General features: G+C 40.4%; 1 protein-coding gene across 2 annotated transcripts; it reads left to right on the forward strand.

Annotated features, from left to right (window-relative positions):
• The first annotated feature begins 28935 nt into the window (after positions 1-28935).
• Positions 28936-52436, forward strand: STEAP4 (STEAP4 metalloreductase). 2 transcript variants are annotated; one of them, XM_079786587.1, is made up of 5 exons: positions 28936-29040; positions 44678-45135; positions 45758-46285; positions 47540-47704; positions 49100-52436. In XM_079786587.1, exons 2-5 carry the CDS (start codon positions 44680-44682, stop codon positions 49361-49363), a joined length of 1413 nt encoding a protein of 470 aa, XP_079642713.1. In that variant the 5' UTR covers positions 28936-29040; positions 44678-44679; the 3' UTR covers positions 49364-52436. The 2 variants fall into 2 exon arrangements, with proteins under 2 accessions (XP_079642713.1, XP_079642714.1); XM_079786588.1 differs by lacking the exon at positions 28936-29040 and adding an exon at positions 35982-36001.
• Positions 52437-72089: the final 19653 nt, after the last annotated feature.

Consider the following 72089-nt stretch of genomic DNA (forward strand, 5'->3'; position numbering starts at 1 on the left):
CCCAGGTTAGACGTAGCCATTTATGGAGTAATACCTTTAATCAAATAATACATATTAGCTGCAACATTTTATTCTTTTCCAGAAAGAAGAATAAAACATGCAATTTTCTAGCAAAGTAAAAGTGGATTTTCACAATAGTATGGAAATACTTTATTTCAATTTAAGTTTAAATGTACTGTTGAATTAGCATTAGGTGCATGAATATCAGTTACTCACCAAGCAATTTAAAAAATATCTGTGGCCACGTGAGTGCTCCAAACAACCTTGTTTCCTTTGGGTTTACATGTCATATAAAGCACTTCACATGCCACTAGAAAAAGGAGCTTTACTCAGTGGATAGAGCGTCAGCCTGCGGACTGTAGGGTCCCAGGTTCAACTTTGGTCAAGGGTACATGTCCGGGGTTGTGGGCTCGATCCCCAGTGGAGGATGTGCAGGAGGCAGCCAATCAATGATTCTCTCTCATCATTGATGTTTCTATCTCTCTCTCCCTCACCCTTTCTCTCTGAAATCAATAAAAATATATATAAAAAACCCCACAAATTATTCCACTATCTTTAAAAAAAGAATTTTTGCAAGAAACATATGAAAAATGCTCAAAGTCACTGATCATTAGAGAGATGCAAATTAAAATGACACTGAGGTATCACCTCACACCTGTCAGAATGGCTACATCAACAACTGACAAGTGCTGGTGAGGATGTGGAGAAAAGGGAACCCTAGTATACTGCTGGTGGGAATGCAAATTGGTACAACCATTATGGAAAACAGTATGGAGTTTCCTCAAAAAAAATTAAATATGGAACTGCCATTTGACCCAGTGATCCCACTTCTGGGAATATATCCTAAGAAGCCTGAAGCACCAATCAGAAAGAATGTATGCACCCCTATGTTCATAACAGCACAATTTACAATAGCTAAGATCTGGAAACAGCCCAAGTGCCCATCAGTAGATGAGCGGATAAAAAGGCTGTGGTACATCTATACTATAGAATACTAGGCAGCCGTAAAAAAGAAGAATCTCTTACCCTTTGAGACAGCATGGAGGGACCTGGAGAGTATCATGCTAAGTGAAATAAGTCAGTCAGAGAAAGACAAGTATCACATGATCACACTCATATGTGGAATCTAAATAACAAAATAAACTGATGAATGGAGTGGATCCAGAAACATGGAAGCTTGGAACAGAAAGCGGAATCTCAGAGAGAAGGCAGGGGAGGGTGGGCAGGTGGGAGGTAATCAACCAAAGGCCTTGTATGCATATATGCATAACCCATGGACATAGACAATAAGGTGTTGAAGGCCTGGGGTGAGGGGCGGGGGGCAGCAGGGGGTGAGCTGGAGGGGGTCAATGGAGGAAAAAAAGGGATATATGTAATACTTTCAACAATAAAGAATTATCCTATACTAGAGGCCCAGTGCATGATTGAATCATGCACGTGTAGGGTCCCCTACACGCTTTCGCTTTTCACAGTGGAGCTGGGTGCCTGTCCGCTGATGCACCAGGCCTTTCAGAAGCCTCCGGCTCGGCGGAGGCTTCTGAAAGGCCTGGTGCCGGAGCAGACAGGCACCCAGCTCCCCCACTTTTGATGGTCTGCGGCCGCTGAGGGGGGCTACCCTGCTGTTGAGAGGCGCAGGGGGCGGAACTCCCGCCCCCTGCACCTCTCAATGGCCGCTGAGGGGGGCTGCCACGGACACCTGGCTACCCTGCTGTTGAGAGGTGCAGCTGGGTGTCCGTGGCAGGCCCCCTCAGCTGCCACGGATCTGGCCGTTGAGAGGCACACGCCTCTCAACAGCAGGGTAGCCCCCCTCAGTAGCAGCAGATCCGTGCCTCTCAATGGCCGGATAGGCCACCCCAAGTCCCGCCTCCCCAGCCTCCCGCCGCCCAATCGTGGGCGTAGCGGAGTGATGGTAATTTACATGTTACTCTATTATTAGATAGGATAATAAAAGGCTAATATGCAAATTGTCCCCTCGGGAGTTCAACCGACCCGGAGTTTGACCGCTTGCTATGACATGCACTGACCACCAGGTGGCAGCGCGGAATGAAGGAAGGCCCCGATTGGCCCTGATTGCCAGCCAGGCCTAGGGACTCTACCCATGCACAAATCTCATGCACCGGGCCTCTAGTAAAAATAATCCTATATCATAAAAGGCTAATATGCAAATAGACTGAATGGCAAAACAACCAGAACAACCAAATAACTGGTCGCTATGACATGCATTGACCACCAGGGGGCATGTGCAGAACATGGCAGGCGTCAGCCACGGCAGGATGGTGGAACAGGTGAGGGGGGGCACCAGACCAAGGCGGGGCACTGGTTGCTGTCATCAAGGCAAACCTCTGGTGGTTACTGAAAATTTTTTGCTCCCACGTACTGCAGTCCTGCCCAGCACTTACGCCTGCAGCTGGTGCCAGAACTGCTGCTCACACCCATTGCTGGTGCCCGGTGCCAGTCCCGATTGCTTGGTGCCATCAGCAGGTGGGAGCAGCAGCTGCCAGCCCTGATCACCCCTGAGGGCTTCTCCACCTCCCCTGCAATTGGGGCAGGAGCTGCCGCTCGCACCCACTGCTGGTGCCAGCCCCAATCACTCTGCACTGGCGGTGGATGTGAGCAGGGAGTGGTGAAGCGGGGCTGCCAGCAGACAGGGAACCAGGGGCCACGGCAGGAGGGGCTGGGCAGAAGAGCAGAGGATGGGCCAAGACCTGCCCCTGTGCCTACCGCAGCCTCGCAACCCACAGTTCCTTTCAAGGTGCACGAATTTGTGCACTGAGCCCCTAGTAATAATAATAATAATAATAATAATAATAATAATAAAAGAAAAAAAGAGCCTTACATAGAGGTGTATTTCTTTTCAGGTTGGTTCAGATACTGCAGGCTGGTTCTTTTCTATGACGTCCTCACCTTTTAAAAATGGGTCGAAGCATATAAAGTTCAAAACCTAAGTCAACATCTGTGCCGGGAGTCACCTTGACAACTTAAGCGTCTGAGGCAGGCTGCCAGAGCCTGGGAGCGCCGGAATGCCCCTTTCCCTCCAGCACAGGGATTCCCACCATGGTCACTGACTGGTCTTTCTTTTATCCCTGAAGGACATTTCTTTCATTTCCTTACCTTACAGCACAAACCTCATAGTGTAAGCTGCAGCTCAGAATATGTGAGCTGAATTTTTTAAGCTCTCAAGGGGTGAACCAGAAGAGTCCAAGTGTCAATTAAAGAAAATGAGAAGCAACATGATGCGCTGTGCCTTTTGGAGGTCAGCTGGGAGGGATTTTCTAGGATCCCATGTCAACCTTCCCTCTTCCTTTCAGGACTGATTAGACCAGTGGTTCTCAACCTTTCTAATGCCGCGACCCTTTAATACAGTTCCTCATGTTGTCGTGACCCCCCAACCATAAAATTCTTTTCGTTGCTACTTCATAACTGTAATTTTGCTACTGTTATGAATTGTAATGTAAATATCTGTGTTTTCCGATGGTCTTAGGCTCTACAGCAGCGGTTCTCAACCTGTGGGTCGCAACCCACAGGTTGAGAACCGCTAGCAGGGTTGCCTGCTAACACGCCAGAAGGCGTGGCAAGAAATATTCAAAGTGATGAATAGCAAGGACCTACAACCAAGATTACTCTGCCCAGCAAAGCTATCATTTAGAATGGAAGGTCAGATAAAGAGCTTCACAGACAAGGAAAAGCTAAAGAAGTTCATCACCACCAAGCCAGTATTATATGAAAGGTTGAAGTGTATTCTTTAAGAAGAGGAAGAAGAAGAAAAAGAAAAAGATCAAAAATATAAACAACAAAATGGCAACAAATACATACCTGTCAACAATTGAATCTAAAAAAAAAACCAACAGAATAAACTGGTGAATAAAATAGAAACAGAACAGACTGACTATTCTCAGAGGGAAGGGGTGGGGGAGGCGGGAAGATATTAAACAAAGATCTTAAATGCATGTATGCATTACCTATGGACACAGACAATAGGGTGGCTAGGGCCTGGGGCAGGGCAGGAACCAGGTGGAGAGGGGCACTGGGGGGAAAAAAGAGGGACATCTGTAATAATCTCAACAATAAAGATTAAAAAATAAAAAATAAAATAACATAAATGTCAACAATTGGGGCTAAGTAAAACAAGTTATGAACATCCATGCATTGAGCTATGATGAAGCCATTAGCATGATGTTAAAATATTTGGAGGTTTTAAAGGTAACTACAATATAGTTCTAAGTTTAAAAGTGTATTATTTTTTAAATATACTACAATGCAAATTTAGCTAAAAATAAATGTACGTTTTCACTCAAACAAAAAAAATCTGGAAGGACATACACTAAATGCTATTAGTGGCTGCTCCTAAGTATTTGAATTATATATAATTTTTATAGTTTTTATACTTTTACTCTAAAAATCAGCTATACTGAATGTATATTGCATTTCAATGAAAAATGCTTTATATTTTAACTACATGCTAAAGAAAATACACTTTATAGGCAGTAGAAGATGGGGGGGGTAGCTGTTCATTGAATGACAGAGAATAATTTGGATAATACGTCTTAGAAATATAGTCCAATCTTGCCACCTCAAAATGATGATAAATAACAACCACTCTTACACTGAAGCAGTGTCAGATGCTACAGTGGGAATCCAAAGTAATATTAATAGTCCCAAAGTCTTATGTCAAGCAAATGCAAAAGTTCCCCAGAGAAAGATGCTGGTAGAATAAATAATCAATTCTATAAGACTGCACATTTGGTAAATAGTTCTCTTTGTAGGTTTACATAAACAGGATAAGTTTTAACTGAATTTAAGATATTAATCATTATACTAACTTTTGATGTATGCTGATAAGTATTACCACAATTATGCTCCTAGATTCATATAGCCACCATATGAAGATTGGTTAAAGAAAACACATTTGGAAAATTTTGAGCCACATAAATAACCATATTGAAAAATGTTTTGTAATAAAGTATTTATAAATTTATTATATCTGCAAGTTTATGAACACAATACCCTTCAAATGTAACTTCCTTTTTTAATTTCTCCCTATCCCAAACTGGCATGCTCCCCTACACACACACACACACACACACACACACACACATCCTATTGCCATGATATCAAAAACAATTAGTTGGTCTTTTGGGGTTATTTTTGTTGTTGTTGTTTTGCAGTTTTATCTGATATGTTGTCTGTTTCTGGTTATCCATTTACAATAGAACTTAAGCTTTCTATTTATTTTTTGCTACCTAGAGAAAATCCAAAGGAAATCGAGTTTCCTTGATTCATAAAGCCAGTAAGTTTTTTAACTTCTCTTTTGCATTCAAATCACATTGACAGTAAATTGATGAAAGAAGAAAGGAGTCAGGGTAAAGTTCCGTAGAAATAGTCACCTCTCCTCATTTATTGCCAAGAGGAGTGGGACCAAACCTGCACTTTCATCCCCGCCCAGGGAGACAAGTTTCCCTCTGCCTCATGGTTTATGAAGGGCTTCTCACTGTCATGCTGGGGAAGAACTGAGGTCATGCATTCCACTCTGGTTTGGGGAAATCAGGAAGTGTGTCCTCCAGGCAGAGAATGTGAGCTTGTCCAGGCTGAGAACTCTGTGGGATAGTTCAAACGGGCACAGTCTGTTTGTGCTCTATTTCTTGTTCAGTGCCACTTAACTCACAATCCCTGCAGACAATTCCTAAGAAAAAAAGACTTCCTTGTGTGTAAAAATTAAATCAACAGTGTTTTAGTTCGGGTTCCCCAAGAAGTAGATAGATCCTGACATCAGGATTTAAGTGAATATTTATTTGGAAGGTTCAGGAAACTCCAATAGCAAGGGGAGTTATGGGTAAGGGAAGGCAGCCATAGAGAGTAAGTTGTTAAGCAAGTGTGTTGGCTCATTTGTGCCATACAAACCAGTCCACCACCTACTGACTTTAGAAATGAACATATACACTGAGTGGCCAGATTATTATGATCTCTGAATGCATAATAATCTGACCACTCAGTGTATAGCCTATATAATAAAAAGCTAATATGCAAATTGTCCCCTCGACCAGGAGTTCAACCAGCAGGCAGGCCGGCCAACCACCCATGTCCCCTCCCCCTGGCCAGGCTGGCCGGCCCCCACCCATGCACAAATTCATGCACCGGGCCTCTAATACACACACACACACACACACACACACACACACACACACACACACCCCGAGTGGCCAGATTATTATGCGTTCAGAGATCATAATAATCTGACCACTCAATGTATAGTTTCTCACACTTCCGTTAGTCATCCAGATGATTATTTTTTTCTGGGCCAGCTCAACTGATCTCTACATTCAGCTGGCAGCTCTTCTAGGACTCAAAGGTCTTCAATGGTCAGACACAAATGTCTAATGGTTGTTCTAGGGGACTTTAGCTGGAACAGCTCATCTCAAAGTCACCTCTCATCCTCCAACAGACTACTGAGGTTATAAAATGCCACAATAAAACAAGCTCCAACAAGCAAGCACTTTTCAATCTTCTGATTGGTTCATGGCCAAAACAAGGTTGGGATCTGCAATGTTATGTTATTTAATGACCACCACCAGCCATACTAGGCAATTGGAATTTAATCCAACAGGGAATCTGAATTAATCTATACTTCAGAATTAATTCATCCTACACTAGAGTATTTATACACCAGTCTCCATGAGGCAACCCCATGGTTGCTAACACCCCCGCAACTCCAGAGCAGGTAGAGTGGTTCAGAACAGACCTCAAGAACACGGATCCACATGCTGGCAGCCGGGAGTCTTCTGCTACCCACAAATAATAAGTCCTCAGGATAATAATGAGGCCTTGTCTGTAGATAATACCAACGATACATGTTTACTACTGTTCAAAGTGATTCAAACCACCCACGCCAGATAGTGTGAAGAAAAAAGAACCAAAAAAAAAAAAAGGCCACATGCTAACCTTACAAGCTCGGAAAGGCCTGCATCGCAGTCTCGCAAACTTAAAGAACTAAAGTAACCATAAAGGATGTTCTGAAATTAAATTTTAACAAAAAGCAGTTATGGTGGGTAGTCATGTCCTAGGCCGGTATTTTCCCTGACAAGGTCAATTTTTACCTTAACTGGGCCTATTGCCTTTTTGCATCTAGGATAACATCCTTGAATACCTGGGTAACTTGTAACTCCTCTTTTTCCGGATGCCCTTGGCACACAATCTAATGTGCCTGAACACCAGGACAGATACCAAAAATTCCTTCACTGTTTTCATGTTGATTGTTGACTGTTGGCTATCCTGCACCCCTTATGTGTCTATCATTTTACTTTTTATCCAATCCCAGAGGTTTCCACCCCCCTTTCTCCCACCTCTTTAATCTATCACCAATGGATTTCATGTAACCCACCTACATCCCCTCCTTTAATTGCAATGTATAAAAATAGATGAAAAAAAATTGCCATTCTCTGGAGCATTATCCCAATCCGTTGAGATACTGCTTCCCGGCAATTGTCCACAATTTGGCTCAAATACACTCACAAAAAAATTCTTTACAGGTTTGAATGTTTTTATGTTAACAATAGCTTCACTTTGGTTTCTAATTCCAACTCTATTCTTTTTATAAATTCATGAGATAGTAAAATGCCTGAAAAATGGAATTCAATAGCCCTGACCTGTTTTCAAGGTCAAGCAATGACATAGTCACTCTTTGGACCCCATTAAGCAGCCACCTAGTGATCAGAAATGTCTAACTAAGAATTTGAACTCAATGTCAACTTGCTCAATAAATACTACTTAGTGTTCACAGACATCATTCCTCTTCACACAAGAATATAAGTTCACCTAGTTGTAGACAGCGTAACACTGTATCTTTGCACCACACCAGTGAGTAAGGGTCAAGTCACTGGCAAATATTTCCTGAAATATCAGAGTTATCATAGAGTAGTGGTGATTACATTATTTCAATCACTTTGAACAGGTATTCCCAAAGACTTAAATCCACATTAGAAACATAACATTTTTGTTTACAAAATACTTCTGTTGAATATAGTGAGAGGTGGTACAGTATAGTGGTCAAGACCATGCACTCGGAAGTCAAATGCTTGAGTTGGAATCCTGGTTTGGCCACATACCAGCTATGTAGCTTGGAAAATTCACTAAAGCTGTCAGTGCCTTCATTCTTTACCCTATAAAATGTGGATGGTAAAGTTTCCTGTCACAAAGAATTATAGTAAGGAGCAATACATAGAATACTCTTAGAACAACACTGGGCAATATTATGAATGTTAGCCATTTTAGTTGTGAATTACCATTTCCACATAGTGCTTCATTATCATGAATTAAAAAGAATTATTTGAAAGTTTACAGATGTGGTTTAATTGCATCCAGATGTTAGTGAATACCTTGAAGAAGTTAGACTCTGTAAAATTAGAAGCAAGCAGTTCTGACTTCAGTATATTCAAGTTTTTTTCTCAGTGACTTACTGGTAGATAAATTTCCCATTGTACACAGACACCCATTTATAACACCCACCTGCACATACACACAAAAATATTCAAACATACACATTGAAAAGAATGTTTCATGGAGCAGCACTCATTATGATATTCTCTACTCTCTTTTATCTATTTATTTGTTTATTAAAATGTTGGTAGTAATCTATTGATTTCACCATCATTAATGGTTCATGACCTAATGTTTGAAAATACACTACATTACCAATCCTTTCAATGAGATAATTACAGTAAGTCCTCACTTAACGTTGTCCATAAGTTCTGCAACTTGAAGTGAAATGATATATAATGAAACCAATGTTACTACAGGTTAATCGATATAACAAGAGTTAAGTTCCTATGGCATCTCATTAATGTTATAACAAAATAACTTCGAACAAAATGGCGTTATTAGAGGACGTGCTGTATATGGGAAAAATATGTGCTTTTCCCATTTCTGGCCACCCTTCGGCGCATTTCTGCCCTGTAGTGTCAGTGTTAAGCTCTCCCTTAGTACAAAAGGAAACAGATACCTTCTCAAAGATTCCCAACTAGATCAGACTACCCTGATCTCTGGTCCTGGCATCAGCTACGCATCCTTCTCAGCAATTTTCTGGACATGGAGGATGTGTGGAATGAAAGCCTCTGCCTGGGAAAAGAAAGACCTCTCTATGACCTAAAGTTCTTCTGCCTATTGTGGATGTGGGAGGCATGCATGAGGTTTAGCAAGAAGGGGTCATCAAACCTCCGGAGAGCTGTGAAGAGCCTCTTTCCATCCCCAGAATAGAAACTATGACCCCTGCCCTTTCATCCAATTTGTAGCTAAAGCAGCATGCAGCACAGCATCTAATTTAATTTTTGCTAATTAAACATAGAACAAGGTTATAGGGATGGAAATTTTGTAGGGACAAGGCCAAATGGAGTATATTTTTAGATAAATGGTGCTTACCTCCTACCACAAATTCACTTGAAGTTACGGTCCACTTGCTTTTTCACCTTTTTCTACTCATGCCAACTGTACATCACTAAATTCTACTTTTAGCATGATTCACTTTTATTATAAAGCAGGTCTCCTTGATCTCCACACTTGCAGGTTGAATTAGAGGATTCACCACACACACACACACACACACACACACACACACAAAGAGTATTAAATGAGAGTTTTGGAGATAAAGCAATGTGACTGTGACTGCACAGCAATGTGAGTTGACTTAATGCCACAATATTTACACTAAAAATTATTAAGATGGGCCCTGACAGGTGTGGTTCCGTTGCTTGGACGTCGTCCTGTGCACCAAAAGGTTACCAGTTTGATTCTAGGTCAGAGCACATGTCTGGGTTGCAGGTTCGATCCCTGGTAGAGGGATCAATGCTGCACTCTCACATCGATGTTTCTCTCTCTCCCTTCCACTCTCTAAAAATCAATAAAAAAATATTCTTAAAAATTTTTTAAATAAAAAAGTGGTAAATGTTTATGTGTATTTTACCATAAGTAAAAAATATTTTTTAAAGTATTAAATAGAAGTTCTTTCAAATTCATATTATACATTTAGGCCACCCTCCTACCTTACCCCCTCATCACCAAAAAAATAAAATAAACAAGTAAATGTTGCATGTTATGATTTGTTAGTCAGGTAAAATTTACTAAATTCTTTGAGTCTAAATTTATTCATCACCGCTAACTAATTTATGGCTGTGGGGAACAACCAGAGGAAACGGAAATACCCTCTTAATCTCATATTTACTCAAAAGTTTCCGCACATCCAACCACCTCATTACTGAAAAAGTTCTCCATAATAAACCTGTGTCCATAGATCGGCTAATATTGTTACTGATGGCAGAACTGACCTATTAAACTTTGTGTCAGAAACCTATTGGCACTCAAACTGAGCTTCAAAGGTAATGAAAAAATATTCAAAAAGTCACATAAATATGCTAACCCAGAAAATATGAAAATGGATGACTTACTCAAAGTTTCTGCTTGGCTACACCTTGAAAACTAAAAGGGGAAAAAAAAAGGCCATTTTATTTGTGTGCCTTCATTAAATGAAGCCTTGAAGAAAACCAAGGGAGCAGTTCATTTAACATGTGTTTCTCACTGACCTTGTGAGGCATCTGAACAAAATCTTTAAAATAAAAGGATGCTGTGAATAAGTACCCTCTCTTACTGTTGAATTTTGATGGTTTTATAAGCCACTCAAACTTCACCTTTGTGGTTAATGTATCATCTGAATCTGCTTCTAGTCATCTATGAATAGCTCTGTTATCACTTCTCGGCCTTTTGGTTAAGATCAAGTGTTGTGAATAGCTTTGTTGTAGTTTCCAATTACCATAGTGTGTATGCTTCTTGTTCATGCTCATTACCCAAACCAAACATTCCACTAAGATCAAAGTTACCTCATGTAAGGTTCATTTTTTAAAATCTTTTAACTTTAGACTTTCCTCACAGTATTTGAATACTGCATTGAACATTTCAGTCTTAATTCTACACTTGAAATCCACCTCATTCAAACATGGTAGCTTCATACCACTCTTGTGCCCCATATCATGCCTCCTGATTCCCATAACAATTGATCACATAGGGAAAACAGTACAACCGAAGGGACAAGGAAAAGAAATTTAAGGCTGGCTATCCAAATACCTGTTTTATAATGAAATAAAGCATATTTTGTGTCACTGTCCTAATTTAGAACTAAAAGAAAGTTCTACATAGAAGCACTCCAAGTTGCCAATAAAAAATTTTGTATTTCTGTTCTGTTCTATAGTATACAACCACTGTACTTACTATAAGGAGTTGAAGGAAGATAGTCAAATATACCTAGAATTTCAAGGACAGACAGTACGAATAGCCCTGACTAGATCATATTTCATACAATTACCAATGACCAAATTATATCAATAGGAAGATATAAAAAAATAAACTTGTCAACAGAGATTTCAAAATTAACATAAGGATCAGAAGATGAATATTTATATGTATACACCTTGAATTATAAACCTTATAATTTAGAGCTTAGAAGTCCTCAATCTATAAATAAGGAACTGTAGCTTACCCAAAATGGTAGTAGCATTTTGTTTTGCATTAAACAAAGAGCTATTAAATAGCTATGAAAGGTGAAAGATACCAAATGCATTTCAGATATTGCCAATTCACATTACTTTCATCTTTGAAGACTCCTCCTGGAAACTTTTAGGCTCACATCCAGGAAACCTTTCCAAATGACTCTTATATATCAAACACTTTATCATCACAGTCTTCTGCTCATTCTACTGCCTCCCAAGAACTGTTGCTTTTTCTACTCCCCATCCTGATGCTGATTATTACTAACACCTACCATTCAACTCAAGGAAAAAAAAAAGGGGAGGGGGGGAATGGGATTAGAAAAGTAAAAAGAGGAAGGAAAAAGGTGGGAAAACATGTGAAGAATGAATGGGATATAAAACAAGTGAAATTATTATTACAATAGGGCAAAACATCTCATTCCAATCTTTCCCTTTTCCCTAACCATGAATTGAAAACTTTTCTAGTCATAATAGTTAATATTCACTAAGAACCTATTTTGAGCCAGGCATTGCTCTAAGCTCCTTACAAATATTATCTCATTTAATACTAACATTTCAATGAGGTAGGTACTATTAATATTCCATTTTACACACAAAGAAACTGAGGCACAGAGAATCTGAGTAACTTGACACAGGTCACACAGCTAATAAGTAACAGACCTGGGATTCAACCCAAGCAATCTAGTTCAGAAGGCCAGTGTGTTATGTTGTTTTTCTGCATGAGAGGACCTGCTAACTACATTCACCCATGGGTTCCATTATAGTACTGTGCACTCAGGGGAATGTTAGGGCTTAGGATCCATTCCTTCAATAAACATTTATTATGAACATACTGTAGCTTTAGCTATTTGAAAGGAACACAAAAAATAAATCAATCATAGCTCAAACCTTAGATAAACTCAGCCTAGTGGATGATATATTATTACAACACAGTAAAAAGAGTGCTTATAGAACTATGTCCAAGTTGCTATTGGGTACATGAGGGTGAAGTGACTAGCTTCTTGGAGAATGTCAGGAAAATGTCACCAAAAAAGTGATAAATAATCTAAGCTTTTTGAAAGGCAAGTAAAAGTTTCCAGAAAATAGGGAAGGTGGAAGAGGTAGGTATTCATGTTTTGGACAACAATGAAGATTCATTTGTTAATAAACAAAACTTGTGCACATATACACAAGGGTTTGTGCTAGGCCCATGAAAGACACACAAATAAATATAATACAATTAGAGGCCTGGTGCACGAAATTCATTCATGGGTAGGGTCCCTTGGCCTGGCTGGTGATCAGGGCTGGCCGGGGCCTTAGCCCCCCCACCCCCCGCTGTAGTCCCTCCCCCCCACCCCACCCCCACCCCTCTCGCTGCCAGCTTCTGGCTGAGGCCTTCTTTCGAGGCCTTCCTTTGTTCCATGCCACCCTCTGGTGGTCAGCACACGTCATAGAGAGTGGTCAAACTCCCAAGGGGACAATTTGCATATTAGCCTTTTATTGTATAGGATTCCTTCTTTCAACAAATGTATAATCTAGGGGGAAGATAGCACACAAATGAATATTACAAGGCTATATGCCTTTTAAATACTCTAAGTCTTCTAGAATATACCCTTTGGTGATCTCAGAGCTTCTTAGAAAGAATCCAAAGAACTCTGGGGAAATGATATGTAGTCTACTTTTATAACCCTGAGTCCAGGAACACAGCTGGATCAGGAATCTGAGGGTAATGGATGAAGACTGCATGTACCGCCGCAATCATATTTGCATTATATATAATGCTGAGCTTGATGAGGTCTACCTGGACCAAGTGAGGAGTATCAGCACATTATGCAGAACACGCGGCATGGAAAAGGGCTTGTTACACTTCTAGGAAGACTTGCAATCCGCACTCACAACTGTGGAATCCCTGGTTCGATGGGGCAGTAAGAAGCTTGCATCTTTGTACTGGAAGATGATGCTGATCTTACTTTCATTTATCTAATTACACTTCGTACTATACTCTTAACATAAGTAAAATGTGATTGGTTTACTCAAAGGGTATCTATGTCTTATCTGTCAATCCAAGCCTGCTAAGAAAACTTTCCAGTATGGACAAGGAGTTGTATATAGGAGTTCAGAAAAGGAGGCTACTGTTGATTAAATAATCAAAGTGGTCTTGGAGGAAGGGACATTGAAATGATAACTAATTAAATTTATCATCAATCAAGATTTCAGACTGATTCAGCCCCTTACTGATTGATACATTCACTCATTAGATAAGTTAATATATTCAAAAGATTAAAGTCTAGTCTTGCAGGTGTTGGAGACTTCCTGCCCTTTACAAGGACTAATTTTACAATTTATTTATATAAAAAAAAAACTCTTAGTTCCCTCATTCCCAAGTTCTTACAGGTATCTTATGATACTGACCAAGTATGTCAAGAGTAACAATAAACATCTATTACATAGTTCCTTACAATTTATAGAGCATTTTTTAAATGTTTCATTTGATTCCCTTGAAATATTGGTCAAGTTTAGTGACTTGCCCCAGGCCACATGGCTAGTAGGTGGACAAACCAGCCTTTCTCTGTTATCTCACCCTTGAGTCCCAGTTCTGACTGAACCCACTTTGGGAAGTCCTCTCAATCTATGAATTATAATCTCCTTTCCTTTCTCTGAAATGGCTTCCCCTTATCCTTGCAGGTATACCCCGCCACAGGCAGCCACATTGTACCACAGAAATCTCCACTCAGGCCCTAGTTAATATACATTGAATCAAGCCAGAAAACCAGATTACCTAAAGAAAGACTTTGACATTTGACACCAAGATAGGAGAATTTCTCTCTCCCGGTTCCAGGAAATAAAGTATGGCAATTTAAGATGTGTGAGGGGCCCCATTCCACTCTGAGAACAAATGTTACAGAAGCGTCTGCAGAGAAAGGGATGAAGTAGAAGCACAAAGGGAATCAGGGAACAGACATGAGTACCCAGTGGCTTTGCCATCCCCATTCCCGTCCTTTGAGACCTAGCTATATTCTTAGCCCTATACCCTATTTTCTTTCTAGTATTCCATTTCTTAAAGCCTGGGTCTTAAGTAGTAATAATGCAGAATATGTGTAAGACCAGTTAATATTATCTCATTCACTAAGATACAGTGACAAAATGCAAAGAAATGGAAGGGAGAGAAAGGAGGATGGAAGGGAAGAAGGGAGCGAGGGAGGCTAGTAGGGAGGACAGGAGAGAGGGGAGGTTATTTTCCATATATGTTATTTGTAGCCACAATCTCTCAAACCTCCCACTCTATTCTACTGTAGGAAAAGTAGATTCATGGCCTGGGTTTCAAAAATGATGCATGTGCTTGGTACAGGAACAATGGATTTTGGTAGGGGGAAAAAGTTACATTTCCATAAGACAAGGGAGAGGCAACAGTTACATTACCATAAGATAAGGAAACTGGGAGTAGCAAAAAGGTCTATATTTACAAAATAAAGAAGGAGAAAGAAAGCCCAGAGGGAATAGGAGAACCATGAGTGAGGAGAGCCCCACAGGTCCCATATGAAGTTTGACCTTTGAGCTCAGGAGTTACTATAGTAACCAATTCAAAGGGAATAGCGACCAATCAGAGGGGATATCAAGGCACCACGAACTGCAGCCTTTATAAAAGGTGGAAACAGGAACGGGGGGGGGGGGGGGTGGGACTCTTTCCCTCTCCCCACATGGGAGTCCCTACTTGTTCTTCAATAAAGTTCCACCTTTGCTATACCATCTTCCATCTGTGGATTCATTCTTCAACTCTGACGGACAAAGAATCTGGGGAACCATCCTGCCCAGGGGAACACCGCGTGTTCCAGTCCAAAAATCCCATATTACGTTGAGCAAATGAACCAGGTAAATGGGTTTGAGAATGGGGGATGGGGACTGCAGGGTGCGGAGGGGGGGGGGGGGGGGAATAGATAGATCCATTGGAAATTCAGAATGAGTCTTAAAGAAAAAACTGGTACAAATAGAAAGGAAAAATTTGTATGAAAAATGCTGAGAAAGAAGAATGGATGACACTTAGCAACCAATTGGCTGTGTGGGACAGTTCAGGCAAGATAACTGTCCCAAGTCTGGGGCCTGGGTGACTGTAAGAGTGATAAGATCAGTGATCAAATCTGAAACTGGGGAAAGCCCTGATTTAAGGGGTTAGAGCTCATCTGTATACGAAGTATCTGGCCGACAAGGGTAGAAATAGCTGCCAGTCATGGAGGGAAGACGTGGGATTGTTCAATGGGGCTGACAGTTGACACAACTCACTTGGGCAGACCTTCACAGACCGAGAAACAGTAGGGGAAAGATCAGTGAATCCAGACATTGAAAAATGCTTAAGAGCATAAAATTGGTATAAATGAGACGGACTGGGAAGTGCAGACAAGTGCAATGGGGAAACTGAGACAGTTAAACAGCAACTTGCAGTCACCTAGTAAATCCAGTCTTCCCTAAACCAAGGACACTTAAGAGTAAATGGTTTGCATTTCTCCCCAACCAGGGGGTAAATAGCTTAAATCACCCTACTCAGGGAGACAGATAATAGAAATGCAATTAGTGCCAATTGCCAACCACACCCAAGGACAGATGAAATTAAGAGAATAAATCTCATTTTGGTGCATTAGCATAAAGCTGATGGATATTCTATTGGAAACCTCCCCTAATATCCAAGCCTTTAAAACCCCTTAAAACAGTGGTCGGCAAACTCATTAGTCAACAGAGCCAAATATCAACAGTACAACAATTGAAATTTCTTTTGAGAGCCGAAAACCGACTTCTGCGCATGGGCCACGAAGTTTCAATCGCACTGTATGTGCGCGCCCGCATGTGCTATTTTGTGGAAGAGCCACACTCAAGGGGCCAAAGAGCCACATGTGGCTCGCAAGCCGCAGTTTGCCCACCATGGCCTTAAAAGAAAGGTCTAGTGTATGCTCTCCCTCCCAGGAGCAGGCCCTGTCTCCCCACCCCTACTCCCCACCTGCCTTCTCCCCCCACAGGTATACACCTCCTGAACTCTAAGGGACCCCAGGAGCTTGCAACCGGGGCAGCGGTGGGCAGTGGCACTTCATCCCAGGCAAACCCCCTGAGCCTCTCCCCAAAGTCCCCTTTTCTCTGACCTCTTAGTGAGCCAAAGCATATGGCAATATGCAAGTTATTTATTAATATACTATAACAACCTTGGTAATGGAGCTAATTACTATCATTCCAATATAGTAATTAGTGAGAATATCATTTTTAAAAACTGCAATGTGTAAGGAAACACACATCCATGATTTCTACTGCAATAGAATCACAGTCTATATTAATGCCATGTAGCACTCCTGGGCTCCATGGTTTGGAGCCAACACTCATAATTGAAGAAAAAAAAAGAATCCTAAGTTTAAGTTGAATAAAAATAATAAATTTTTGCTGTGAACTTGCAATCACAGACTCCGGGTTAAGCACCTCAGATCGTCCCTTTTGTAAATAGCACAAATACAATTGGTGCTCACCCACTGTGATTGTTAACTAAATAAGCACGAGCTTTTACCTTCTGGAACTATTCAGGCTTTATTGAGTGATCAGAGAGCACAACGTATAGCTATGACCTCAGCTGGCAAGGGAACAATGGGAGTCGGTGGATGTGGGCAACCTCTGATACACTCTGAGAAACAATGTCCAGGAAATCTGCTTCCCCACCAGACTGGCTCCCAGGCAGGCCCTGCAGAAGGATGAGCACAGGGGGGCGCCTTCAGCCACCCTGGCCCAACATGATTTGCTCTCTGTGTCCTGAAAACCCATCATGTGCAAGTGAGAATCTTAAGTGTCTGTGTCATGTTGCTAAGTATGTATCTCTCTGTAATATTTTGATTAAAATTCTACCGGAAGAAAGACTTGGTTCACCAAAATTTTAAATTAATGAAATTATGATCATTGGAATTGTATAATAAATCCACATGAAATACTTAAAAAGCCAAACCACAGACATACAGATTCCTTTTTGTTTAGTTGGTTGGGTGATTGTTGTTGGTTTGGAGTTGTATTTATTGTAAAGGTTGGGGGAAATAGTCCTTAACCCAGGTGTTACAGACAACGTGGTTATTTGATGATATATGAGACCGGAAACAACCATGAAGAAGGCAATAATGAGTACTAGGTGAGGACCTTCAGGGCATTACTCAAGCCTGAATATATTATTTGCCCACCTAAAACCAAGTGTATGAGTTCCCTAGGACTACTCTAACAGATTACCACAAAACAGGTGGCTTAGAACAACAGTCATTTATTCTCTCAAAGTTCTCCAGGCCAAAGTCCCAAGTGGAGAAGTTGGCAGGGTTGGTTCTCTCTGCAGGCTCTGAGGGAGAATCTGTTCCTTGCCTCTCTCCTAACGCATGGTGGCTGCCAGCAACCTTGGCATTACTTGGCTTGGGACTGCATAACCCAGTGTCTGTGTCTGTCTTCTCTTGGCCTTCTCTCTGTGTCTGTGTCTCACATCTCTTTTCTTTCTCTTATAAGAACATGAGTTATTGGACAGGATGATCTCATCTCAAGATTCATAACTAATTACATCTTTCAAAGACTCTGTTTACAAATAAGGTCACATTCACAGGTACTGGGGACAAATATTGGGATACATCTTTTGCGGGGAGGATACAATTCAACCTACTGCACCAGAGAATCCTGAAATTCCACACACTCTAGCTATGGAGGCTTTTGGTAAAAGATGGTCAGAGGTGATGCAAAACCTAAAGCATTTTTTTGGGACAGTATTAGTAGATACTTCTGTGTTTTTAAAAACTGCACATCATAAATTCCTAGCATTTGCAGATCTGTGCAATAAACACCAGGAATATATGTAGCTATAGAATTAAAATAGAGTTGGTAAAGCCTGTGTAGTTGACATAGAAAGTTATTTTAGAGACGTAACTTTGAGAAATTATAGACACAAACCAGGAATTCCTGGCAATCATCTCTGAAATAAGATGTGCCCAGGCCAGCTCCAGAGGGTGTGGGCCATTCTGTGATGTAAAAACAGAATGAAGACATATGTCCCCATAGTCACTGCTGCCTCAGGGTGTGCCCGTTTCTTCAGTGAAATAGGCTTGAGTATCCGCCAACCCATGCTGGAGCTATTACTGAATTAAGATACACTGTCTATATTTGTTCTTAATTTGTTTCTTTATAAGTTTTAAGTCATTTTATTTCAACTAGTGGTATGTAGCCAACTCTTCTAAACTAATGCTTTTATGTTTACTAGTACATGAAGTTCTGAAAGAGTGGATTAAAAAGGCTCTTCATGCAGTACAAAGACAAATGGCATCTGACCTGGGCAGGCCAACTGATGCTTGCGGTTCAGAAAGGGGAGACTGCCTGATGCCCAAATATGGGTATTCTTGTTTGGGTGCAACACCCTTTACATATCCTAAGATTTTGAGAGCTAGGTGCCAAGGTATGGTGATGTGGCCTTTATCCACATATCTAATTCATAATTATTTTCCATGTCTTCAAAATAGAAAGCATATTATCATGTAAATATTATAAGTATGCATGCAAAGGTGTAAATCTTTTATCAATCTATTTATTCATTTATTTAATGATATCATGCAGTTCTTCGTACATGTATAGTCCTTCTTAGACTTACTAAGGAGATTAACGTTGTCTTGCTAGAAAGGACCCTGTCTTATTCTTCTGTAGTATCTCCCACAGTCCCCAGCACAGCTCTTAGTATTCAGTGAATCCATGATGAGTTGTAGCTCAAAGATTTCCTAATGCATTCTAGTAAATGCATTACTAAATGGTTGTTCCTTTTTGTGGAAAGTACCACCTACACATGTGCTGATAGGAAAGATTCACATTGAATTGACAATGCTCAATCATTTTCTCACTGAAGCAACAAGGAAATCTGAGTTTCGGGAGCACCTAATTGTACTGGTATACTCTGTGCAATTTGTAAAATGGGGTTACAATTGCACCTGCGTCAGGGGGTTGTTGTGCGGTTGAAATAAGTCAATATTTGGAAAGTGTTCAGAAGAGTGTCTGGCGCATAAAAGTTCTATGTAAGAATTTTTATTAGTAGCATGTTGGTATTATTGTTATTCACTGGCCTTCCAGAAATAGGTTTGTTTGAAGGAGTGAATACAATAATACATCTTTTATTCTGCATTGCTGGTGAATAACGTCTTCCAAATTATTGAAGTTACTACCTTTAAATAATCCATCAGTCAGTACTGAGCTCCTATTGGGTGTCATGCACTGTCCTCTTGCATAGTAATACAGAATTAAGACAGTTCCTGCCCTCATGAAGCTTACACTCCAGTGGGAAAAGGAATATATAAACGTATCAATTTATAAAAAGATACTTTCCTGTAGTATGTACCATGAAGAAAACAAAATCGTGTAATATGACTTACAGTGACTGCCTGAGAGGTGGGAGAGATCATTTGAGCTAAGAAGGTCATTAAAGACTAGAGGGAAAGTTAAGCTGAAACCAGAATAATGAAGCAGCTTGGTAGATCTGAGCAAAAGCCGAAGCAGAGCCACTGCAACGTGCAAACGTCCTACAATGGGAACAAATTACCTAAACGCTGTCAGAAATGACCTGGTGGGAAGGAATACACTAGTAACTGGGAAAAGAAAGAGAGTAGTGCAGGAGGGAAGCCTTTATGAAGGCAGCATAGGGTGGGATCCAGAGTATATCTGGAGGGAATGGCCTTCCATAGGGGCAAAGAGACTTGGCAGAACGTGAGTATGAATACAGTGGCATCTTCGAACTAGTGGTAGGAAAACGAAATAGTGGTGAGATCATAACATGTGAGTGAGTAGAAAGGAAGGAGAGAAAGGTTTAAGGAGTAATTTCAGAGTCAGAATTGAATATGCGTGGCAGGTACAGAAGGATGGCACTTGGTGTGATGTGCCTTTGCCATGTGTGGTCATGGTTTTGGAATGATTCTAGCCAGAACAGTTGTTGGATTTTTCTCCAGCAACATTTAGCTGCTTGAATGGAGGTGCAAAGTGGACAGTTAGTTGAGGGAAACCAGGGTTGAGATTTGCCAACCAAGGAAAATGGACAAAGATGGTCAAGCAAATCAAGAAACATTTGCAAGAAAATGGTCATAGTATATAGGAAATCGCAGTTGGGTAAGAAGGGAAGTGAAGATTGAGGAAGAAAGAGCATGAATATAAAAGATTAACAACAAGGGCAGGGGACCGGAGGGCTTGATGAAATTAGAAACTATCGAGAGAGGGATAAACGAGGTAAGTGAGTTGTATGGACAAGAGGTAATGATCTGAATTGAGATGTTTGAAATGAGACTGTGCCGTTGTCAGTTCTGAAAAGGTGGATGTGGTAACCTAACCATGTGAGTGGTGCCTAAGGAAGAAGGAAGTCAGGTCAATATCAAAAACTGACTTCAAATTTTTCGATACAATCATTTTGGATAGAAATGCCATAAAATGGTTTTTATACCATTTCTTGTATTATTAGAGTGGACAAAACATAATTTTTCCGGTCATAATAGGGTTATCAACATAAAGATAAGTTATATGATGACATACATGAGAATTCCCTCAGAATTTCCTGGTTGTTTTGCCCTTGCAATAAATTATCTCAGACACTTGTGCTTAGAGTCCCTGAGGCTGCCATTTGGAGTTTTCCTGCCTATTTTTTCCTTCCAGGTCTAGTAGCCTGAAAAGTGGACTTCTTAGAATTAACTAAAGCATTCCTGAGTGAGGGTCTTAAAGGCACCCTTATAATTGAAATCAATGAACTTGACTGAATCAGTCTGGGTTTCTTAGGGGTCCTTTACTAAGTCCCTTCCCTCTGGTCACGTGAGGCTTTATTCTTTGAGAGGGAGGCGGGGGCACCAGGATTCATAGATGGCAAACCCACCTAAATAAATAAATAATTTAATTAATTAATTAATTAATAAGCTTTTTATTTCTAGTAAGTAAATTTTGGTGAGACCTGATTAACTTCGTTTCTCTACTTACATGTCTAGTGCTAGATTAAAACATTTACCTTGTTTATTAATTATTTTCTTGGGGAATAGCCATTAAGTTATGAATGGCCCTGGATTTCAGTTCAGAGTTAAAATAGTTCTGATCCAGGGTTTTTAGTATTTCACATTGGAATAACATCAAAAACTTATCACCTACCTCTCCACTGCCTCCAAATATTCTTTCCCTGGTGGTCTTTCTCATGTATAGAATCTACCACACATTCACTGCTTTACAAAATGCAACAAAAGCACAAATTAAGAATATTCCCAAAGAGCCACAAGCCCAACCAAATCAGATATCTAAAAGGGCCCAGTAGAGTAAGCCATTTATTTTGTTTTCCTCCTCTCCCTTTTTGTAATAATAAAAATATTTTCTACTTACACCAATTGAAAGCACATGTTCACAACCCTTTTTCCTGCAATTATTATGTAAGAATGCAGAAGACTGTTCTGAGGAATCAAAACTGTCACAGTGGCTTTCATAATGTGAAGAGGGAAGCCTCTACTCCCTTTATATAATGAAGGCCCATCTCCTTCCACAGCCTGTTTACAATTGCTAACTCCTGGGACTTCCTATGCAAATATTGCACTGCAGAGACAGTTCCAGGAAAAAAAAATAAAAGGCACAGGATCTCTATTATATTTTCACAAACGCTATTGCAGGCATGGGAGATATGGAGTTGAAAAAGAAGTAATTAAGTGAAAAGGTTATAGTAAAAAGGGCAGTTGAAAAAAAACAGCACCCTGGGAATAGCAAGAGGTAAAGTAGCTGGAGGCATTTGGCCTTTTCTGAATAATTCTATCACAAAAATGGCCGGCAATCAGTAGAGGTGGTTACTTGAACATTCCGCTTTAGTTGGAGAAGCACAGGTGTAATCTCATCAATATATATATTTTTACATGAATGCTTTCAAAGATCCTAAATTTCTACAGAACCTCTTTTATGGGCTTCCATCAGTCCATCACGTTCTCTTCAAACCACTCACTCATTCATGCAACAATATTTGTTGGAATATTTCAAACAATACTTGAAGAAACACACACAATGTTTTAGTACTGCCCATAATAATACTTAGAGGTTTTCTTACCAGAATGAAATGTGTTTTAGAAGAGTTACTGACTAAATTGTGTGTTGGGGGAGGGCTGGCGGGTGGGGGGGGGAGGGATAAGCAATAGTGACAGTATTTTCAAAAAACTATAAAAATTCAGTGAAGATTATACATCACTTGATGTTGCCCTAAGTTTTATCAGTTTTAAAATATTTTTTAATTGTACAGGAGTAGGTTTAAACATGGGAAATAAATATAGGCCATTTCATTATGCCTTTTTTGAGACACTATTATATGCCAGTCACCATTCCAGATGTTATATATACAACAGATCACAAGTTACACAAAAATTATTTATCCTCATGACTCTTGCAATCCAGGAGGAAAGACAAGTCATAAACATAAGAAATAATTCCATTACAGTGTGTTAGAAAGCCATGAGAACTGAGGAAATAAAGTGGAGAAAGGAGAAGCAAGTGAAGGGGACTACGCGTGCATAGGTATAATTTTAAACAGGACTTCCTTCACTGCTCTATTCTGAATGCTCTCAAAGTTTCATTGCTACGTGAAAAAGCAAGATACACAAGAATGTGACTGCCATTTGTATGTGGGGGGAGGCGGCTTAAATGTTTTCATATTAAACTTATTGGGGTGACATTGGTTAATAAAATTATAAGTTTCAAGTATACAGTTTGATAATGCATCATCTGTATATTGCATTATGTGTTCACCAAAGTCAAATCTATTTTCATCATTATATATCATCACCCTTTACCCTTTACTACCTCCTACCTGTATTTTTTTTAATATATTTTATTGATTTTTTACAGAGAGGAAGGGAGAGAGATAGAGAGTTAGAAACATCGATGAGAGAGAAACATCGAACAGCTGCTTCCTGCACACTGCCCACTGGGGATGTGCCCGCAACCAAGGTACATGCCCTTGACCAGAATGGAACCTGAGACCCTTGAGTCCACAGGCCGACACTCTATCCACTGAGCCAAACCGGTTAGGGCATGTATTTTTTAAAAATATTTTTATTGCCCTAGCTGGTTTGGCTCGGTGGATGGAGCATTGGCCTGAGGACTGAAGGGTCCCAGGTTCGATTCCGGCCAAGGGCACATGCCAGGGTTTCGGGCTGGATCCCCAGTGAGGGGCATGCAGGAGGCAGCCAATCAATGTTCTCTCTCATCATTGATGTTTCCATCTCTCTCTTCCTCTCCCTTCCTCTCTGAAATCAATAAAAAGGTATTTTAAAATATATTTTTTTTATTGAATCATTGTTCAGGTGCCTCCTGGACACCGTGCAGGAGGCACCTGAACAAACCCAGACATGTGCCCTGACTGAGATCAAACTGTGACCTCCTGGTTCATAGGTTGACGCTCAACTACTGAGCCACAATGAAAGGGCCTCCCACTTGTATTTTTAAGAATAAGTATACTTGCTTTTATATGCATAGTCTGTCTATGTAAGGAGTTTAGCAAATCATTAACATGGTTGCCTCCAGCCAGGAGAACTGTGTCTGGGGGTAAATGCTTTTTAATGTACCCCCTTCATATCTTGAATTTTATACTTGTGCATCAGTTTTTAAAATAGTTTAATTCTTTAAAGTGAAGTTTTACATAACTTAAAACAATCTGTAGTAGTTAAATAAATTATTTGACAACTAATCTGTGAATATAAAATATATCTTCTGTATTTGGTATTTCCCTACCAGTATGATAGAAAAAGTTTAATAATTATCTCTAAGGCAGAAAAAATAACTTAGCAAGTAATTGATCGTTACAGTAAAAAATATGCAGAAAATAATGGCTTAATACTTTCATTATTCTTATTCTTCTGTTTTCCTCCTATGACCTACTTTATACTCATCTCATTTCTAATTCTGATGGAAGGTGAACAGGCCAATGGATGAAGCTACATTCACTCTATTTTTTTTTTGTCTTCTCCTTTGTATGTGAAAATACAACTAACCATCCTTTACTGGCGCTAGGCACAGATTGGCAGGATACTGGAATTGCCTTTGCCAATAATACTTCCAGTACAAACAGTAACTATCACCCACAGTTGAAAGTTGAACCAACTTACTAACATGTTTCTCCATCTCTTCAAACTATTTTGAACTTCATGTTCTTTGATAACATCACAGCTAAGTGACCTCCTTTGAGGCCAGCAGGTGTGTCTTGGGCCACATCCAGGTTTCCAGTGGTTTGTCAGTTCATAGCCCCAGCCAGTACCCCAGGAGAAAAAAAAAAAAAAGTTTCCAAAATTAACAAAGACTTTGTGACTCAGAGAGTCAGAGACAAGATAAAGAGGGCAGGGTATAATTGCTCAGGTCCAATTCCCAGAAGTGCTACCTTTCACCTCTAGTCAGTGACTTTTAAAAAATTATTATTCACTTATCTCATACACATGCACACAACTCTTCCATTTGAAACTTCTCTTGAATTTCTAGTGACAGAGTTAGGTTCTTTAAGGCAAGCCTTGGTTTTAAATTCTTTATTGTCATTCCTGACATCATCACCTAGCCCAGCCTCCAATACTGCCAGTGTCTGGTCTATTTTCCCATCAGGACTTTTTTTGGGTACAGGTGGGTGGCAAAAGGTTGTTTGGTTTTGCTTCCTGTTCTGTGTTGGCAGGAATCCTAGAAATTGGGTAAAACCAGGTTAATGGCCTGGGTTTCTTTACTCTACCTTTCTCAGTTTCACAGTTCGGCAGGGTTGCGGGGATTCTCTTGGTTCATTTTCCATAAAGTAAAAAGAAGCAGAAAAAGAAGTTATCTGGGACAAGAAATTAATTTCCAAGTCTACCAGCAAGGAGTTCCAACAGCTTCAATAACCCTTCTCCTCCCATCTGTTTGCTCTCCTTTCTCTTAAGGTGGCTTCTTTCTCAGCTGCAGGTTTGTGTTCTAGCAGCTCACCAACCCTCCCTAAGAGTGTGTTTCTTTCTGGGTTGTTCCAGGAAAGATTCCTATTGGCTTAGTGTAGGCCACAAGTCATCACCAAACCAATCACTGTGGATAAGGCTCTGTGCTTTGATTGGTTAGGCCTAAGTCATGGGTGTATTCCTGAAATCCCAGCAGTGCTGACACTTCTACCTGGACCACAGGGACTGAGATGGTGCAAGGGTGTTTCTCAAAGGAAAAGGAAGATATGATTAACAGAAAGGGAAATGGATTCTGCAAGGCTAGGACAGAGGTCAGGGAAGCCCCAAAGGGGCAATATTTAAAGAGACATTCATTTTCTGGCTCATGTAGGGTCAACTTTGAGAGTGAGCCACTCCTCAAATTTTGTGCCCTAGGCTCCTCACTCACCCCTAGTTCTGGCCCTGGATGTTGGGCAAGCAAAAGACAAAATAATCATTAAACCCATATTCAAAAATATATTCTAGAGTGCCTGAAATCCCATCATTAAAGATTCATTTCTTTGGGGTAGGCAGGCACATCTCCACACGTCCCTCAATATTTTTAATTTTTCCATGAACAGCTAGAGGGCAAATCTGTGAATCGATAAGAGCTTCCGTATCCATGTTAATTAGAGACTATCAAGTCAGTCACCTCCATCCAGGCCCAGCATCTGTTGAAAGCCCCGCCCACAATAATGTGTGATGCACTGTAAGAAGAGGGAGGCCTTGGAGAGCAGTGGCCAAGACCTGAGACTATAGAGAAGAGGGTCCCTGCAGGAGAAAAACGGCATAGAAAGGAGATAGATGATGTTAAAGGCACACTTTTTTTTAAATCTTCACCTGAGGATATTTTTCCATTGATTTTTTAGAGAGTGGATGGAAGGGAGGGAGGTGGAGGCAAGGAGAGAGAGAAAAAAACACACAAAACATCCATGTGAGAGAGACACATCCACTGGTTGCCTCTAACACGGGCCCCAGTCTGAGATTGAACCTGCAACCCAGGTACATGCCCTTGACCAGGAATCGAACCCAGGACCTTTCAAAACACCAGCCGAAGCTCTACTAACCACTTGGCAACACTGGCCAGGGCAAAAGCACACTTTTAGTCAATCATTTAATAACACTCTAAGCCTACTTTCTCAATTTTCCTAAGTTCTGCTATGTGGAGACATTGAGGCGGCAGGCTTGCAAGTGAGGATATAGCAGGAAAGACCCAGGGCACAGAAATGTGGAAATCTCTAAACAGGAATTATTTGTTGGTGTGCAACATCTGGAAAGGCTTATCCAGAGTTCTGATAAGGCTTTAGGGAGAAGTACACATTCTGCCAAGGCAAATCCTTGGGTATTTGGGTAGAAAGAAAAAATTTCTACCCTTCATATTCCAGTAACTTACTTAATCTTCCCTTTTTGGGACTCTAGCTGCCTTTGGCAAAGAAAAGAGCTTACATAACTGAAATATACCTGCCTCTCATAATAATCAGGTTTTGAAATATTTTGTCCATCTCATAATACTAATAAGTATGTATAGCAATGATCCTGTTATTAGGTGGAGGTTACATTTGGAAATATGATTGTCCATTAAGTCAACTTATAATGGATACAAACACAACCCAGAAATCAGAGTGACCTGGTCCACAGACTCCAGCTGTCTGCTTCTAGTGGCGCATAGATCACCATGATGTGATGCCAGCAACTGGGAATCTTATAACTCACTCCCCTGTTTAGGAAGCAGCCTTCTGCACAGAATGGCTTCCACAGGATGTGCCCACAAGGAGAGAATATGATGGCTAGACTGTCTGGTGCTATATTTTCATAGTAACTATTTGTTTATATTCCACTGACAACTAACAACTCAGCATCTTGGCTTTAAGTATCAGGTTCAAAGTGCTGAGAATCTAGTTTCTGTGCCCACAAGGCTTAGAGCCAGATGCCAGGCTGGGGGTAGTCACAAAACTGTGCTGACCAACGTGAGGCCTCTTAGGGACACACCAAAGGCCTTATTTCCTAGTTACACACCCTTGTCTCACTTTGTCAGTCTTCAAACTGGGAAAATCGATGCTATAAAAATCAATGAATGTATTTTAAAGTTCTTCCTTGCCCAACAAATACAATCAGATGACCTTTTGCAGGCTATAATGTAATAACTGGCAGTAGATTTGTCAATGAGTGCAATAAATATTGAGTATCGTGCTAGGTGTGGTGAATCCCAGGCTGAAAAGAATAGGGTGTCCACCCTGAGAGCTTACAGTCCAAGAGAGGAAATACATACTCATTAAAAAATATATATATTTTTTTATTGATTTCATAGAGGAAGGGACAGGGAGAGAGGTAAACATCAATGATGAGAAAGAATCATTGATTAGCTGCCTCCTGCACACCTCACACTGGGGATCCAGCCCGCAAGCCGGGTATGTGCCCTGACCGGAAATCGAACCATGACTTCCTGGTTCATAGGTCAATACTCAATCACTGAGCCACACCAGCCGAGCCACAATAACTCTTTTAAGAGGCATTTGTCCTATTGCTGTATCAGAAGCATAAACTACATTCTATGGAAAAAGAAAAGATTAAATGCAACTAGTGGCTCAGAGAAGACTTGGAAGAAATGGAATCTGAAGAGCTGACTCCACAAGATACTCGGGAGACTTGGAATCCAGGCAAAGAAAGAGTTGACTCAGAAGTGCTGGGAACAGGCTTCCCATGAGGCTCAACATCATCTGGACCTTGGCAAATTTGATGTCTGGGTGAGAGACAGATTGGGAGGACCCTGAGTTCTAGACCACAGAGTTTGGGAGCAGAGGGGGGCTTTGCCTCATAGGTTATCATCCTCAGTTAAATCTTAAACCACCATACCTGTGGCTTTTGAGCTCCTCCTATAGAAGGGCATATCAATCCAATTATGAAATATATATTACTGAATGTTATGATGCAATATTTTATAGTTGCAGGTATATGTCAACAATTAGGTAACCTCATCATCATCCCTCTCTTTCATTTGGTTTGTCTCTTTTGAACAACATAATCTACATAAATTAAAACCTCAAGGTCATCCAACTGAGCCCCATAAGAACCCAGAGCTTCCAGGCAGAGAGAAAACTGTCACCTTTTAACAGTGAATTGAGCAAGATGGCAAAAGAGAAATAGCTAGAAGCCTAGACTGGGTAGAGTTTTCTCAGCTACTCCAAGAGACCCTTCCTAAAGGGGTGCTCCTCAGACTCTCCAGCCTCCATCTGCCTGGGATGCACAGATCCCCAGGACTCTGGGGAAAACCCTTAGAAACTCCACTGGCCAGAGATCAGCCGCAACATCTGCAACAAACGCTGCAGTGGCAGAACGGGAAGTTCTGGTCCTTCCAGCCACCCGGGATTCCCAACTTGACTCTTCCAGGAAGCGCTTTCTTCACCCTTTCTCTTGCGAAATCTAGGGTGCCCCCCTCTCCCTCCCTTCTCAGCCTTCTTATACGGCGGGGCAGCTAGAATCCCCAGCTGCAGCCCTGAGCTGGAGCTCTGCACAGCGGCTCCCTCCTTGCCTGGCCAGCTGCGCGCCCAGCTGCCGCCGCCCTTGACCATAGCAACTTGGAAGCACCCCTCCCGCAGGTGGGTCACGTTTCTGGCTCTTTGCCTTGTACCTTTCACCAAAGGGCCCGCCTCCTTTATCTGTTTCAGCTAACCTTGAACCCCTCCTTTCAGGACCCCACTCCCCAAGCTCGCGGGTAAGGAAATAGGAGCTGGCAAACTTCCCAGCACGCCCCTGCATCCCTCCCAGGGAAAGGCCGGTCAGGAGTGTCGCGCAGTCTGTTAAGCAATTCAGCAAGTTTCCAGATTCCCGGCTTTTCATCGCTTATCTCTACACTAGAGAGCAGAGAAGTCCGATTTCAATTCCTCTCATAGCTCACTTCTAGATAAGAGCAATCTCGTGGTGCTCATCAGAAGGGAGCCTGAGCCTGCAAGAATGTGGTTTTGGCAATCTCTGCCATCTCAGATCTGAGGTCACTTCTTGACCAAGAGCTGAAATTGGTCCTGAGACCTGAACCCACTTCCACCTTGGATCGTGATTTAAATTTCCTTCTATAGTTTAGCGATTGCTTTTCCAGAGAAATATTATTTGAAATGTAACTTATTGTGAAGAGGAAACAAAACCTTGGTTCTGTTTGTCCAGAGGCAGCAAGGAAGGAGTCTTTTTCCTTTGGATGGTGATTCGGGGACTTTCTTTAAAAGATGACTGGTCCCGTGGAAAGGGAATTGGATGGAGAATTGGGAAGCAGGTTGGAGAATTCTGTCCCTTGTTCTAACTAGAAACCCAACACCTCAGCCTCAGTGTTGACATATGTAAAGTAGAAGCCTATGGGACCAGATGCTTCCCTGCCTCCTGAAGAACCAGCTCTCACAAGGTGAAAATGCACAACTAAAGATGCTTGCGGGTTGGGAATTTTTTGACCACCTTGTTGATGTTATAGGTATGACCAAGTGATTACTCTCTTCCTCATAAGGCAGGTTTCGTTTTTTATTATTTTTTTAAAATATATTTTTATTGATTTTTTACAGAGAGGAAGGGAGAGGGAGAGAGATTTAGAAACATTGATGAGAGAGAAACATCAATCAGCTGCCTCCTGCACACCCCTTACAGGGTGTGTGCCCACAACCAAGGTACATGCCCCTGACAGGAATCAAACCTGGGACCCTTGAGTCCGCTGGCCGACGCTCTATCCACTGAGCCAAACCGGTTAGGGCAGGTTTCATATTTAATAGGGGAAACGACCCGTTTATGGAGACAGTCTCTTCCCCTACAAGTAGCTTAGATTTCTACCACATTTATCATTCAGCACGTACCCTCAGCTTTCAGAACCATTCTTCACCCCACTATGTGAGAATGTCCTAGTCCCTGGAAATGGCAGTCTCATAAATGTCACTCACATGAAAGAACATTTTTTTCTGATACAGTAGGGGTAATTTTATAAAATGGCACATTTATTTGAAGTAGTAACTTCTTTGAGATATGGCCTTTTGCAAAGCCCAAGTTCTTCAGAATGCTGTGATTTAGCAGGGTATTATTCTGCCTGCATGGCAAACACTGCCAACCCATAAAACAGGATGAGGCACTCCCTCTGTGTCAAGCTGCGAGGTTTTAAAGTAATAGTACATGTGTAGAGAGAAATTGGGGAACAGCACTTGCTTCATTTGGCATCGGTTATGGTTCTGCTGAATGACATCCACACGGCCACTCGAGGTTCAGAAACCAGCATAGACAAGGCCTGACCCCTGGCTGGAGGACAATCTCCAGGCTTCTGCCTTGCATAAGCTTGGTAACTGTTGTTAGAAGTAACCAAATAACATTTTTATGAGCCTGTTTGTTAATAAGTGGGAAACCCTGGGCCTTGAGCCTTGTGACGAGTTTTAAGAAAAAGGGATTAATTTGTCATAGATTTCAAAGTGGAAGAAACCCTGAGCAGTCACTACATTTCCCTGCCTCCTGAAGACCCACCCTTGTAACGCTCTAATTAATGCCAGTATTAAAAGGATATAGATTAATGCCAGTATTAAAAGGATATAGATTCTCCTTTTAAAATATCCCCAGTAGCTAGCACTGCAGTCATCTTCAGATACACAGTTCAGTATTTCATGACCCTCACCACCTTGCTCTCTTTAGATGTCATTTGAGTCTTTTGTCAACTGCTATTTAAAAATAATTTCCTTTTAGACTAATAAGCTAGTGGCATGCGCGTGCACGCACGTGCACACACACACACACACACACACGTGCAATCACCCTTTGACCGTGAAGGCTTGCTAGGGCACCTTGTAGCTTGTTTCTTCTGGGTTGTCCTCTGAGGAGGAGGTGGTTTGTTAAGTGTTTGTATCCACACTTACCTTTAATTCTGACTGTAAAACTCTAGAATAATAAGGCTTTCTGGGTGGGATTTTATTTCTTGAAGTTATAGTTAGGCCAGAGGTAGTAACAATAAAATTTATAAACTCAAGACCTCCGAAGCCACCTGTTTGAGTGTTCTTTGTACATCCAAAGAGAATGGGTCATTAGTTAATAATGAAGACTTCCTGAGCAGTTTCATGTAATGTGTTAAACATACTCAAAATATTTTGAGTGACATGTAGGTCATTTCCAAAATAATTTGAGTTTAGAGCTGTTATTTATTTTATTTGGAGAAGAAGTCAGTCCTGGAAGGAATAAAGCTAAGTAAATAACTAATAAAGGATAATTAATGCTTAAAATAATGCATGATAAGAAAACATACTTGGCCTATATATATAAACAATTTGTTCTTCCAAATCATTAAGAAAAAAAAGAACAAAGGATGTTTGCACCATTTGAAAATCACATTTACAAATATATCACCACAGAAAGAATGCAATAGTTTACTAAAAGAAGTATTTCAACTCTAACAAGGCAGGGCATTGACATCCTAATCTAAATGCTTCCCTACAAAGTTCCAGAAGAGTTTATTCAACCCTGTGTGGAGTGGTCTTGCCATTTGTACTTTGACATTCAAGAATTTCTGAAAAGCTTGAAGAGAAATATGTGTATTTCAAATGTAGAGGGCATGCTCAATCCTAATGTCAGGATGAAATAAAGTTCATGGGTTTGAAAAGTTAGGAACTACCATTCTGATTTAATAGAACTGTATAGCACAACTCTTAGGTTATTAGAACACAGACTGTATAGTCTCTTCTGCCTCAGCTCCAAAGATTGTAGGGGCTCCAATCCTGAGGAGCACGGGATAGGAGGGGGCAATTAGCCGTGGACAATGATTAGGCATGTTTTATCTATCCCTGCTCATTTCTCAGGGGGTGGAAACAGCTTTGAGCCAAGTTAAACAGAGGCTGAAGTCACTTTGCACAGATGTTGGTAAACTCTCTTGTCCCAGGCAGATTAGTGCCCCTTCTCTGGGATCCATGCTTCGCATTCCCCTGCTCAGCGCCTCACACACTGTATTGTCTCCATTTGACTGTTTCCACATCCTCCCCAAGACTGGAGCCCCTTGAGGACCAAGAGGGTCTCAGTGATCACTTCATCCCTGACCCAGCACAGTGCCTGGCACAGAGAGGCTGTTCAATAAATCTGTCGAAAACATGAAATCCTACTAAGATATTATTGGTAACACTGATTTTTAGGTTGGGAAGATGCTGATCATTATGGGCGTAGTAGCTTATGAGCATGGCTGTCCCCTGTACTGGACCAGTTAATAGAGTAAAGTGCCCAGATTTCTACTACCTGCCTTTTGGGAGAAGTATGGGGTTCCTTTGCACTGTGCAGTACATATAAAGTAAATAGTGGAAATTATTATAATTTTTTTTAAAGGAGAAAGACATTGCAGGAACCTTAGTGTTTCTTCTACTTAACCTTAATTTTATTAACCCTATTATGCTGCTATACTGGGTAAGTTTCATAATAAATTTGTAACTATAATACTTTGGAGTCTAATTCATTTTAAAGAGTAAATCATTTTCAAGAGTGACATAATACAATTAAGGCATTTAACTGAGGTCATAAAATTAGAATATTGAATTTCTAAAGATTTTAATTAGTTTAGCTTAAGTAAAAATTTTAGCTCTTCTGTAATACCTCAAGGCATGTCATAAGCTATAAAGCCTATTGAACAGTTCAAAAGAACTAAGTAATGTCGAATCACTCTTACAAAAAATTATTACGCTTCTAGTTATTTCTTCTCCAGTGCTAAAGTATTTTAGTACCCAAGTACTAAAATGATTTTTTTTTCCATTCAATTCAATTGCCCTGATACAGGTGGTATGGGAAATGGAAGGAGGTCAAGGAGAAAGCAATTAGGAGGTTGGTAAATGGTTCATTGTGCCACTAGTTGGTTATCCTAGACTGAAATCCCAAATTGTGAAGTTTCTTTTCTTCTTCTTTCCTTTTTTATTTCATTTTATTTTATTTTATTTTATTGAGGCTTGTGTGGCAAATTGGAAGATATGTGTTTGGGGATGCAAGTATACACACAAAGGTCCCTGTAAGTATCTCCCTGAGGAAACCAAGAGTCCAGCAGTGGTATCGGAGTTACAGTCCCAATTGTGTTAGCTCCATGTATGGGGTGGAGAGGACCTGGGAACCTTTGTTAGGGTAGGAGAGCCACATGGATTCTGTTTTGGTTAAGAATCTAGGATCTTCTGAGAAGGGAGGCCCTTACGGAAAGAGATTTATGCCTAATGCGCAGAGTCAGGATTGGAAAAACGAGTCATCCTGTCAGCCCAGTTATGTTCCCATTTCCTTGGGCACATGCCCGAGTCTTGGGAAGAAAGGGATGAGAACTAGAGAAGGAGAGACTCTGTGTCGTGCTGGACAACAGCTCTCTAAGGGTGGGTGGGGGGCTAGGGGGGTGGGGGGGGTCTTGATTTGTAGCCTTTGCTGATTTCCCTGGTGTGAAAACTCGCCTCATGGTTGATTGCAAGCTTTCAACCACACACACCACTGAAAGAGCCAAGATACAACCCAGGAATTAAAAGTGATTTCTTAAAAAACATTTCTCACCCAGCACAGCGCTCAGGCTTGTTTATCAGAGTGTAGCACAGAACGGGGAAGAAGTTTCAGAGCTCCTCTCCTGAGGTAAATGGAGCAGCTGCCGGGCCAGGCCTCGCCCCTCTGGTCAAGCTGACTTTGCAAACGTGAAAGGCACTGTGGCCATTGAGAGCCCTGGCGCCTGGGAGCCAGATTAAAAATGGAAGAAAATGGTATCCAAAAGATGAAGGAAACTATATTCGTAAAAATGTATGAGCCACCCCTGGAGATTTCTAAAAAGGGTAAAGAGATACTCTGAAGCAGCATGGGGTTCTCCCATCAACGGGGTTCAAGGGGGGGATCAGATCCACGGCAAAATTGCTCTACCCCCAAACTGATTGGGCAGTTATCAAATATTTAGGTAATTTCTAGTGGCCTCAATGTAAAGATAAATGACTATTCCTAGGAAATTAATTTAAACAAAGTTAATTCACAGTTGAAATGATGCAGTCACTTCCTAAATATCTCTGACTACAATAGTCCTAGAATTTACACTAAAGATTAAGTGGGTTGTTGTAATCACCAGATTATCCAATAAGCCACGCTCATGTAGAGTGTACAAGCCAAATGCTACTCAATCAGTGCGAGTTGTTTTTCTGATGGTGACAATCCAGGACCAGGGCCTGGACCTGGGGCTGAATCTTTGGGGAACCAAAGATTTGTAAGAAGTGTTCAGAAATTAGAATGTAAATGGAGTTCAAGGTAAATAAACTCAGACATGACTGAATCCCTGACCTTGTTGTCATGAGCCCGGCTTTAATCAAATGAAATAAGCAGCCTAGACAGTGGATAATGAACTTACCTGCTGAAATTCTTGGCCAGGGAATCAGAAAACAACCTTCATTTAGCTTGACAGATGCAGCGGAGATCTAAATGTGAAAACATATGTTAATGAGATTTATAATTGAACTAGAATGTCACCAAAGAACTTAAATTAAAAATATTTTTTGCCCGACTGGTGTGGCTCAGAGGTTGAGTGTAGACCCATGAACCAGGAGGTCACAGTTTGATTCCTGGTCAGGGCACATGCCAAGGTTGCGGGCTCGATCCCCAATAGGGGTCGTGCAATAGGCAGCCAATCAGTGATTCTCATCATTGATGTTTCTACCTCTCTCTCTGAAATCAGTTTAAAAAATACACACACACACACATTAAAAATATTTTCCCTAAAGTGCAATTAAAATAGGTAATATAGGTCTGTATTACCTTGCTCCCCTGGTAATTCATTTGGTGATAGTGAAATGTCACTAACAGAATCATTTTAATTGCAGCACAGTCCTAGCTAGTTCCGAGGATTAGCAATTCCCGTAGAAGCATATACCCCCACAGAACGTTAATGTAAAGGTTATATTTAGTTATGCCCCTTGACTTGATCAAACTGTACAAGATATTATTTCCTTTTGTGTCATTCTAGCGGGTAGCATAAAAACTAATCATCAGTCATTTAAGTTGATATGAGGCACATAACATTTTCTCACAAAACATCTAAAATAATCAGTTTTTCAGCAACGAACCTGCAGTGGTTTCTTTAGTTAGACTAAGAGCTTTAAATGATATATTTCTGTTATCTAGGGCTATTACTAACAGAGCTACTTCTAACTACATATAAACTGAAGATCAAACCAACCAAAGTAGAAAGAAAAATAATTCGTAGCAAAATCCATTGATTGGGGGCGCAGGGGGAAGGGCACGGTAAAATTTTTAATAAACTAATCAATGGTCTTTTTAAACCAAAGTCCTTTGATTTTGCTACAGTAATGTACACTGTCAGTAAAACAGTATATGCTTAAATGTGAACATGTTTGCTTCCCTTACGTATTTAGTGAGCCTTGATCTCACTAAATACATAAACTGCTCAGTTGAGTGAATTGGATGAGTTCATGTGTTAGGGTAAGAGTTTTTGTTTTGTTTTTGTATTTTTTTGCTTTCCAGTTGTCCCTGAGATATATCAAAACAAAAGCTCTGAATCACAAGAAGGCTGGCCTAGTTGCAGAACTCCCTCCTGCCCTGTGCCTCCTGATAAAAACGGTATTTGATTGATGGGCTCTTCAGCTCATCATAAATATAATGTCAAGTTAGGTTAGGTTTTCAGGTTGAAATTCAAAAGGAACCATAAAACAGAAGGAAGGACTAAAAATAAACAAACAGAAAAACCTGTTTATAGGTATCAAATTAAAATGAAAAATCCTGTCACATCTTACAGAGTTTAGAGGTGCTATTTCTTTTCTAACTTCCCGGAGCTGTCCAAAGGAGATACTGTCCGAGGAATTCAAAATCTTGTATGAATAATCATTTCAGAATTCAAACCTGATGGTTTTTTTTTAAATGGAGAAAGGGTCGGACTGTCTTTAATAAAGGTTTCATCCAAACAATAAACGAGATACTGTATGGCACTATGTGAGAGTGGCTATTAAGAAGAACTGATGTCGTTTTGTGGGTGGATGTAATCAAACTATAACTTTGTGGCTCGTGGAAGACAACTGTTTTTTGGTTTTTTTTCTAAAATTTTTAAAAATGTATTTTTATGGATTTCAGAGAAGAAGGGAGAGGGAGAAGGAGAGAGAGATAGAAACATTAATGATGAGAGAGAATCATGGAGCAGTTGCCTCCTGCAGGCCCCACACTGCGATGGAACCTGCAACCCAGGCATGTGCCCTGACCAGGAATCGAACTGTGACCTCCTGGTTCATAGGTCCATGCTCAACCACTGAGCGATGCTGGCCGGGCTGGAAGACAACTCTTTAAGGTTTCCTTGAGAGAGTTACAGAGCAAAGCGACCTGCGTACCTGGTCTGACATCTTACCTTGAGCCTGGCTCCCTTGACTCTCTTCTTATGAGGTCTGCACACCATTCTTGCCTCTGGTTTTCATAAAAACAAGATTCTAGACTCTCAGACCCGGTCAACGATTACTTAGGGGGAAAACTGTAAAGCAGGTAAAATGTTTCTGCATCCCCTAATAAGCTCAACACCTTGTCTTTTTTATTCCCACGGTTAAACTTCAAAACAGCTATCATTCTCTGTTTTCATTCCTGGTGGTTCTCAGCCCTGGGTGCTCCTTAGAATGGATTGTTTGTTTTAATGTCTGAGTTCTCCTTTAGATCAGTTAACTCAGAATGCCAGAAGGTGATCCCCTAGCATTTAATAGCTGCCCAGCTGATTTTAATGTGTGACCAGGGAAGAGAACCACTGAAAGCTAACAGGCAATGTTCGCAAGCTTGGCTCTACAGTAAAATCATCTGGGGAAAAGCTTCAAAACAATTTTTTTAAACGTTATTTATTTATTTATTTATCACCATTTATGTCCTCTTCCACCTCCATCCTCCCCTTTTCCCCCCACCCCTTACAATCAATGAAAAACAACAACAACAATGCCCAGGCTCTATCCAATTAATTCAGACTCCAAGAGTCTGCTCATCGTTTTTTGCAAAAGCTCTCCCGTGATTTTAATGAGCACCAGGGTTGAGAACCACTGGTTTCTGTTGTAATCTTTTGCAGAAATATTTGCACTTTTTAAGCCTTAGTGATTATCAGAACTTGCTTTGATGAATGAACGAAAGATTGGAAGGAGTGCCAGAAAGTGCCTGTCTGTACCACCATTTCCCTTCTCCTTACATTCCTCTCCAAACCAATCTCTGGAGGGGGTCTGTCTTCGTTTACTTATGATTATATTATGGCCCTCAGCACCCTATTTCTATTACTCGATAGTGTGTGTCTTGTGGATATTTTTGTCTTTATAGTTGTTGTGGGGTCGAACCCTGGAGTCAAAAATAAGACCACCGGAGGCTGCTAATGGATTAAAAAAAGCAGGCAAGGATTTATTGAAAACTGGCCAGGACGCCGAGAGGGCACCACACGCAGGTGGCCACCCTCACGACCGCGCCATCCTAGGTGTAGGCAGTCCTTTTAAAGGTCTAAACCACAAAAATTTCCCTTTGTTCTAAATTCTAAATACATTGGAATGTTGATCTATCTTGCGAAAGCAGATTGTACAAAAGCAGGACTGAGCAGGGTTAATAATCTCTAAAGGTAGTCAACTCCTGGAGCCACTGAGTCAGTGGGCATCAATCCTCTGTGGTTCTGGTCCACAGGCACAGGAAATTAACCTTTGGGAGTTTCCAGGTCTCAATCTGGAGCTGAGGTAACGACCCTATTGTTTAAGCAAGTAAGTGAGTGCAGAAGCCAGAATAGCAGGGTTAAAATTGAAACAGCAGTTTTTACCTAAGTATAGTTGCTACCATATTTCATTAGTTATTTTTATGATTACCTCCAAACCTTTTTTATGTGAAACATTTTTTGCATTTTCAGTTTGTATATATATTATCTATGCAAAATTGGGTGAACTTAAAAACAAATAAGACTTCTAATAATATATGTAACTAAGATTGAATCTTTACATAAAAGAATTTACCTTGATTTGTATTTTCTGTGGATTTCTCAGAATAAAAAATATAGGAGGAAGTCATGAAAACTAATTATTGCTCTCAGGCCTAGCTGCACTAGAGAGAGGAAGGTTTTTCTTTTCTCTTCTAAATACAGTATTTATGTATTTCCTTTTTCATTCTATAAAAACCCTAGGGGAAATAAATGGTCCATCTCCCCAAAGCAAGGCAAGAAAGGGCCACCTTTTAGAAGGGGCACCGGTGGGTTGTTGAACCCTGTTCTTCTTTCTAAAAGGAATGGGACGTAGGTCTATTCTAGGGCTGAGGAGGGGAAAGGGGCCATTTTTGTCCCTGACTGCTGATACACAGGACTTCAAAATTTTATTTTGATATATTCTCCAAAAACAGTCTATGTATATACATAAATACACAGCTAGGATGAAAATCATGCAACTTTAATTTTGTATACATTTATCAGATGTTTGTACATGGCCATTATGCTTTAGTATGAATTAATTTTTTTAAATAGCCTGGGATTATCTCCTAAACAAAACAAATAGGTTGCATTGCATTTTTTGATACATTAAAAAGCATTATTTGTTAACTATAAGCACTATATATATATATATATATATATATATATATATATACACACATACATATATATATGATTATCCTAAAACATACTAGAATATTTAACACAGTTCTGAAAATAAATAAAAAATAAAGTGGAAATAATTAGTCTACCCAAATTTAAGACTCACTATATAAGTACATTCAGAGGCAAGGGGAGACTCATAGATCTATGGAACAGAGTAGAGAACCCAGAAACAGACCCACACATGTGCAGACTACTGATTCTTACAAGGTGAAAAGCAACTCAATGAAATAAAGGTGATCTTTTTAACAGATGATAGGGAAGTAATCAGATATTTATGTGCAAAAAACAAATGAACCTTGGCTTAAATCTCACACTTTATACAAATATTAAATCAAAATGGATACTGGATTTAAATGTAAAATATAAAACTATAAAACCTTTAGGAGAAAATATAGAGGACCTAAAGCTTAGTGAAGAAATCTTAGACATGATATCAAAAGCACAATCCACACACACACAAAAAGCACCATTAAATTTCATAAAAAAACTTTTGCTCTGTGAATGACCCTGTTAAGATGATGAAAAAGCAGGCCAGCACAAAATGTACTGTACCCTCCATCCTGTGTAACTATGTATATGACTCCTTTTTCTTAGAAAACCGCGAGAATGTAACAGTTGCATAAACCTGCCAATAGGAGTGTAGAGAAGTAGACTCAGTCCAAATTAAGCAATCTCTGTAACCCACGTCACTTCCCTAAGCCCACCCAAATTACCAACCCTTTATAAACTACCCCTCCCCCGGGGTTCTCTCTCTTGCCCCACTGCTGCGTCAGGAGGAGGCTGGGAGCCAAACCCGGGTTTGAATAAAGACTCTTTGCTTTTGCATCGGAGAAAAGGCTCCCTGGTGGTTGATTATTGGGGACCCTGAACTCTGGGCATAACAAAAAGCAACTCAATGAAATAAAGGTGATCTTTTTAACAGATGATAGGGAAGTAATCAGATATTTATGTGCAAAAAACAAATGAACCTTGGCTTAAATCTCACACTTTATACAAATATTAAATCAAAATGGATACTGGATTTAAATGTAAAATATAAAACTATAAAACCTTTAGGAGAAAATATAGAGGACCTAAAGCTTAGTGAAGAAATCTTAGACATGATATCAAAAGCACAATCCACACACACACAAAAAGCACCATTAAATTTCATAAAAAAACTTTTGCTCTGTGAATGACCCTGTTAAGATGATGAAAAAGCTAGCTACAGATTGAGGAAAAAAATATTTGAAATCCCTATATCTGACAAATGACTCCTATCCAGTATACATAAAAAATTATAAACACTCAACAACTGAAAAACAAACAATCCAATTAGAAAATGGCAGAAGACACAGAGACTTTTTACAAAACAGGACGTGCAGGAGGCAAATGAGCAAATGAAGAGGTCCATACCATGGATTGCTACTCAACAATAAACAAGGTCAGACTATTGATACAGGCACCAACGTGGATGAATCTCCAGGGCATTATGCTGTGTAACAGAACCATTGGAAGTGCTAACTAATCAAGGTCTGAGGACATGAAACAATTTAAAAGTTTATTTGGAATCTTAAAAGATTTGAATCCCTGAGACACAGATTCAGGTGGCAGCCCAAGTTGCCCTCAGAGAGAACAAAGGCAGGATTTGTAAAGACAAAAAACACCAAGGGTAATTCGTTCGTGCAAATGAAGGATTGCTGGCTAGGTAACGGAGATTGGTTAGTTTCAATACGTAAACGAGGGGATAAAAACCACAAGGAGGAGGTCAAGTGCATGTGTGTCCACAGAGCGGTTGTTGCTCCAGGTTTGTGAGTCAGCCTTGAGCTGAGTTTAGCAACAGGTTTAGCAATTTGGCAGCTCTGAGAACTGGGGCACCGGATATGCACAGGCCCCACTTCCTTAATAGCCTCCTGACTCTGTTTTATATAACGTGACTCTCTTAGCAATGCTTATTCCATTTTATTTTTGTCCATTCCTGAAGGATGCACAGGAACCTCTTGTATTATTTTTACAACTTTCTGTGAGTCTATAATTATTTCAGATGAAAGATTTTTTGGTTATTATCATTGATTTGTTAACTATAAGCATTTAATATATGCAATTTTTATAATCCTGTTTGGACATTCACATGCTTTTACTATGCTAAAGTTCTCTGCAGCTGGAAGTGGTTTGTGATGTCTGACCCCTGGGAGGTAAGAGAAGTAAACACACCACACTGGCTCTAGCATCCTCATGGGATGCCAGGTTAAGAACATCTGAGAAGAATGCTGCCTCAGTTTTCCAAAACCTGGGGTGGGATCTGCAAACAGGGAGATGATAGGCAAGACTCTTTATTACCCACACCTGATCCCTCTAACACACACACACACACACACACACACACACACACACACCCGCGCACGCGCATTTCAGTGGCAGCCTCTACCATGGCTTTCAGTCCTCTTGCCCATTTTTGCATCTGCGTCATTGGTTGCCAATCTCTAATTTCTACAAACATCCTTGTTGGATCAGATTACCTGTCTGGCCCACCTCTCAAGGAGCCTATCTCCATAGGAGGTAAAACCAGTCCTGGTAATTTCCCAAACCAGGAGATATTTTTGTTGCATTTCCTGTTACCTAGCAGGTTTATAAAGAGCTAAAGGAACGAGAGGAGACCACTGTTACGTTTTAACTGTTTTTAACCCATCTTTCCCTCAATAACTCTGCTTCCTCTTTGCCATCTTTCTTATTTTCTTTATTCCAGAATTCCATCCTACATACAAGAGGAAAATAGGACTAGGAATCTTTAGTTTTGAAGCAAGAACCCTTACTACCTCCATAAATTCATGTTTACACCTGGGAGTTATTTTGAGTTACAAATAGTCTGAAATGGGTGTAACTTCCTTCTTTATGTAGTATTTACTGTAAAATGACCTCTCTTGTGGTTTAGAGCATGCATACATCTCGTTTTTATGTACTTCTATTATTAGGATATTTCCCCAAATAATTACTAACTTTTTTATATATGCAATTATTTCATCATCACAGTTATGGTAACCTTAGGTCAGGTCTTTTTTTATTTCCATAAGAAAGTAATCATAATATTGCATTTTCTTAGGTTGATTAGCAAGCAGAACTGTGACAAAGGCTTGTGTGCAGTTTATTAGGGAAGTGACTTCAGGGAGCAGGCGTGAGGGGCAAGGGGCACAAAGCAGGGAAGGTGGGAAAGGCAGGAAGAAGACGTTACCTTGGCCATTGCTACAGACGAGTGATGCTCTGATCCAGTGGACTTTCTGGAGAGCCTTATGAAATTTGTCAGAAGTGTGTGCCAGAGAATGAAAGGGAAGTACTTATCTATGGAGTCCTGGTCCATGGGGGCCCCATGGGTTGTACATGTCTGAGTTCTACCCAGGTAGAGGTATCAGAGGGACCCCAGGACAAGAATCAAGAGATATAAGATGTGGGGCCCTTAAGTGAGCCTCTGTTAGGCACTGGAAGCTGAGCAGCACTCAGTTACTGCCCAAGGACTGGAGATAGAACCGGGAAGATATGATGTGGAGCTCAAGATGTAGCCAACATGATTATCAACTTAAGAGCTTCTATAACGTGATAGGAGTTATGACCAATGGAATAACTATAGTTCCTTCTATTAAGTCAGCCAGTGATATTTAGTATCTCCTTACTGGTTTTGCACCTTCAATTTGCCCAGTGATGTCTCTGAAGGTTGAAGAGTGAAAATTAATTGTAATGGTTGGAGTAACAGCCCAAGTATGTTACATTGGGTTGCCAGGTTGCATTTTAAGATAGAAATATTAAAATTAAATGTGAAAGAATTATAAATGAGAGAAATTCACACTTGAGCTGTTTTTACATCAATGTTTTCATAAATCCATATGTTCTAAAGCCATTTCAAGTGAGGTTTTATTTATAAAAAATAAGAAAGGACAGCAGAAGCTTCTTAAGAATTATGGAATGCTGTTTCAGATAAATGGTATGCATTTCCAATAAACACATTTATAGAAGCATAAAATTAAACCTTAATTTACAGAATTTATATAAAGGTTATATTAATTAGATAATTAATATATTGATTCATTAAATAATTAATGGTTTATTAAGTAATCTACTAATAATAAATTTACTATTGTAGTGTACCCCTGAATCTCACAAAGTACACCTCAATCAAAAAGTCAAATTATGGAGTCATTTATTCAAAAGCCGGAGGTTACGAGGGGGCATAAGCACTCCAAATCTCGCAACCCCGAAATGCTGGCCACATCCGGCCTATATAGACAGAATATCACAAAGGTATCGATTACATCTTTGGGTTTGGAATGAGGAACCTGGTTTACACAAAGCAGTTACAGAAGCGAAATTGAGCAAGTTAGTTATCTATAAAGATTAACTATAGTTTTGGGTCTTCAGATCACTGAATCAACAGAAACACATTATCTGGAGCCACTGAGGCAATTTAGGGTAATTGTGCTGTCCTGGTTCCCAGGTACAGAAGAATGTGCTTCGCTAACCAGTAAGATCACAGTCAATGGGATATTCAAACCACCATCCATGGAGTATTCAATCGATTGGGATAGCATACATAAGTTCAGAAAATCAAAGTAATTTTTCTATACTTTTCTATTGTTTTAGCAAGCAAATAAGTACAGAAGCCAAAACAGCAGGGTTAAAGTTAAACTGCCGTTTCTACCTGAGATGATTGTTACGATACTTCACTATGTCTCAAAAATGGTTTTAAGATATGCATCTTAAAATGTCTCCAAGGTAGATACATACTACCAATTTCTCATTTTAAAGATGACCCTGGGACCCAAAGATGACCCTGGGACCCAACCAAGGTCTAATAAAAGGTGGAATAAAAAATAAAGGACTGTGTAGTCCACATCTTCATTTTTAAAAAAAAGTTTATGGCAGGCTATAATAAATGAATGTGGTTGCCAAATTATTCACAATAAAGTCCAGAATCACTCTCTCTTTGCAATGATTAAAATGATCCAAGTGAGAATATGTCAATAAAGATATCATCCATCTCATTACAGGACACCAGCAAATCTGTATTTTGTTTGCAAATTTTAATCCCAATATAAGATACAGAAAAACAATATATTAGGATAAACAAATAGAGTAGTGAGGGGACAGCCAGGCACACTACACTAGAACTTTTGGAACTCTAACTTCAGTAAATATGGTATCATTGCAAAACATATGCACAGTTTAAAACATCCACCAGTGTGTGTCTTGGTTTTTTTTATTGCATCTCTTTATTCAACAGAAGTTTTTCATCAATGATTTTGTTAAATAAGACATATGAGAACATATATATAATTTTTTAAAATACATATATTTTTATTGATTTCAGAGAGGAAAGGAGTAGGAGAGAGAGAGATAGAAACATCAATGATGAGAGAGAATCATTGATTGGCTGCCTTCTGCATGCCCCACACTGGGGATCGAACCCACAACCCGGGCACATGCCCCGACCGGGAATCAAACCAAGGCCCCCAACCACTGAGCCAAGCCGGCTGGGCTATATATGACAATTTTTTACTCCTTCAAAATTTTGTGAGGAATTCATTAGAAGCTTAGAACAGCACCAGTCAACCACTGTTTCCTGGAGATAATCTCATTAATTTTTCCATGCCCAGAGCATTGATATTTTGTTGGGTATTTGTTCTTTTATCTTTCAGTCATGGAGAAAACTTCTACAGATACACTTCCTCTTACAATGATTCCTCCAGAAGAGCAAGAGACTGTGTGTATTTTTGGAACTGGAGACTTTGGAAGATCACTGGGACTTAAAATGACCCAGTGTGGTTATTCAATTGTCTTTGGAAGTCGAAACCCCAGGACATCCAGCCTGCTGCCCAGTGGTGCAGAGGTCTTGGGCTATTCGGAAGCGGCCCAGAAATCTGACATCATAATCATAGCAATCCACAGGGAACATTACGATCTTCTCCCAGCACTAACTGAGGTTCTCCGTGGGAAAATATTGGTCGATGTCAGCAACAACCTCAAAATCCATCAGTACCCAGAATCTAATGCCGAGTACCTTGCTCAGCTGGTGCCGGGAGCCCACATAGTGAAAGCATTTAACACCATCTCAGCGTGGGCTCTCCAGTCGGGAGCACTGGACGCAAGTCGGCAGGTAAGATCAAATGATGCCTTTACCTTACACTCCATTTCTTATGTCCACTTACCTCAAAACAAAATACCTACTGAATACTTCATTCTACTAATAGGTGCCATGAATCGCTTTCTTGGGATGGAGCAAGTAGGGGAGTTAATTGTGATTCATTTTCCACTGTCTGCAAAGCTTTTGGTTTGATAGAACCCAGTGATGTCAGTCTCCGGAGGTCTCGTGTTAGTACTAGAAAATAACAGACCTAAAATGGTTGATTGATATCTTTTGCACTCCCATTACCTTGTATGAAACTACTTCCATTTATTCACTGAGATTAGCAGGAATCCATAAATGATGTGGCACCCACGAGTACAGAAGACACATCAAACTGTTCACACTGTGGAAAATAAAGTCTTGTCCTATCAGTGTGATGTACCTAAAAAACCACTCTCAACTTGAAACCCTGGAATTTAACTATCTGACTCACGTGTGCACGTTTAAAACTTCATCTTATTAAATATGTGGATTCAGCATCCTTGTTTGAAAAGCAGTTCACTACTATACGTCCTGTTCTAAGCAGTACTTATATAGACTTTCAAAAATAATTATTAAAGAATAAATACCAAAATAATCATTTTTCGCCCAGGTGTTCATCTGTGGAAATGAGAGCAAAGCCAAGCAAAGAGTGATGGATATAGTTCGTGCTCTTGGGCTGACTCCGTTGGACCAAGGATCTCTCTTGGCAGCCAGTGAAATTGAAAACTACCCCCTGCAACTGTTTCCAATGTGGAAGTTCCCCTTCTACTTCTCTGCTATTCTGTGTGTCTTCTTGTTTGTCTACTGTGTTATCAGAGACGTAGTCTACCCGTATGTTAATGAAAAGAAGGATCACACATTTCGCATTGCTGTTTCCATCCCAAATCGTGTCTTTCCCATAGCGGCCCTGACACTGCTCGCCGTGGTTTACCTCCCTGGCGTCATTGCTGCCATCCTGCAGCTGTACCGAGGAACGAAATACCGGCGGTTCCCAAACTGGCTTGACCACTGGATGCTCTGCAGAAAGCAGCTTGGCTTGATAGCCCTGGGATTTGCCTTCCTTCACGTCATCTACACACTGTTGATTCCTATTCGTTACTATGTTCGATGGAGGCTGGGAAACTTAACCGCTACCCAGGTAAATCTCTACTCATTTGTGCTCTCCTATTCCTTCAATCAAAGAGGGATCTTGCTACATGATATTCCATTTTACAGTTATAGAAAATCAGTCCTCTAAGCATATTTATTTTTAAAAGTAACTAGAATCAGACACCTCATGTCTGTTTTTCGTTTTTGTTTTTGAGTGGATCCAGTTGACATCTCATACAACCATTGAGAAGGCGAGTTAGATTCCCAGGTTCCTGGGGTCCAGATCTGTATTCCCAGGATTGACTGGGATCCTGATAAACTGACAGATTTGAGGTCTCAGGAAACCTAGTGACACCTCCTTAAATTCCTTTGGGCACATTCAATAAATGTAAAGCACTGCCTTTTCAAGCTTCTGTTTTTATGCATGCTACCTCTTTTGGGAAGTCAAAAACAACCATCTACTTAGGAAGGGGGCCATTTGAACTTGTGGCACAAGAATGTAAACAAATTTACGAAAGAGTGTTTATAACTATTAATGCTGTGACTGCCTCAATTGTTTAGTTTTCTAAGCAAATGGCAAATACTATTTTCTACATAGCCAAAAAAAAAAAAAAAAAATCCAAGAGAATCAGCTCAGGGAGTCTAAAAGCAGTCCCAGAGGAAGTGCTACACATCAGCTCCAGTTAAGAAGTCATTGGTTTTGACCAATCTTAGTCTCATAGTTTATTAGTCAATAACTCATTGATGTTGCTCCTGTGGGTTTCTCAACATTATTTCCCTAACAAATATATGTAAGGTTCTTGGGGAAGAATCACATTAAAGTGGCCTGATTTCTCTCAATTTGCGGTGGGACAGACTTGATGCTGGATTACAATATAATAGACATGAAAGAACCCAAACTTTCCGTGTGTGGATGATCAGTATATAGAACAGAAAAACAGACTCTTGCTGTAATTATGTGAGAACATCCAGTTTTGCTTGGGAAACAAGAAACTATATGGTAAAGAAGATTTAAGTAAATGTTTACTTTGTTTTAGTATGTATAGGGTCAATTAAAACTCCCTGTACAACTCCTGGAGTCAACTGTTATAATGAAGTCCCAGCAGAACCAATTACTTTTTCTATCACAAAAATAATTTCTAAGTGTATTTTTCTCTACAATTATTTTCAAATGACTATTAAGAAATGTCATCTAATTTGCCTTGAGTAAATAAGCCATGCAGAGTTGTTTTCAGTCCCCTTGAAAGTTTGGGCAGTTTATTAAAACATGTAATTTTTTAAAATTGCTTGTAATTTTTCTTAGGCAATATCCAAGAAAGAAAATCCATTTAGTACCACTAATGCCTGGCTTAGTGATTCATATCTGTCTTTGGGAGTCCTCGGATTTTTCTTCTTCGTCCTCTTGGGGATCACTTCCTTGCCATCAGTTAGCAACATGGTCAACTGGAGAGAGTTCCGATTTGTCCAGGTAAGGACCTCCAGATTTAATCTACTTTCATTGCAAAATGTGTCTGGCTTTACAAATATCCTCATTTTTCTCTCACACCATGCACAAGTTTTCCTTTTGCTCCATCACTTCCCTAGCAATCTCCTAAAAATAGTAACTGAAACAAGTTCAACTTAGAAAATGCTAAACTCTGGTACCACAAAGGCAGATTCATAATGGTTTGATTCCTAGCAGGGCATTCCTTGCCAAGATTCCTGATTCCTCCCAGAGCCACAGCTGCAAGTATAGAGTGAAAAAACACCAACAACTATTACACTTTGTGGCAGTGGACTTGGTGCAAGGTAAAGAGAAACCCAAAGACAACATTTCTCCTTCTGAAAATCAATCTTAGGTTAGGGTCCCACTCATATATAAAGCAACATATTGAAATAAAGTTTAAAACCTTAGAAACACATCATGCTAGACTGTCATCATACCAGACTCAGTGCTGGGCTGTAACAGAAAAAAATCTGTTTTTTCCACATATCAACCACCAGACCCCTCATCAAAGGGGATTTTTAACTATTCTTATAAACCAGTGGTTCCCAAAGTGGGGTACCTGCACCCAGCAGCAGCAGCAGGATCACCTGGGATCTTGTTAGATACACAAATCCCCAGGCCCTCCCAGACCTAATGGATCAGAAACTCTGGACGTAGGACCCAGCAATTGGTTGTAACAAGCCCTCCAGATATTCTGGCGCATGCTCATTGTGAACCAGTGTAATGGAATAGACCATTCGTAATTGATTTTAGGTTTGAATTTTATAGAACTATTCAAAATTTCAAAAGTCTGTTTTACTAGTCTCCAGGGACCAAATGCAGTTGACATTTTCTCATGTTAACGCCTACATTCAAGACAGTAAGATAAACGTTGAGCTTTAGTATGTAGGCCAAAACAGATAAAAGTAGAGTGTGCTAATTGCTCTTTATTGTGATAGAATTGAGCTAGTATGTGCGTTTAGTCAGTAACATATACTGATGCAGTACTTGTTGAGGACGTACTGTGTCTTGTTCCTCTCTGAGCTCCGGAAACGGTGACCAAGGGAAAAGGTCACCACTGAGCAAGAGGGCAAGGCACCTTGTTCATTCTAACTCAGAAGAGTTCGCTCCTGGGAGACTTTCCCATCCAGCCAGGTTAAGAGGTTAAGATGAGCCACCATGTCATTTGTAAGCACAATCTTTTTTTTTTTTTTCCAAATGAAATATTTTTCATCCTGAAGGAGGGTTATTGCTTTCCTCTGAGTTTTGCAGAGTGTTCTAAATATGAAAGGTTTCAAATGTTTGTGGTTGTTGACAATATTCTTCATTGGCTTCCAGGATTTTGCTTTAAAATGCAAATAGTGTTAATGTACATATTTTTGTTTCTTGCTTTTATAGTCCAAACTGGGTTATTTGACCCTGATCTTGTGCACAGCTCACACCCTGATATATGGCGGAAACAGATTCCTCAGCCCTTCCAGTCTCAGGTGGTATCTTCCTTCAGCTTACATACTAGCACTCATCATTCCTTGCACCGTGCTGGTGATCAAGTTTATCCTCATCCTGCCGTGTATAGACAAGACCCTCACACGGATCCGCCAGGGTTGGGAAAGGAACTCAAAATTCTCTAAATCAGCACTGAATGGACAAACAGATATTTAAAGCGACGTTCCATTCACCCAGAGTTCTGAACTGTATGTTTAGAGATGAATAATGGACTCAGTCAAGAAAGCATTTTTCTCCCACCATGGCCTGAAGTTTGTGAACAGCAAAGGAAATGTTGCCTGACTTTAAGAAATGGAGAGATTGGAAGAGAACAACCTTTTACCTCTGGTTAGTGATGAATTCATGTAGGTCCTGCCTCTCCCAGAGGCAGTCGGGCTGAGATCCAAATTAGCCTTGTGGCTTCACACTCAGAAGCTTCTGGTTGTGGACACCATGCAGAACTTAATTAATGTCTTGCAAACCCCAAGGGAAGTACATGCACTTTCCTTCTCTGGTTCAAGGGCTGAGGGGAGTGAAAGAGAAGACAGAAAAACGGTGGTCACTGATAAAGGTTTTATTTGGTACGTCTGAAGAAGAGGGCCAATGAAGTAAAAGGAATTCATTTTTTTGTCTTTTGGACATGAAGGTGATTATAAATATTGCCATAGTGAATTCTGTAGTCAAATGTACTCTTTGATTTTGCTATTACCAATATGATTGTGAACAGTGGGAAACTATTTCACAACACAACAAAAATACCACAATTGATTGGAAGTATGGGTCAGATATATGCAAATATATACAGTTGTCCAAAGATCCCTCCTCTACAAGGAATAGGTGTAAGAAAGATTGAGTTAAAATCGAAGAATTCCGGTTAAATAAACAAGAATTTTAGATAAATAAATATTGTAAAGTTGCACTAGATTAGGTTTGCTTTTGTTTAAGTATTATATGCTTTGTAAATAATATATTCCAAATATTATTCAACTAATCATCTATGCAATGAATTTCTAGTATAAAAAAGGAGCTTCTATAATTTGTCATATTTTAAGCAGTGAAATTAACTGAATAATGAAAGTGAAAGTGTGACAGATGCACAGATGAGAGAATTATGGAAAGCCTTAGGGCAGAAAGGCATGAGCAGTAGTTGTTAACATGAGACTTGGTTCTTTCTCAGATCCTCACTGGAATGCAGGATGATTCCGTCGAGGGCAGTGTGAGCGATATCAGGTGTTAGACTGGTGGGGTCAGGCCGGACCTGGGTTCAGCAACCTCAGTACCTGAGTTTGGCTAGGAAATAATTCAGAGCCAAGCCCCAAACTATAAGAGAAAATTTATTTAGAAAGTCACAGAGATAGCAGAAGAAATGGGCTTAGGAAACAAGTTACAGAGGCAAGGGAAGGACCCCTGAAGCTTAGAAGTGAGGAAGGTGAACTTGATGGCACCTGAGGGGAAGAAGAGAAGTAGGGGAAGACATGGGGGTGCTCTGGGGAGGGGGAGGGAGAGCCCCCTGAGTCCTTGCCCAAAGGGTTGTCAGGGTGGAGATTTTAGGGAAGGCCCCAGGAGAAGATCTCAAAAAAATATTCAGCAGTTTTCCAGGTGTGTCCTTTCAGGGTCTAGGTCTCTACTGATTGGTCGCTGCCAGGGCAGGGGGTCTTTATCCAATGCAGCTGGTCCTGAGGTCAGCCTTGGGATTGCTTGTCTGATTTGCTGCATTTTTGTGCCTACTGCTGAAATACAGCTGAGGCCTAGACGTTGTCTCCAGGGAGGATAGGTCAGGGGGTCCAAATGGCATGATCAGTGATACGCCAGGGGAGGAAAGGTCACCATCGGGGCTTTCCCCCCAGGTGACCTCCAGGACCATTGTCCTTGCTCTGCTCATGTCTGTCTAACTGCCTACAATTCTCTCTGTTTTCTGTGCTGACAGTTCCACTTCCAAGATGACCTTCACCAGGATTAGCCTTCCTGGCTCATACATGAAGCTAAAAAGAGCCTTAGGCACGATCTTCCCACATACTGAAATGACCAAAAGGCTTTGGGTTTGACATTTTTCACCTGCTCTATCATGGCCATTTATTTTTCTCTCTTTCACTTGCTTTTTTAATCCTCACTCCGCGACATGCTTAGAGAGAGGAGAGAGAAAGGGGGAGAGAGAGAAACATTGATCAGTTGCCTTCTGCACCTGCCCCCAAGGGGGACTGAACCGAAACCCAGGCTTGTGCCCTGACTGGGAATTGAACTGGCAACTTTTGATGCACAGGATGGCGCTCACCCAACTGAGCCACTCTGGCCGCACTCTTTTTTTAACTTTTATTACCATATATTCTTCATGATAATATACAAAATAATTAAAATGTATTAAAACATCACCCATAATCCAGGATGTTTTTTCTATAAAACGTTTTTAAAAATAGTTCTATTTATACTGTATACTCAATTTTACATCCTTTTTCACTTAATGTATTAGTGGCTTTGTTCTCTTAGTTACATGGTGTATGTATTTAACTTATAGCTGCATAATATTATATCAAGTCGGCATTTATTAACCACTGCTCTAATTAAGAATGTAAGGTTATATTCATTCTTTACTAAAACAAATGACATTTCAGAGACTATCTTAGCACTTACAACTTTTTTCCATATTTCAAATTATTTCTTCAGAATACTTGCCAAGAATTGGGATTACAAAACTTGAAGAACTTTTAATAGCCTTTGATATATATATTGCCAAATTATTTCTAAAGTGACCTTGTCAATATCATTGGTATTGGAGAGGGGTGTTGGTTTCATCATTCCTTTATAGGTTTTGCATTTGATCTCAATTTGTGTTCACTGAGAAGATACACAGAGCATATGACCATTGATTTATCCTTGATCCGCCCAGCAAGGATACAAAAAGCTGGAAGACTTTGAGCAGAGCTGTGTGTGAGGTGCCCACCGAGAGCATCCATGGGAAAATGTCCCTACTCATCCCTCTATTTTATGCCAAACAGCCAACTGTTGGAGGGTTGTAGCCTGCCCTTTGGCTAGAGAATTGGTGGAGGACTGTCTAGGCTGATACCATGCTCCTTTTTAGTAACAGAGTAATATGTTTTTACAGGTCACAGTTCATCACTAAAAAATAGGAAATACCATATCTAGGTGACAAAGCTCTCCTGGAGTAAAATAGACTCTACTTTTATAACCTAGTAGAAATGCTCTATCCAGGTACAAATAAAAGCTTTCCATGAAATGGGGGTGGCGGGGGTGGCGGGGGGGAAGGAAACATATGTAACACTTTCAACAATAAAGAATTTAAAATATTTTTTAAAAAGCTTTCCATGAAGCTAGAAGTTAAAGAGCGCCCCCTGGTGGTTTTGACAACTAGGTTGCCAGGTCTCAACCGCACAGATTCCAAACCACACCAGCAGTCCAGAAAAGCCAATTTCCTTTTCTTCCCTCCCAAAACCCTCCCTCCCTAAACCATCAAACCAATTCGACCATACTAACACAGCCAACTAAATGAGTTTGCAATAGATGGAAATAGTGAACTGTACTCCTTTTAACAGATCCAAACTGTTCTATAGATAAAAGTTAGACTACATTTCTTCACTACTAGTGTGTTTCCTATATTCTAGTAACATTTTTCTTAAGCTTATAGACCTTTTATTTTTGTATGTTTCCCAGACTGCATTTGTAAACGTATACTCATTAAACATTTTAAAAATATTTTTCAGCTTTGTTTAATTTTGGTTTTAACTTATTAGCATTACAGAGAAAGTGATGAAAAGATTTTGAATCACATAAGTTTCAGCATCAGGAACTAAAAATACCTCCCTGTGGAAATAAGGAAAAAGAGAGGCTGTTACATGGGTTTTAAAGCACATTAGCGGGTTTGCAGCCTCATGAAATGTATGCTTGAGCTCAGTGAGGAGATGCATTCTGATATTCCACATGTTTCAGTTTCACCTTCAGAGAGGGGAGAGCATCCGCCGGCCTAACTGATGGGTATGAATACTCCACCCACACTGGACTTTCCTTCTCCCAGATGGATGCCGCCAGATAGGGCTGATAACTTGATGGGGGGGTCGACGTCAGCTTGGATTGCAGTCTGTGGGACCAGACATTAAACTCCCTGCACAACTGGACAGTTGCAGCCCTGTTGGGTTGTTATTCTTTCAAAAGCAAAATAAAAATTGATAAAGAAAGCTGTTAACTAGCTAGCTTAAGACAGGAAGGGAGCGGTCTAGAGAAGATAGAGGCATCTTGGCCTGAACAGTTAGAATAGCCATAAACCAAGGACAGAGGTATCTCTTGCCTGAGCCATAGGGGAAATAAATCTCTGGCCAAGAGAGAGAGAGAAAAGAGGCCACTTTATTTTTTTGAGCAAAGAAGCCAGTGGTTTCAATCTCAAGACTTGGCAGGATAAGGTGGCTAGGTACCATAAGATCCATCAAAAGTAACTCCAACTTGAACAGATAAGATCGATATGTGAAGGACAAAGGAAAGACAGAATTTCTGGAAAAGAAATATGTTTTCACAGAGTTTAGAGGAATGTTGCAAAATAAGGGGAAAGAAAGAGGAGGACTTAGGCTTTGGCCTTTGCAGTTGACCAATGAGGAAAACACAGGAATCCTAAGTTGGGGAAGGGTCCAATTAGAAAGGGTCATGAAGAGACAAAGAACTACAGCCTTTATGATGCCTCAAGACAAAGAGAGCTGTGGCCACCCTCTTTAGGAGAGACAGAATCTTAGAATTAGAAGCTTATAATTGGGAGTTTTAGAGTAGTATCTGCTTGCAATAAAGTTTCTGTACTTCTCACCTACCACCTTTGTCTGTGGCTTCATTCTTCGAGTTCATCTGGACAAGAACCTGGGAAAGAAATCACCCTTGTACCCTGCTCAATAAAAACAAAAACAAACAAACAAAAAAAAACCCCAAATCACTGTCAACCTAGAATAAGCTAGAAGCAAATAGAGAAGCCCCTACTCAAAAGCTACTGCAATTAGAAATTGCAAGTGTTTATTGTTCAGGGATCACAGAAGAGCCATGATCCTGATGAACGTATGTCATGAATTTTGCCTCCAGGAGTTCAGAAGATTCTGGACCTCCTCCCCAAATCGAGGTGCCGCACACAGAGCTCACATTTTTTGTTCTGCATCTCCACAACCATCACCCATACCACCACCTAATACACACACACCAAACATATCCTACTGTGATCTGCTCTGATTTTGTACAATGAGTTAGGGTTACCATACAGAAAAACCCTCTGCTCCTCTAAAGATGTGTTCAGTAGTATTTAAAAAGAGAATAAGTTGCTCTCTTATGCATTACCTTTCCTGAAGCTCAAGGCAAAGACCTGAACAGTCAGAGAAGAGGAAATAAGAAAAAGACCCAAATGAGGGAGGAGAAGGTTCAAGGGTGAAGGGGAGAGGAATGGGGGGTTTAGACAAAAGGGAAGCTTGGATGAGCAGGACAGTGCACCCCACCCTAGCTCAACGAGGACAAAGGCATCCAGTTCTACATGCTTCCTGCTACAATGGAAAAATGTTCAGTGATGTTTATTGTATAATACTATAAGCAAAACCTGAGCTAAAAACTTGATATACATTATCTTATTTAATCTTCATTAATAATTCCCTAAAGTGTTGTGAAATAAAAACTTTAAAGGCTGAAAGCTTTTCTAAGAGAAAGGATTTATTGAGCCACGTGCTAGCCAGAAACAGGGCCAGGTCCTGGGATGTGTAGTTCAAACTACCAGCAGCGGGGCTAGCTGGGAAACACAAACACGCCCTCAGTGCTGGAGTTGACGGACCTTTTCTGCATCGAGTTTGGAGAAGAAAGATGTGAGTTGTTCTGAAAGAATTTCTGTCGGCTACAGATAAAGCCAGTGGGAGAAGGGAAAGTGGGGCTAGCTCTGGGATGGGTTCATAGTCCATAAGGAAGAAGTGTTTCCCCTTTAAATTGGTTGTGGGCAGCCGTCCAGAAAGTTCATGCGTAGGCAGGATGCAGAGGCACCTGTTGGTCGGCTACATGGCTATTTTCTTTAGATAATCTGTGAACTAGCCTGCAAATTAATGCAGTTTCAACATGCACTCCGGAGTGTAAGTAGTCTTCTGTTGGTTTTGCCCTGCAGTTGTTAGTGGATTAACCTCTCCTGTCTCTTCCTCCTGCCTTCCAGCCTTTAATTCAGGACATCTCAGGATTTTTTTCTTGTCAGTATGTATCTTACTATCACCATTTCTCAAAAGAAACTGAGCCTTGGAAAACACGGAGAGGCAGAGCTGGGATTTGAATCCAGGCTATCTGACCCTCGGGCATTCCCTTTCAATCCCACACTATAATGAAGGACACGCGTGCTGCCCTCCCAAGCATCCCTCTGAATCCATATGTTAGGCTGGATGGATTGAACCAGTAGAAACTTTTTGAAAAAAATGTTTAAAGGAAGCTCATTAGCACTTTAAGTATTCCTGATTGTGCTGTCTTCACACTCCACATTTGCCTGTTGCTAATTTGAATACACCCTGTAATGTGGTAGTGACATGAGATCATAGTTTCAGCATAGAGGTCAATTCTGCTGTAACTGCCATTTTAATCTTCCCACTCCAGTCTGCCACAAGCTTTCCTAAGCATCAGCCAGAGCTTTGTTGGTTCAGGGGGGAACCCCTAAGTGGGGGCTCAAAGTGATAGCCAAGGAGAGTGCAAGATCTCCAGGAGCTGAAAGCAATGCTTTCTTCCTCTGGTTTCTCCTGGGTGCTTCGTGTACTGAGTAAACAGATTTGTTCTTGAGATTCGGTGACTCACCCAGGAAATGTCATAACACCTTTCATTTAGCAGTGTAATACTAGTTGAGAAAATGTATTGTTAAAAAAAAAAATATTTAGTCCCATTACCTCTGGTTGCCAGTTTCCCAGTTTTGTAAATATGAAGGGCTTTGGAATGGAACTCACAGTACATCCAACACTATCATAGCAGGATCAACTAGAATTAAACCTTACCCGATGATGGCAGACAGTCCACTGGTTTTTTTTAAGGAATACACCCTGTAAATTACACTTGACCCTTCAACAACACGGGTTTGAACTGTGTCAGTCCACTGATATGATACATACAACGCACAAAATGTGTGTTATTCAACTGCAGATGTTATTGGTAAGGCTTCTGCTCAACAGTACGCTATGAGTGAAGTTCTGCAGGGAGTCAAAAGTTAAACATGATTTTCAAGTGCATGGGGGGTGGCACCCCTCACCACCACGATGTTCAAGGGTCAACTGTAGGTTCATTGCTACTAATCCTTTCCATCAAAGAACGAGAAGCAAAAGAAGCACCTAGAGAAAGCAAATAAAATGGAACACTTGGGGAAAGAGGAAAGGTTACTTTAAAAGTTGTTTTTTGTTTTGTTTTTAGTATATTTCTTTATTGATTTCAGAGAGGAAGGGAGAGAGAGAGATAGAAACATCAATGATGAGAGAGAATCATTGATCCGTCGCCTCCTGCACACTCCCCACTGGGAATAGAGCCCACAACCCGGGCCTGTGCCCCTGACCGGAATCAAACCAGGGACCCTTCAGTCCACAGGCCGACACTCTATCCAGTGAGCCAAACCGGCTAGGGCTAAAAGTTGTGTTTTTTTTAAGGAAGAGAAGAAAGACAGAGTTAGTCACCATGGCTGTAGGCCCCTGCTGGTGAAACCTTGTGTACTTATCTTTCCCTTCCAGTGACAGGCAAAACACAAGCAAAGGAAGAAGGTTAGAATAACAAAAACCAACCAGAGCCGACCTGGACCGCATTATACCCCAATTATAACACGTTAGCCTGCTAACCGGCACACCCACTGGCGCCACCACAGATCCCACTGGGACCCTATAAGGGAAGAAAAGGGTGGGGCCCCAATTCTGGGAAGAGACCCTCCCATTCCCTGAAAACTAAAGCACATGCCTCCCCTCATTATGTTGCCCCCATAATAATCTCTGGAGACTTCTCTAGGTTGAGAAGTTGATTTGTGGGTTTAACTCCCGATTCTCCATTCTCTGGCCAGTGAATAAAGCTGTGCTGCTTGCTGAATGCTCAGCTTTCTTTGTGGGTTTTTTTTTTTTTTGGCACCGCTGCAATGGACAGAGAAAGAACCTTTGGAAGGACAGAGGGTCGGTCTGGGGGACCAGGTCTGGACATCCTAAATTGGTTAGTCATCGGTGTTCCAATTGCATTATGGCAGGGCAGTAAAATCCATGAAAACAAATTGGGCTGGTTTTGTTTTTTCCAATTCATCACAGACCACTGTGTGTGTGTGTGTGTGTGTGTGTGTGTGTGTGTGTGTAACACAAAACCACACACTTAAATGTTATGGTGATATAAAATTGCTACCAAAGTTTCTAAACTTTTCCGCTCAATTTCTGAATTTATCAGACGGGTGACAGGCAGGTCCCACCAACACCATCTGCACACCACACTGTGAGCAGCACTCAGGCAGGCCTACCGACCTGGCTAGGCTTGGATTCCCCCAGAAGCCCACCCGAGGCAAGGATTCCCAGGCAAAGTGTAGGATGGAAATGGAACCATTCAGTATGGGGAATGGAATAGGAAAGTAAACAGGCAGGAGAGGGATCAAATGTGCGTTTTCAAGCCAGTGACCCCTGTGGGCCTTGCTCCACTGGGAACCTCTGAAAGGCGGGGTCAGATCCACCTTAGAGCTACCCCCACCCAGGGGAAGAGATATGGATGTTTGAACCATCCTTTGTCATTGGATGAGAGAAGCTTCCAGGGCATTACATTCAGGGTCTCCTGACTTTGCCTATATGCCTGTGGCCTAGGCCACTGCAGCCAGGAAAAGGGCCTACAGGCAGAGAGTTCCATGTTCACACAAACAGCTTTCCGCCTGCAGAGGTGAATGTCAACAGGAGGCGGGTGTGGCACTGACAATCGAGCACGATCCAATAGAAAACTGTGCAGAGAGCCCTAACTGGTTTGGCTCAGTGGATAGAGCGTTGGCCTGTGGACTGAAGGGTCCCAGGTTCAATTCCGGTCAAGGGCATGTACCTTGGTTGGGGGCACATCCCTGGTGGGGGTGGTGTGAAGGAGGCAGCTGATCGATGTTTCTCTCTCATTGATGTTTCTGATTCTCTATCCCTCTCCCTTCCTCTCTGTAAAAAAATCAATTAAAAAAATATTTAAAAATAAAATTGTGCAGAGAGCCTGGCCACTGTAGCTCAGTGGTTGAGCATCGACCTATGAACCAGGAGGTCAAGGTTCAATTCCCTGTCAGAGCACATGCCGGGGTTGCAGGATCCATCCCCAGTGGAGGGCATGCAGGAAGCAGCAGATCAATGATTCTCTCTCATTATTGATATTTCTATCCTTCTCTCCCTCTTCCTTCCTCTCTGAAATCAATAAAAATATATATTCTTTAAAAATAAAATTGTGCAGAGAGTATGAACAGAGAGTTTATGGGGCAATGGGCAGATATTCTACTTCATTCCTGAAGAGAGGCATGAAAACTGAAACTGCACTGAGATGCCATTTCTCACCTAACAGATGGGCAAAACCCCAAGAGTCTGAGCACACAAGGTGGGTGAGGCCATGGGAACATGTGTTCTCATACCTTGCTCCTGGCCGGGCCAACTGGAACCACCCCCATGGAGAACAATGAAACAACGTCTTCCAAAATTAAAAATGAGTAGTTACGTTTTGACCCAGGGCCCCTGCTCCTGAGGATTTATCTTATAGATATGCCTGCAGGCATTTGAGATGAAATGCATTGCTATTCATTTTTCTTGTGTTTTGTGAGAGACAACTCATAAAAAAAAGGATATGGGCAAGAACTCAAGCATTCATCTTTGGGACTGCTTAAGTAACCTATGATGCTTTTGCAGGATGGAATTCTATGCTGCTGTTTCAAATAAATGAGGTACCTTCACTATTCCTATAAGGAAAGATCTCCAAAATATATCATAAAGTAAAAAAAGGAAATCAAGGTGCAAAATAACACATAGAGTTTGATTCCTTTTGTATGTGGGTACTTGCTTATAATTGCCTAAAGAAACACTAGAAGAGTTCAAAAGAAACCTATAAAAAATCATACCTGAACAGGAGGAGGGGAACAGAAGAGTAGAAACAGAAGTGGAAGCACTGTGGCTCTATTATATCCTTTTGATTTTTTAAATTATATAAATACTGTACCTAATTTTTAAAATAATTTTAAAAAAGTAATTGGTTGCATATTCCTGTTAAGTCTTCTCTTGTTCAGGCTAACCCTCTCCAGCTCATTCATTGTTTCCTTTTATATAATAACTAGAGGCCCAATGCATGAAATTTGTGCAAAAGGCTCAGCCCTTGCAGCCGAGGCGACTGCAAGTACTGGTGCCTTGGCCCTTGCAGCCCCAGCTTCGCCCGGAAGATCGTCCAGAAGGACATCCGGCTGTCTGGTCTAATTAATATATTATGCTTTTATTAGTATAGATTTCCAAATTTTTCATCACCCTGCTCTCTCTTCCTTGGATCTCCTACAAACATTTCAAGGTTCCTTTTAAAACATAGTGCCCTGAACCAAAAACAGAACTCCAGGTAGCTCAATTGGTTGGAGTGTCATCCTAATGTGCCAGGGTTTCGGGTTCGACCCCAGCCAGGTCAGGGCATGTTCAAGAAGCAACCAATGGGTGCATATGTAAGTGGAATAAGGAATCTCTCTCTCTCTCTCTCTCTCTCTCTCTCTCTCTCTCTCTCTCTCTCTCTCCTAAATCAATAGGTAGAGAAAAATAATTTATTTTAAAAGTAATAAATAAAAGAACTCCAGATGAGGTGTAGCCAGGTTAGAGTACAATGCGATTGTTGCTTCCCGTAATTCTGTCTGGATCATTCATCTCTATTAATGTAGTTAAGCTTTTATCATTTTTTTAGAGTCACATAATATCAGGATCTCATCCCATAACATGCCTGAGTTGTTTTCACATAAAATGTTAAGTCCAATCTCTCCACCATCTATGCCACTAGCCCCATCCCTGCCCTGTTACACCACTGATACCACCCACCCAACACTGATTGCCACACATTTTTAAAGTTAAGCAGGAAGCAAAAACAAGTAATCACTGTGCTATCTTCACAACAACTTTGTAAATCTAAAACTATTCTAAAATAAGCATTATTTAAAAAAAAAAAAAGGAAAAAACAACCCACTGGATCCTTTGTTAAAGTTTATCTTATAGGAAGTAACCTCTCCTTCCAGCATGGAAAATTGTTTTAAATATTAATTGCATTTGCTAATAATGTTTTGTTCACTCATTTCCTAAATATAACTTCTGTGTCTTTATTTTAGTTTTTTATAGCTAATATGGAAACATTTTATCCATAACCTTTAACTATAATATTTCAGAGACAAGATAAAGCCTGGAGATCATCTAATCTAATAAACTTATTTCACAGATAGGGAAACTAAAGCCCAAGGGGGTAAATAAATTTCCACAAGCTCACACAGCCACGTTGCAACAAGACAGAATTAGAACACAGATGACCTGATTCCCAGGCGAGGACTTTTCCGGTCCTTTTGGAAGCAAGTGATTGGGTTAGCGGTAAGGAGGTAGTGAAGGAAAGAGGCTTGGGCAATGAAAGTTGAAAATGGCTGAATCTTTGAGAAAGGTATGGATTTAACCCCTCCTCCACATGGAGACTGGTACAGACAAAGGAAGGAGGGTTGTGGAATGAAGCATCCCAACTGTTGAAAGATGCCTTACTGAGTTTTACTTGGACACCAGGTTGTAGTAAGAATACTCAGTCAACACAGTGAAGTGCTCTAAGAAACATCTCTCAGGCCCCCTGAAGCAAGTGGAGCTAACACAAACAGCAGTATTATGCAGCCATAGGAGCCAGAATAAAGATGTCAACCACTATGGCCACAGAACCGACCCCTCCCCCACCTTCTGTCCCCAAACAATTCCTGGATTCTGCTTTGACAAAAGGGTGAGGATAGTAAGCCACAGAGTTATTGAAACTGAACCTGCTATTGGCTGGTTGAGTGATATCTCCACAGTTATTCTGACTTAGAGAATTAAAGAATTATAGCATTTCTTATACCTGGAGTTGTGCAGCAAAAATTATGAAAGGATAGATAGAAAATGAGAATTTTCAGATGTTAAGAATGAATTGGGGGGGAGGAGGGGAGAGCAAAAGTGAGAAATGAGAACTAAATTAAAAGGAACACACAAATAGATGCCATGAATACATTGTTGTTGTTATTGTTGCATCTCATCTATTGTGCATGGAATAATTTTTACTTTTTAATTTTGAAGCCAATATATAAATATCAGATTATACACGTATGTAGATCTGTACATGCATCCAATGTATTAGGTTGACCTTATATCTAGGAACCATGCTAGGTCCTATTATTAACTTTATTTTTATTTTTAAATCTATTGTTGAAATTATTACATATGTCTCCTTTTCCCCCGATTAACTCTCTCCAGCACACACCTGCCCCCTGCCCCAAGCTTTCACCATTGAATTGTCCGGGTCCATGAGTTATGCATATATACATGCAAAGTCTTTGGTTGATTACCTCCCACCCACTATTATTAACTTTAGATTCTTTTGAATTTCTACATAAACAATCATATAATCTGTGAATCTAATACTTATGTGTACATTTCTCTTTCTGGTCTTACTGCACTGGCTAATACATTTAATGCAGTGTTAAATAAAATGGCAGTAGCAGGAATTGTTTCATGGTTCTTAGTTTTAGAATGAAACAACTTCTAAAGTATCCTATCTAATAAAGAGGGAATACGCTAATTGACCCTCACACCATCGCAAAGATGGCAGCTCCCACAGCCAATAAGGAGGGAATATGCTAATTGACTGCCCTACCCTCAAAGATGGCAGCGCCCACAGCCACAAGATGGTGGCGCCCAGTCCCCTCAGCCCCACCGGCGTGGCAAGCGCCCAGCCGCTCCGCATGCCTGCCTTCAGAGTCCCCCAGTGCCCTCAGCCCCCCAGCCACCCAGGGCCGGCCCAAGGTGCAGGCAGGCCTCAGATGGCAGCTTCCCAGCCACCCAGGGCCAGCCCAAGGCTCAGGTAACCAGGGCTGGCCAAGGCTTGCGCTGCCGGCAGTGGCAGCAGCAGAGGTGTGATGGGGCGTCGCCTTTCCCTGATCGCCGGGTCACCTCCCACCTCTGAGGGCTCCCAGACTGTGAGAGGGGGCAGGCTGGGCTGAGGGACCCCACCTCCAGTGCATGAATTTTCATGCACCGGGCCACTAGTATAAAATAAATACATATTTTAGCTTATTATTTTGCATTTCACTTTTTTTAGATGTCCTTCATAAGTAAGGAAGTTACCTTCTATATGTAGTTTTAGAGCTTATAAGTTAATTAAATTAGATCGATCATACCATTTTCTCCTTTAATCTACTACTGAATGAGCTACATTAATAACATTGCATTCCTGGAATACTCCAGCTTGGTCAAATTATATTATTTCTGCTATAGTTTGCTGAATTTGATTTACTAATATTTTATGTAGGATTATTGTATTGATGCCATGCATGAAATTAGTCTAATGTTCCTTTCGCAAATGATCTTTATCCAGTTTTGTTTTCAAAGTTATACAGCCTCATCAAATAAGGTGAGGAAAGTTTCCTTTTCATATTCTGTAGTGGTTGTAGGATGAGCATTTTGTCCCTGATATGTCTGCAGAATTTGCCAATGAAACTCAGTGGGTGTTTATGTGTGAAATCGGTTTTGATTATTGATTTGATTTTTTAATGCCTTAGCTACATCCTACAAGTTTTCAGATGTAATGTTTTTATTTTTCAGAGTTAAGTATTTTCTCATTTATCCTATAATCTCTCCTTTGACCAAAAGTTGGTTTTAAATGTTTTTAACTTCTAAACATACATTTAGTTGCCTTTAAGAAAAACAAAATTGACTTGCAAAGTCTATACAAAATATATACATGCAAAGTTGTATATATTTTGTTACATTGGCCAACAAACATGGTCTCCATGATATGTGTAGACACTTGCTTTATAGACTGACACATTTTTGACTTTTATAGAAGTTCAATGTGTGAATAAAGAAAATGCACATTCTCCTATAGTTGACAGCAGTGTTCCATATAGCCCCATTGAATTAAGCTTGTTAATTTTGTTCTTTTAAATCTTGTTTCCTTAATCATATTTTTGTCCACTTGACCCATCAAATACTGAGAGAAGTGTGTTAAATTTTTCAACTATGATTGTGGATCTATCTCTTTTCTTTTGTAGTTCTATTGATTCTTATTTTACATAACTTGAAATTATGGTAACAAGGCATACACACCTGCAATTATATATTCTTGGTAAATTAATCCCTTTAACAAAACCATCCCTACCTGCAGTAATGTTTCTTGCATAAAGTCTATTTTGTCTGGTTGTAAATAGCTATATTGGCTTTCTTCTGTTAGTTAGTATTTGCCTTTTACTTCCTCCCCCACCTCATTGTTTAAAATTTTTAACCTTTCTGGATCTCTATATTTGAAGTATATAGAAGAGCATAATATATATATATATATATATATATATATATATATATATATATATAACTTTAAAAATCTAATCTATTTTAACTAGGGCTTCAGTCCATTTAAATTGGATATTACTTGGATGTATTTCAATTGTTCTATTTTGTTCTTTGTACTTATTTTTGCTTTATGGTATAATAATCTTTTCCCCCTTTCTTGCCTTTTCCTGGGTTGATAGCCTATTTCTCCTCATTTATTTTATTCCTTCTCCTGCTTTGAAAATTATAGTGTATCTGTGTCTTTATAGTAAGTACCCTAAAGATTGCAACATGCATATTTAACCTTTCTAAAGTGTAAAGACAGAGTCTTTACTCTCCTTCTGAATAATACAGGACCAAAAATGTTTAAACTCCAGCCACCATCCCCTTACTTTATGGTCATCTTGCTTGACTTATTCATGCTGCTTATTTATTTACTATCTCTCAGCTCAAAGCCCACTCTTTTCTATTCTGCTCTGTGCTGAGACTCTACAGATTATACTTCCCAGACTTTCTCATCCATTGATTTCCTATTGTGTTGTTACTAAAGAAACAAAAAGGAGGTGAAAGGTAAGAGGAGAGAGCATTCCTTCCGGTTTTCCAGTTCTGGTCAGCATTGCCCATCAGGAATTCCGTTGGTCTAGCCCTCGGCTTTTTTTCAGAACTCCCAACACCAGCCTTAGCAATCTCCCTCAGAGCAACTGGCAACTCTCAGGGGCATTCCCTCTGAGAAGTCCAATTGCAGCTTACTACAAAATGTAAGAGTGAAAATGCAAGGCAGATTCCAAAATAAATATAATGTTATAGTGCCACCTTGTGGATTCAGGAGTATAGCACTGACTCAAACTTCAGTGAAATCCTATATAATAAAAGGCTAATATGCAAATAGACCAAACAGCAGAACAGCCGGAACAACCGAACAACCAAACAACTGGTCTCTATGATGTGCACTGACCACCAGGGGGCGTGCGTGGAAGATGACGGGCATTGAGCCATGGCAGGATGGTGGAGCAGGTGAGTGGGGATGCCAGACGAAGGCAGGGCACCATTTGTTGTCATCGGGGTGAGCCTCTGGTGGTTACTGAAAATTCTTTGCTCCCGCATGCTGCGGTCCTGCCCAGCACTCGCACCTGCTGCTGGCTCCAGCCCCACTCGCACCCACTGCCGTCACTGGAGCCGATGTTCACACCCACTGCCAGCGCCAGCCCCGCTCACACCCGCTGTGGGTACCCAACGCCGGTCCCAATTGCTCAGCGCCATCAGCGGGTGGAAGCGGCGACTGCTGGCCCTGATTGCCCCTGAGGGTTTCTCCACCTCCCCCTACTCCTGAGGGATGATTGAGGCAGAAGCCGCCACTTGCACCATGGCTGGCACCAGCCCCAATCGCTCTGCGCCATCAGTAGGTATGAGCGGGGCTAGCGCTGTCAGTGCGTAGGAGGGTGGCGGCGGGAGCAGGGCTGCAGGCAGACAGGGGACCGGGTGCTGTGGTGGGAGGGGCTGGTCAGGGGTGTGGAGGATGGGCCGAGACCGGCCCCTGTGCCTACTGCAGCCTCACTGCCCACAGTTCCTTTCAAGGTGCATGAATTCGTGCACTGGGCCCTAGTGTTAGACATAAAAACACCAAAGATAGGATAATAGGTGTATTGGAACTAAAAGAAAGAAAGAAAGTCAATTAAGCTAGAAAAAATAAAAAATAAACACAGGATAATGATAATAGAAGCATTAATCAGTGAAATTACTTTTCTACTGATTGTGCTACACAGCACTAGATCTCTCCTTAAAAAAGACTAGCTTTTTCTAGTTCAGTTTACTGGCATTTTAAATTTCCCAAGTTCAAAGACCTCATTTATTTCTTCAAATCAATGATCCTCACTCTTTTCTCAGAATTCAAGTTTTTCCTATTCATTAAATACTTTTTTAAGTTGTGTTGTGTACTTTTCTACCCTTTTCATTAAAATTGTCAACTTGTCAAAAAGAAAAACTGAAACTTTATCCACCTATCTTAGTAAACTGTGCTTTTGTGTAAGATAATAAAAAACATAATTCATCCATAGATTTTTCTATTTTTCTAAATTTTCCCTTTCTTAAATAACTGTCTGGCTTTTCATAACCTTTTGATGCTATTTATAATGTGTGTGCCAGTTATCAGTTCAACAGAATTTAATCACTTTCATGTTTTAAAATTAAATTGATATGGGAAAAATTAGTAGACCATATAACTCTTAGGAGCAGTTCCTAAGAGCCTTCGTTCTTGTGTAAACATAGCAGAATCGACTTCTTTTTGCTTTACAACAGCAACAAAGAGGAAGATCGTGGGTTTCAAATGTGTGAGCTGCAAGGGCACTTGTATCTCACTTATGTCTAGGGCAGTGGTTCTTCCCTGGAGGCATTTCTCCCCAGGGACACTGAGTAACATCTGAACACACATTTGACTGTGACCACTGGAGTGGAGGGTTTTATTAGCATCTAGTGGGAAGAGGCCATGGGTGTTACAAACACCTTACAATGCACAGGAATGTCCTCTACAACAAAGAATTATCCAGCCCCAAATCTACTAGTTTACACTTCTGAGATAGAGAAAACTTGCGAGTTTGGCCAGGACTGAGGAGTGTCTCAGAACTGAGGACTTTCAGCTCAAAACTCAGGAATGTCCTCATTTGTTACAAATAAAAATAATTGGCAAAAAAATGTGACTGTGGCCCAGCTGGCGTGGCTCAGTGGTTGAGCGTTGACCTATGAACCAGGAGGTCACCGTTTGATTCCAGGTCAGGACACCTGTCTGGGTTGCAGGCTTGATCCCCAGTAGGGGGCATGCAGGAGGCAGCCGATCGATGATTTGATGATTCTCTCTCATCATTGATGTTTCTTTTTCTCTCTCTCTCTCCCTCCCTCTCTGAAATCAATAAAAAATATATATATTTTAAAAATGTGACTGTGTGCAAAGCAATTTGGGCACTGACGCTACTGATCTAATTTGGACTCATATCCCTCTCTGCCCGGCAGATTGCTTCACAGCTCCTTTCCAAGTTAGTTTGGACCTATAAATGTAAAAAGATAGTTTACATCATTTGGAAAAAAATTTTCTTCTCCAATCAAAGATGAAATTAGGACAATGTCCTTGCAATTTTTCTTTTTTTACTTGTTAAGTGAGCATAAAGACAAATCCATAAGGAAGTATGTGTTTGTCAAAATCAGAACTATATCTATAAAATGTAGAGTTTTACACCTCAACAAGCCTGACTTTATATATATATATATATCCTAGAGGCCCAGTGCATGAAATTCATGCACAGGGGGTGGGGGGGAGTCACCTCAGCCCAGCCTGCACCCTCCAATCCTGGACCCCTTGGGGGATGTCCGACTGCCGGATGTCCCCGGGATCGGGCCTAAACCAGCAGTGGTCACAATCCGAGACTGCTGGTTCCTAGGTGCTCACCTGCCTGCCTGCATGATCCCTTTAACTGACCCCCCCCCCCCCCACTGCCAGCCTGATCACCCCTAACCACCTCTGCCTGTTGGCCTGATTGCCCCTCACTGCCGCCCCTGCCGGCCTGGTCTCCCCATGCAGCCTGCTGTTCAGTCATTTGGTCCTCCCTCACTAACCCACCTGCCATCCTGGTCACCCCATGTAGCCTGCTGTTTGGTTGTTACTGTGAGGGCATCCTGACCAATTTGCATATTACCCTTTTATTAATATAGATATATATTGATTGATTACAGAGAGGAAGGGAGAGGGAGGGAGAGATTGATGAGACAGAATCATTGATTGGCTGCCTCCTGCACACCCGCTACTGGGGATTGAGCCCACAACCCGGGCATGTGCCCTTGACCAGAATCGAACCCAGGACTCTTCAGTCCGAAGGCCGACGCTCCATCCACTGAGCCAAACCAGCCAGGGCAACAAGCCTGACATTTTAAATAGAGAGTCTTCTATTTTTTAATAAGCAATCCTAACTGGAAAGATTAATTCCTAATGTAGGTTAATTTTTTAAATAAATAATATAGTTTAGATAACTTGTTGGGATAATTAAAGAATAAAATTATACTTTAAAAAATCTTCTCTGTTTTAGGGGAGATATTTCTGTGCTGGAAATAACATTAAACACTAGCTCAGCCAAATTACCGATAAGGAAATCTATTTCTCAAAAGTATTACAGTTTCAGGTGCAGTGAAGTTGGTGGTCTGGCTATGTGCCCTGAAAGTCTGTTGGTGCATCTATCCTCGGGCCAGTAATGAAACGGGCAACAATTCCAGACAACCAGTCTTTCTTTAATCAATTTCTTAAGAGCAAGGAAACATCTCCTACATGCCCCACACGACTTCCCTTTCAATGGACTTCCCTTTCGATTTTACCGTTCAGAATTACATCATATGCTTTTTTTCTTGGTTGATTAAGAAATAAACTTACCCTCCTAACATTTTAGGTATACCAGTAGCATATTGTCAACTATTTGCATGGTGTTGTACAGCAGATTTCTAGAACTTTTCATCTTGCATGACTGAAACTCTATACCCACTGAAAAAGTTATCTCCCCCAAGACCCTGGCAATTACCATTCTACTTTGTTTCTATGAGTTTGATTACTTCAGGTATACCTCATGTAAGTGGAATCACAGAGTATTTTGTGTGTGTGCTGGTTTATCTCACTGAGCATAATGTTCTCCAGGTTCATTCGTGTTGTGTATGTCACATTTTTTATTCATTCATCCATAGATGGACAGTTGGGTTGCCTCTACATGGTGGCTATTGTGAATAATGCTGCAATGAGTATGGGGGTGAAAATATCTCTTCCAGATTCTGTTTTCAGACATGTTTTTTTGGATATACCCAAAAGTGGCATTGCTGATCTATATAGTAGTTGTATTTTTAATTTTTTGAGGCACCTCCATACTGTTTTCCATAGTAGCTATGCCATTTCACAATCCCACCAACAGTACACAGTTTCTCCACATCATGGCCAGCATTTGTTATTTCCAGGTGTTTTTTAAGTATCATATGTGGAATCTAATGAACAAAATAAACTGATGAACAAAATGGATCCAAAGACATAGAACCATGGAACAGACTTACGAATCTCAGAAGAAAGGTTGGGGGGAGGTGATTAACTGGGGAACTTATATGCAAATATGCACAGCCCATGGACACAGACAACAGTGTGGTGAAGGCCTTGGATGAGCAGGTGTGGGGTGGAAGAGGTCAATGGGAAAAAGAATTGGGGGGACATCTGTAATACTTTCAACAATAAAAATAAATTTTAAAAAATATGTAATAGCCATAGTGAGTGTGAGGTATTAGCTCATTGTGGTTTTGATTTGCATTTCCCTGATAATTAATGATGTTGAACATCTTTTCATGTGGTTATTAGCCATTGGTACATTTTGTTTGGAGAAATATCTATTCAAGTCCTTAGCACAATTTTTAATTGGGTCATTTGGGCTTTTTATTATTAAGCTGTAGGAGTTCTTTACATATTCTGAACGTTAAACCTTTATCCAATATAGGGTTTGCAAATATTCTCTCCGATTCCATGGGTTGCCTGTTCACTCTGCTGATTGTCACACTCATTCTTACACCACTAGCAAGGGGGGGTGGGATTATTACGTTTTGGAAAAACAATAATCACCTGCATGTAATGGTTATTGGGGAATCTATCATGTAGGCAACAGGACCCACTACTTCAATTTTGTATCTCCTCTGAATTTCAAATAGAGAGAACAGTATATTAAAGGCAATTATTGAAGGTTTTACTCAAGAAGATGTATGTGTACAGCCCTGGGATAAGTGAGGACATTGAACAGAGCCTTTCAAAGGTGTGGCATCAAATTACTGGGTGGATAGGTGTGGTCAGTGAATGTGTGTGGACATAGGTTTGTAAGTTGTAAGTAAGGGTGACTATGTATGAGCCAGGTGTGTGTGTGTGTGTGTGTAAAGTGATAAATGAGGGAGTGACAGAACAAAGTGCAGAGGAGGCAAAGGGCAGGATGAATCTCCATCAAAAACACTTCTGCATGTTACTAATTATATTTTATATGTGCAGGATATAAACCCATTATCAAAGATGTTGCAAATATTTTTCTAGTTTGTCATTTGCCTTTTAATTTTGTTAATGGTAGAGTTTTATTAAGTAACAAAGCTTATTTGTGTGTGTTTTTTAACTAACAGGAGCCTTCTTTCCTTTTAATGTTCACTAAAAAAATGCTATAATTTACACATAAGGAATATTAAAGCAAAAAAAAAATGCCCATATACTCAACACTCAGAATAACCTCCTTTACAACTCAGTCTACAATTCAGGTCCAAAAAAGAGAGATTGGCAATGATATTGTACATCACTGCACACCTCTCTCTGGATAGCTCTACAAGCTCTCAGAGCCAACTGATGATAGTACAAATTGGGTAGATACTTCCTGTGAGGCAACTTACAGTAATTATCAGTAATTTCAAAATTTCATTCCACCAAGTCTATTTAAGAATGTGTCTACGATACCAGTCTACAATGTAAGCAAAATTTTAACTATATATTATTATTTAAGTATTGTTTGCAATAATAAAAATGAGGAAACAAATAATATGGCAATAGGTAACTAAAACGCAGAATAATCATACAACTGAATGCTCTGTGGCCATCAGAAATGGTGATGGTGTTGGTGCCTGGCCAGTTGTGGCTCAGTGGTTGAGCATTGACCTATGAAACAGGAGGTCACAGTTCAATTCCCAGTCAGGACACATGCCCGGATTGTGGGCTCGATCTCTCATCATTGATGTTTCTATCTCTCTCTCTGCTTCTCCCTTTGTCTCTGAAATCAATAAATATATATATTTTTAAATGTTGTTGACTTAGAATAGTTAATAAAAAGATGCTCACTCTACATATTTATTAGTTTGAAAAGCAAGCTACAAAATAGTGTATGTAAGATAATCTATTTTTAAGCATAGAAAACAGCCTAGAAAGATAAACTCCAACACATTTACAATGATTTTCTCTGAGTGGGAGGTGATTTTCTTTCTTCTTTTCACTTGTAGTTTACAAATATTAATATACATATGTATTATTTTATTTTTTAAAACCTCCCATATATTCTATTATTAAAGATTAATTTCAGGTAAAAATGTCCCATTGCAAAATGCTAGTATTTTGCAGTGTTTATGTTTTAATCAAATTGCTTCTAACAAGTATAATAGGTCTTCCCCGTCTGATGGACAGGAGTTTCAATGGGGCATAGTGGTGATTTTAAGGCTCAGAGACTCTGCAAAGAGGGCTGGACTATGAAGTAGGGACTTACAACAGTCACAGAAGCACAAGAAACATAAGGGCCTACGGTAGCTGCTTCCAGAACCCAGAAGAACAGAAACAGAAAGGAGCATTCAGAGGCCCTCAAGGTAAACTTTTGAATTTTTATCTCGATGTGCTTAAAAATCCCATCTCATGCAACCTTTGGTTTGCCAGTCCATATCCAGCACACTGCCTGAGCCCAGGTAGGGATCTCTAAGTCCCTGAGTTCCACTGACACCTCTGCCCTTTAGGCTGCAGCCAGGGGTGGCTGGTAAATGTTTAACAACTGGCTCTCCAAGGGGAAAGAGAACACCTTACATGGGCATGTACATACACATAAGAGTGCTATATATGTTACTGATATAAAGAATATGTTGCACACCATTGATAAATAATAATGAAATATACAGTACTTTTATTGTCAATTTCATATAGACAACTGACTCTCACAGAAGGCTTTTGCTGTTTTTTGACTAATTATTTTTATCCAAAGCCAACCTATGGTTGGACTTCGACCGTGATTTCATGAAAGCAGTTGCATCCCAATCCACTAACACTTTCCCAATAAATGTATTATTAAATCTGATATGTGGTTTAAACTATTACTCATTCTCAAAAAGTATTTTCAATAAACTAAAACTTATTTCCACTTCAGAACTACTGATTGCAATGATTTTTTTAAAGTACATTTTTAAAATATATTTTTATTGATTTCAGAGAGGAAAGGAGAAGGGAGAGAGAGAGAGATAGAAACATCAATGATGAAAGAGAATCATGGATCAGCTGCTGCCTGCACACCCCCTACTGGGGATCGAGCCTGCAACCCAGGCATGTGCCCTTGACTGGAATCAAACCTGGGACCCTTCAGTCCGCAGGCCAACGCTCTATCCACAGAGCCAAACCAGCTAGGGCTGCAATGATTTTTTTCCCAGCTTTTTGCATAATTGCAGGGATTGGAACATTGTTTGATTCTATATTATCTACAAAAATTCTGAAAGTCATTCAAATCAACTTCATGTTTTAAAATTAAACTTAAATGATAGAATTTTTTTTATAAATGATTATGGTGAAAATAGTTCTTCATAAAGGCCAGTAAATGGTCCTAATGAATCAAAATAATTTT

Source organism: Cnephaeus nilssonii, assembly GCF_951640355.1.
Source record: "Cnephaeus nilssonii genome assembly, chromosome: 12".
Taxonomy (NCBI): Eukaryota; Metazoa; Chordata; class Mammalia; order Chiroptera; family Vespertilionidae; genus Cnephaeus; species Cnephaeus nilssonii.

Bases quoted from the DNA above. Each gene is read 5' to 3' on its own strand.
- STEAP4 (XM_079786587.1), top strand. From the start codon at position 44,680: ATGGAGAAAACTTCTACAGATACACTTCCTCTTACAATGATTCCTCCA. The intron at 45,136-45,757 runs GTAAGATCAAAT...TTTTTCGCCCAG, and splicing joins CACTGGACGCAAGTCGGCAG to GTGTTCATCTGTGGAAATGA. The intron at 46,286-47,539 runs GTAAATCTCTAC...AATTTTTCTTAG, and splicing joins GAAACTTAACCGCTACCCAG to GCAATATCCAAGAAAGAAAA.